General features: G+C 38.1%; 1 protein-coding gene across 1 annotated transcript; it reads right to left on the bottom strand.

Annotated features, from left to right (window-relative positions):
• Positions 1–11,501: 11,501 nt before the first annotated feature.
• On the bottom strand, positions 11,502–23,122 carry LOC150042143 (vomeronasal type-2 receptor 116-like). Its single transcript, XM_090325221.1, has 6 exons — positions 23,007–23,122; positions 18,018–18,306; positions 16,114–16,920; positions 15,165–15,383; positions 13,562–13,685; positions 11,502–12,424 (listed from the first exon to the last, which is right to left on the bottom strand). The coding sequence occupies exons 1-6, from the start codon at positions 23,120–23,122 to the stop codon at positions 11,502–11,504; spliced, it is 2,478 nt and encodes an 825-aa protein (XP_090181347.1).
• Positions 23,123–60,948: the final 37,826 nt, after the last annotated feature.

Here is a 60,948-nt window from a genome sequence, read left to right as displayed (position 1 = left end):
TTTTCCAGTCAGGGAAGCCCTGGCAGTTTCTTCCTAGATGAGCAAAATCTGTCTTGGCTGTTTCTTTGATTATATGCTGACTTTATACATTCTCTTCTACCTAAATGAATCAACATCTGGTACTTGAAATATCTGAGGAAGAAAGCTGTCGATCACAGAATTTAGGTCAGGGATAATGGAAATGTGTTACATTTAAAGTGGAGTGTTGAGAATTATTTGGTTAGAAGACAATTGTCTTTCAGAAATATTCCAGATTTATATAGTAAATGCAACATAATATAAATGACATAGGTGCATTATGTGTGAATAAAAATTTCCAATGGGTTGCCAGTGGCTAATGGTCAAAATCCTTCTCAAGGGGCTAAGATTCAAGGATCATGATTGGAAGCCAGCATAGGCATGAAAGTACATGATACTCATATGTGCAAAGATCTACCAAAAATCCAGAATGGCTCAAATGTTAGAGTTCTAGCCTTGGGCAAAAAGAAGTATAAGGACAGTGCCCATGCTTGAGTTCAAGCAAAGACTGGCACAATAAATAAAAATAAAATAAAAATAAAGTTTCCAGCCCAAGTGAATTTTGTGAAGGGGCTGTAACAGCTTCCATAGGTGCATTGAGATAATAAGTTTCATTTATTAAAATGACAAACCCTTCAGACATCTATGAGTGGTTCAAATAAAATGCTTCCTTTTTTCCAGCAAGACATGTTTACTTTCTTGGATTTGTTTTCTTACCTTCTCATTCTAATCAGAGATTTATAAACTGATCTGTTTTGCACTTATAGAGGAGTCACATTCTCCTCAGGGGGTTAGAATCTAAAGTCAGCCATGAAATTATGAAGGATCTATAATCAAAGTTTCTCTGAAGAAGCTTCCTGACCGGAACAATCTACAAACTACAATATAAATAGTTTCATAACTATAATTTTCAATGGTATTTTTAAAATAGTTTTTGTGTCCTGTCATTACTGAGGACTGGGAAGTGTCCCTTAGCTATTTTGCTCAAGGATTGTACTCTACCACTTCAGTCATACCTTCACTCCCCGATTTTGGCTAGTTAATTGAAGGTAAGTCTTTTTTTCTAATTGTATTTTATTGTAGGGGTAATATATAGAGGGGTAACAGTTACATTTGTCATGTAGTAAAGTTAAGTATTAAGACTTTCCTGCCCTCGCTGGCTTTGAATAGAGATCCTCAGATCCTAGACACCTGAGTAGTTGAGTAGCAGTAATTTCTTAAGAATAGCAAGTTATGAGAATAAACTTAAAAAGAAACAAGTTAGACTCATTTAAAGAATGTTACTTTAATGAAAAGCATGAAATGACATTGATAATTGACAAAAATTCTCTTAAAATAAAATTACTCTATAAAATGTTGTCTCTGTGTTTAATATTCCTTTGAGGGAATATGGGGAAATTTATGTGAAATTAACTAGTACAGAGCTTTTTTTCATCCATATATATTTTATTGTAATTAATAGAGTGTTACATTGCTTCACAAACATTGATACCCTTTCTCATGTCTTGGTCCCCATTTCCCTCCCCCCATCCCTAGTACAGAGCTTTATATAAAGTGCTATATTAGCTTCACACTGCTACAATAAAATACCTGAAACTAACAATGTATGAAGTCATCCAAGGTTTATTTGAATCACAGTTCCAAGATTTGGGTCTATCATGAAGGTGTCATATAAGGATGGGAATATGTATTTGAGTATTTACATTTTGAGCCAGGAAGGAGAGAGGGAGGGAAGGATGGAAGGAGAGAGGAGAGAGGAGAGAGGAGAGAGGGAGAGGGAGAGGGAGAGGGAGAGAGAGAGAGAGAGAGAGAGAGAGAGAGAGAGAGAGAGAGAGAGAGAGAGAGAGAGAGAGAGAGAGAGAGGGGGAGGGAGGGAGAGAGAGGGAGAGAGAGAGAGGAAGAGGGAGAGAGAGAGAGAAATTTTATAATCGATCTTGAGGATATAATTTCAGTAACTTTCAAGTAACTTTCAACTAAGCAATACTCTAAGTTAAAATAGCATTTATCAATCTTAGGGCAAAAACCTTTAGAATAGAGCTTTGGGAAACACAATCGTATTTAGGTGGAAACCAGTTGGTCACACCTGCAATCTTAGCTACTCAGGAGGCTGAGATCTGAGGATTGGAAGAAAGCCTGTGAAAATCTTATCTCCAATGAACCATGAAAAATGTTAAAAATGGAGTGGTTGGCTTACATGATAAAGCACTAGCCTTGAGCACAAAAGCTCAAAGTGCATTTAGTTCAACCCCCAGAACCAACAGGTGCACTCGCACGCGCACACACACACACACACACACACACACACACACACACAGTTAAATCATAGAAAACACTGAATAAATATTTGCTGAATTTGTATCAAGTACAACTTGATCCTGTCCATGAGTTTGCTATGTTTGGATATAGCATACACAAAAGTTACACAAAAGTTATTTTGTTTGTTGATTCACTTCTGTCTTAGCTGTCCCATTGAACACATTATTCTCACACAATCTTCGTTTTCTTAGAGTTTATCATATGTTAATGGAGTCTATGACTATCAGAAAAAAAGTCTTAGTTTTTGTTTTCAATAACTCCTCTCTCTATTCTTGCAATATGAAACCTTGTTGCCAAGGAAACCGTTTCCTTTCTAGGGTCAAAGACCCTCAGGTTGTCTTTATGAATTCTTTTGAACTTGAAAGCTGCCTCTGATGTTGGCTACCTTGTCTGGAGAAAGCCAGCAGAGGGACATCTTTGCCCATTACTTATGTTTGGTTGACCTAGTTGTTCTGTGCTCTTGGGTATCACACGACACATAAAAGGCAATGGCTGTGGTTAGAATGAGCCTAATTCTCATCTCTCCCAGAATCCTCCTTCCTTGTTCATTTACATGATTGAGATCTCTGGGGCTATATGATATCCATAATATGAAATGCACAATTTATTTTTGAGGGTCATGCGACTTGAAACCCGGATCTGGGGCTGTATCTGAGCACTTCGGTTCAAGGCTACCACTCTAACCTTGATCCAAGCCCTACTTCCCTTTTTCTAGTGATTAATTAGGGGTAAAATCTCACGGTCTTTAGTGCCTAGGCTGGTTTTGAACATCGATCCTCAGATCTCAAACTCCTAAGCAGCTGGAATTGCAGGCGTTAGCCACCATGCCTGGTAAAAATGCACACTTTCTAAGCTGTTTTGTCCAAGATTCGTAGTGTATTTTCCAAACACCTCTATTTCTTCCCCAGTAAGAATAAATAGAACAAGTTGTTCTACTTAAAATGGGGAAGTCTGAGATCTGCTGGAACAAAATCAGAATGCTGGATGTTAAAATAGAATGTTGATGCTTTCCCTGGACATAAAAAGGCAGAAGTTACATTTGGTTGGTCCATTTCTCAGCTCCGCAACTTTGCGCACAGAGCTTCTCCATATTCCTAACTGGGTGCCAGTGGCTCATGATTGTAACCCTACCTACTCAGGAGACTGAGATCTGAGAATCAAGGTCAAAACCAGCCAAGCAGAAAAGACTGTCAGACTCTTTTTCTCCAATTAACCCACAAAAATTTGGAAGTGGACCTATGGCTCAAGTGTTAGAGCACTAGCCTTGAGCAAAAAGTTACAGGAACAGTTCCCAGGCCTTGAGTTCAAGCCTCAACACTGATACACATACTGACACATGTAACATACACACACACACACACACACACACACACACACACACACACACACACACACACACTTCTCCAAGCCTCACATTATTTTGCTGAACAAATGATGAGGATAACTCCATTTTCTACTACTATCTGCCATCAGGTCCTTAACTACTCCTAAATATAGATATACAGATATTTGCACATTTATGAATCCAGAGATTTGTAAAAAAGCACTACTGATAGATCTATTTATCTTTGAGAGGGGTGGCTTTTGGTAGGCCTTGGAATTATACTCTTCAAATGGGTACATCTGCACGCATGTCAATGACCTGGCCACATGGCTGAGAATTATATTTAGATTCTTCCAATGAAGAAAAAAAATTCTCATAAACCATATCTATACCTCAGGCCCCAGAGCTATGAAGATAAGGACAATGAGTTATTCTACATTTCTATAAATTAAGTCAAAATGATATCATTTGACTCAAATGTACATTTGAATGTAACTCTTTCTGATTTGAAGTGAACGCTGTCCTTTTCTTACTCTCTACTGACTTAAAGAAGAGAAGAGGAAACTGAATTATTGCAGTCTTTAATTTTAGGAGGGAGTTTATATTTTCATACAGTAATTACTTTGGGTTAGAAAATACATTATAGCCAAACACTTGTGGTTCATACTTATAATCCTAACTACTCAGGGGGCTAAGATCCAAGGATCAGAGTACAAACCTGCCTGGGTAGGAAAGGCCATGAGACTCTAATCTCCAATTACCTACGAAACACACACACACACACACACACACACACACACATCAAAATGAAACCAAATCAAACCCAACATCTCAGAAGTGGAGCTGTGGCTCAATTGGTTGAGAAATACCTTTGAGCAATAAAGCTCAGGCTTAGCACCCAGGCACTGAGTTCAAGGCCTGGGACCAGCACAAACAAGTATATATCTACACTTACATACATACATACATAAATTATATAAAATTCACAATATAGTATAGTGTATATGGTATGGTAATATTACAATACATATAATTAATATACTAATATTTTAATATATTATATAACACAATATGTAATAATATATAAATATGCATAATAGTTTTATATGTAAAATTATATGATACACATACATCATATAATATTCATATTCTGTTATGTAATTGTATATACTATACTATACACATTCTATAGTGTATATACAATTATATAGTATATATGACATACCATATAGTAATACGTATTATTCATTATGTAATAGACATTATATACTATATAATTGTATAGTGTCTACAAAGTATATTATATATATATACTACACAGTATGTATTTCAATATAAATCTGGCATAATTATTAATCCACACAATTAATAAAATGTTAATACAATATAATGTAATAATATAACTAAGATAATTAAGTTAATATAATTAACAGTAAAATTTATAATAAATGTAAACAAATTACACATTGTTTTATATTATTCTGGTTTTGTATGATATGATACTGATACAACCCATTAGTTCCAGGAATGTTTGCCCATGTTACTATATAGACATTAATCTATCTATACAAAGATGCTTTTCTTCTTAAAATATGTTACCATATACTTGGACACTTTTGTATGGTGTTCTAGGTTGATCATATGTCCTCAGGCATACTGGGTACTAAGTGAGTTCACTGCTAGTAACCTACATTCATGTCTCTGTATCCTGGGAAACCTTTAAGTTTCCTGAAGGCTTCCCTTTGTGTGTGCAGTTTAAAATTTGTGATTACTTTTTGCTTCTCCAGAGGATTTAAACCTGCTGCTTTCTAGTTTTATTTCAGTATAGCTTTATAGATACAGAGCATATAATACAATGTTTATGAAAGTTAAAATCTATAATGTATTTTTTAGAATACGGCATCATCTGGGTGGTGAATGCACTATGTTATTTGATAGATTGTGTACATTGCAGTTGTTGTCATGAAATGTTCTGTCATGTTAAATGAGTCCAATAGATGGAATATGCTATGAACTGCAGCAATGTCGTTTCTGACATTCTAGACTTTCTAATCTATTACTCATCTAGATGCCTCAAAATCAACACATAGAGTCATGGATCTTGATTTGGGTTTTCCCTTTCTCTTGTGATTTGATGCTCTCTTTAGCATACCTTTTAGCACAAAACCTATTAAAGATCAGTATACCTTTAGGAAAAAAACTATAATCTGAATTAGTCCCTTTATTCCTTTAGTCATACTTTTTCTGAGATATGATTTGAACAGTTTCACATAAATATATTTGTTATGCCTTTACGCTAATGTATCTTCATGTTTATTTTTAAGATACCCATATCTATTTACAAGTTAAAATGTAATATATTGGTCATGTCTACATTATAGAAGTATCCAGTTGAGGAAAATGATATAAATATTGATATAAATATGAGCTCCTACTTATCATTTTGTTGTGGTGAAGTTACTTAAAACTGAATTCCTTGGAGATTTTCCAGATATTCTTACATGTGATCATCATTTTTTACTATAGATCTGTCAGATTACTTTTTTTCTGTATAGCTGAAATTTTTATTCCACGAAAGTGTACTTCCAGCACCACTCCATAACATGTATCTTTATATTTAAAGATGTTTTGTCTTGTGTAGCAACAGGAATTAGTCCTTTTCTTCTAGTTTACTGTCTTTATATTGTGATTATTATATGTAGACAATTCAAATATAAAGTGATCATTGATCTACAGAGATAACTATTCATGTTTGTAAGTTTTCTATTTGTTCATTCCTTACAGATTATGTATAAACTTCTCATAATTTCTGCACACTCATCACAATTCAGCTGATATTTTGCTGCACATTCATGTAATTATATTTTATACTGAAATTCTTTTTGCTAGACCTGGGCTTGATCTCAGGGCCTGAGCACTATCCTTTCCCATGGTTAGGCTACATCTCTACCACTTAAGCCTCAGCACTACATCCAGCTTTTTTCTATGTATTTGGTACAGAGAAATCACACACATCATGCATACTAGGCAAGTACTCTACCACTAGGCCAAACTCCCGGCCCTGCATTTTTTTTGTACGCAGAGTTAACATACATTTTCCTTCTCTAGAAAATTCCTTTAAACAGTTCCTACAGTGCAGAAGCTGGTGATATAATCTCTTCATTTTACTTATTTTTTATCCTCTTGTCCTAGTGCCCCACTGAGCAAATGTAGTAATGGCTTCCTTAAAGTGACTTTATACATGCATAATTTCTTTGTAGTCTTTCTGACGATATCTAATTATTCCTTGATATTTCTTATACAAGCATAATTTTCCTTTGTTTCTGAGGCTTTTTTTCATTGTGGTGCCTGTGAACACTTTCATTACACTTCCCAATTTCTAGTGTGTTATCTTATAAGTTTTGTGTCTGAGATTTGTTGGAAATTGTTTTATTTCCATTGAGAAATTATTTCCTTGTTTCATTGTTCATGTTTATATTATTTACATTGATATTTTATTTTTCATTGTCATTGAAGAATGGATATGTGAAGAGTAGAATGGTATAAGTTCAGACATCAGATTTACTTTTTTTTCAGTGTAGGAATCTTTGGTTTTGTACAGTTCTGAAGTGGTCAGGAATTTGGGAAATATGTTTTATGGCAGAACATTGGCAAAGCCCAAATTTTTCAAGTCAGTACTGTGGCCTAGTGGTTGAGTGCTTGCTCTCTACCACTGGTTCAATTCTTGGTACCATATACATAGAAAACAAAAGCAGGAAGTGGTTCTGTGACTCCAGTAGTAGAGCACTAGCTTTAAGAAAACCCAAGGACAGTGCCCAGGCCCTGCGTTCATGCCCCAGGAATGGCAAAAACAAAACATACCAAAACAAAACAAAACAAAAACACTATTTCAATCTGGATTCTTTACCCTTTTCTCCCAATGTCAGAAGAAGTCAGAGTATTTCTTCTGTTTGTCATTGTGACGTGGAACAGGATTTTTGTTCATTGAACATGAACAGTATAACTCATTTTTCAAACCAGGTGCTAGTGGCTCATGTAATCCTAGCTACTCAGGAGGCTGAGATCTGAGGATTGTGGTTTAAAGCCAGCCCAGGTACAAAAGTCCATGAGACTCCTATCTCCAATTAGCTACCAGAAAACCAGAAGTGGTGCTGTGGCTCAGAGTGATAGAGCAATAGCCTTGGGCTGAAGACCAGGCCCAGAGTTCAAGCCCAACGACTAAAAGACAAAACAAAAACCCAAACAAAAGAAGGCTATTTTTCCTTTAACCAAAGGTCTGTTAAGGTATATATGTAGCAATCTTTAAGAAAACATAAGATTTTAAGTCCCTTTGTTTGAAATTCAATGTAAATTAAGTAATCATAGTCCATAAACACAGTATTTTTTTCTACTTGAAATGTGAAAATCTTTTTCATTCCAAGGAATCAGGAGCCTTGAATAAAATGTTCTTAGTAAAGTCATCAATGCAATTTTACCATAACTACAATGTGTGAGACTAGTGCAATATATTTGCATTACCCTGCTTACTACTGCATTATGACACATTTCCTACCAAAGTTGCTTGTATTTTAAAGAGCCTTCTCATGTCTCTCTTCTAGGAAATTAGTGTTTCAGCTCTGCCATCACATTGGAGTAAGAAGAGTAAATACAGGCCACATGTTCATTTCAAACTAAAGAAAGAAGAATTGAGACTAGATTTTGCAGCTCATGAAAGACCAAGAGTATGTGTTGTACGATTCAGATAAAAGTATGTTAGAATGTAGTATTTATTTCCAGATTATCAATGTGATTGCTAATTTCCTTTTACTTGGCTACTTAAATTTCCTATTTCAAAGAATTTTGTTTGATCGTTATCTGAAAAACATCCTTGCTTGTCATTTTTTTCTTTTAATCAAGAGAAGAACAGAGAATACCTTGCAATCATAGGTCTAGGAATGTGAAGGCCAATAGGATCCAAGGATTGTCACATGAACTCAAATGTGGAAGACTAAATGAAAGATTTTCCCCACCCCAGATGATGCCTGAAAGTCGGCTTTGCGTGTTTCTATCCGTGTGTGAGTGCGTGCGTGCGTGTGTGTGTGTGTGTATGTGTATGTGTGTGTATGTGTGTGTAGATGTGTGTAGAGGTCATGGGGCCTGGGTGCTGTCTCTGAGCATTTGTACTCAGAGGTTAGCATTCTGCCACTTGTGCCACAGCTCCACTTCCAGTTTGGGGAGTAGTGATGGTGAATTGTACATGAGGGTCTCATGCACTTTCCTGCCTAAACTGGCTCTATAATCTGCAGATCTCAGCCTCCTCAGTAGCTAGGATAATAGACGAGTCTTGTTTTATCACCAGTATATTTGCTATGAATTGCATTTGATCTAGGTTTTCTGCATCTAAAATAGTTGTTCCTTTTTTTCTTTACTTTTTCTTGTGTGCTTAAGAAGATATTTTTTATATCCTTTCAGCAGGAATTATAATATTAAAGTATGTGACATCATTCAACCATGATGGTAATGGAGTTTCACTCTGATTTTGTGAAAATAAGGTGATCAGAAGCCTGGGGACATCATCCTAATGAAAGGGGACTCAATCCAGTCATACATCTGCCCTTTTCAGCGAATATATAAATACATAAAATAATATGTGTATTTAAGATGTATTTCCCTGAAATACTTGCTACCATTTTGAGTGGTCTTCTTATCTCATGAACTATCATTCCAGGGAGTAGAAAGCCTTTACATATCCTCTTGATTTTTTTTGCCAGTCTTGAGGCCTGAACTCAGGTCCTGAGCACTGTCCTTGGGCTTTCTCAAGGCTACCACTCGACCACTTGTGCCACAGTATCATTTCTGGCATATTTTGTGTATGTGGTACTGAGGAATCACACCCAGGTCTTCGTGTATGCTAGGCAAGCATTTTAACACTAGGCCAAACTTCCGGCTTGTCTGCTTGATGTTAATGCTTATTAGCACTACTGTGAACACCAGAGCTTCCATCTATACTGAATATAACTTTTGCACAATAAGGATGGGATGTCTTAAGGACCATAACTTGTCTCTTTTTCCTTACTCAGACTTGATAACCTGCTCTCCTTCCTGATGGTCAACATACACTCTGACTTCTGCACAGTTGATACAGGGAAGTTTGTATATTGTGATAATTGTTAATTGGATTGCTACTGAATGTGTAAGCAGTGTTTAACTCAATAAAAACAAACCCACCCTATTGATAAAATTTAAGAAGAAATAAAAAATATGAGCTTCATTACAAACAGTTTCACCATCTCTTATAAAATATTAACAATTTAGAAATATTTGCTCATTACCATCCCTTTTAAAAGGAACATAAGCACAGTACTATTTTTAGCCAATACATGGTTATAGTTCCAATTTAAAACTAAAGTAATAGAAGTCCACTGTCAGTAAGTGATTGTCAGTATATAATCACTTCCTTATTAGAAACATAAATTTCAAAAGGTAAAATAAAGAAATGAACAGGAAGGATGGCCATTATGTGACACTATGTCTTATATAGTTGTGTTTCTTTAAACATGTATAGAGCCCAATAATTCAGTCTATTTAAAATAATGAATAATGCATTTCATAAAAAGAAGGTACTAGAAATGTAACATTTTTGTAATCATCAGATAACCGAGTACATATCTAATATATGTATGTTCAGCATTTTAAAAATAATTAAACAAGGATATATTGAAAAATATATCCAGTGATGTATAAGCAAACTTAGGAATCTACATTTTTCTTCAGCTATTGCTTCATAAATCTAATACATCATGATATACATTAGAAGTATATTTTTGTAGGATATATAAGCAATGCTGAAATTCTAAAACCATATAGAAAAAGCAAAGAAGTAGGAGGAGGAAAAAGAGGGAAAAAGAAAAGAGAGATGGAAGGAAACTAGAGAGGATGGGGCAAGGTAGATTGATTCAAACAAACAGATTTATAAATACTGCAAAAAGCAGATGTGGGAATAGAAACTATTAAATAAAATGCACTAATGAGTATATGAAATCATGGAACATGTTAATAGCAAAACATTAATGAAATGTATTTGAGGACTAAGCAGCATAGTGACGTGAATTCAGGAAGTTAATGTACTTTAAAATTTAATTCCTAGGTACACAAAGAGCTGGGATCTGATTAACACAGTTGGAAACCAACCTGGACAAGAAAGCTCATGAGAATGCTATCTTCAGTTAACCACCAAAGATCCAACAGTGAGGCTGTGTGGCTTAAGTGGTAAAGCACTTAGCCTTGAACAAAAATACTCAGGGACAGTACCCAAACTTTAAGTTGAAGCCCCAGAACTGACACAAAATAAGAAATTTTAGACAAGTTATTAATAAATCAATATAAGAAAACAAGTCAGAAGTGAAAATATAATAGTGAAGCTGGTTGTGGTGGCTCATGCCTATAATCCTAGCAACTCAGGAGGCTGAGATCTGAGGATCAAGCTTCAAAGCAGCCCGGGCACTAAAGGACCTGAGATTCTTATCTCCAATTAACCTCTAGAAAATGGGAAGTGGGACTTGACTCAAGGGTAAGGTAGTATCCTACAGTTGAAGAGCTCAAGGACAGTGGCCAGGCGCGTGCACACACACACACACACACACACACACACACACACACACACACACACAAAATATAATAGTGAAGATGAAAGTTTAAATAAAGAGCAAATAGAAAGAACCAAAAAATATAGAATAAAATTCAAATTTACCTGGCTCTGGCTACAACTTGTGACTGTACCATTAACTAGAGAGATGTCACTCATATGTTGAAGTGATTCCAAGAACACAAACGAGTATATTTGGTCAAATATTTAAATTTCAGCTTAAGAGGGCCTATTTGTTTGAAGATGTCTTCTGTCCCGGAAGCCATGCAGAGAATTTCTATCTGGCCTTAACAAAATGATGTAGCACTTGGGGGCAAAGATACAGCCCAGAAGCCCAGCACTGGAGGCCAAGATAGAGAAGACCTCTACAGCCACCATGACTTTCCCTTTGGCACTGTGGTATACGGGCAGGAAAGTGAGCCAGACACTGCAGAACACCAGCATGCTGAAGGTCAGGAACTTGGCTTCATTGAAGGTGTCAGGCAGGTTCCTGGCAAAGAAAGCCACAGTGAAGCTGGCCAAGGCCAGGGAGCCCAGGTATCCCAAGACACAGTAGAAAGCAGTGAGGGAGCCCTTGCTACATAAGATGATGAGGTGACCATGTTCAGAGTATGCATCTGTGTCAATGAAGGGAGGAGAGGTTCCCAGCCAAATTCCATAGAGAGTCACCTGGATCAGGGTGCAGATGGGAATGATGAAGTTAGGAGCCCCTGATACCAGTAGCCACCTCATCCTTCTTGCTGGAAGAGTGACTTTGAAAGCCAGAACTACAGTTACAGTTTTGGCCAAGACAGCAGAAACAGCTACAGTGAACACAATTCCAAATGTGGTTTGCTGTAGAATGCAGGTGACTGTGTTGGGCCGTCCAATAAAGAGCAAGGAACAGAGAAAGCAGAAGATGAGGGAGATGAGCAGGATGTAGCTGAGAGCTTGGTTATTAGCCTTGACAATGGCAGTGTTTTTATATTTCACAAACACCCCAAGAACAACTGCTGTGAGTGTAGATAAAGAAAGAGCCATGCAGGCCAAGGCCACCCCCAAGGGTTCTCCATAAGCCAGGAAACTTGCAGCTCTTAGGAAGCACTGGTTCCTGTCTGTGTTGGCATACTGATGATCTGGGCACTTCACACACTGCTCCAAATCTCATAAGAAAATCAAATTCTCATTAGTGCCTTTTCAGTACTTAAAAAGGAAATAAGGAAATCCCTAGATAGCGATCATTCAGCCATGTGAATACTTAGTAGCATAAAGTAAATATTACCAGATATGTTCAGTATTACTTTTATGCATTCTTCATGTTCTTACAGTAATTCTTACATTGTCATAATTTTATATAGTGTGGCCAGGAGTGTTGCCTAGTGGTAGAGAGCCTGCGAAATATGCATATTTCCTTAGTTCCACTTACATAGAAAGAGATGGAAGTGGTGCTATGAAAAAAGTGGTAAAGAGCTAGCCTTGAGAAACTCAAGGACAGTGCCAGGTCTGTGAGTTCAAGGGCCAGCACTGGCAAAAAAAAAATGTGGACGTAAACCTTGCATGTTCCTGTATGTTCCTGTATGTTTCAGTTGTTATGTTTGTCTCTTCTATTCATCTGTACAGGAACAGATAATCAAATCACTCTTTGAAGGTATAAAGCCATGCTATGCACAATACTTGTGCCTGATTCTGATTCTTTTTTATTTTTTCAGTCCGGGGGACTGAACTCAGGGCCTGAGCACTGTCCTTGGGCTTTCCTCAAGGCTGGAGCTCTACCACTTGAGCCACAGCACCAGTTCCGGCCTTTCTATGTATGTGGTACCAAGGAATTGAACCTGGGTCTTTGTGCATGCTAGGCAAGCACACTACCCCTAGGCCAAACTCCAGGCCCTGTGCCTGATTCTTAAATCAACCCAACCCAGAGCACTTGCTCTGCTGCCACAAGAGTTCTAAGTAATAGGAAGTAAAGATGTGCAAAATCTGTGTTTTCTTTGTAGTTCAAGTGTAATATTGAAGATAGAGATCTTGTTCTTAAAAATTCTTTGCATGTAATGGGATAGAAGTTAAAGTTACATTACTGAGTAGTTGAGTAAACATACGTACAACAGACCAGAAAAAAATCCTACATGTAAATCAGAGCCCATGTCTTTTTTTCCCTCCTAAGAGAAGAAGCAACCACTGTCACAATTAAACTATTAAGTGAAGGAGTAAGAATTTGAATCTGCAATTCTGCATTTGTATTGACTTGCATGGATGAGGATACTAGGAGACAGTATGCATTTCCCCCTAAGACATGAGCTTACCTGTTCCATTAGCAATCTCATTGTCTGGGCAAGGTGTGCAATCAAAGCAACAGGCAGCCTTTCCTTCCTGAGGAGATTTTCTGAATCCAGGACCACAACTCTCACTGCAGACAGATTGAGTAGGCTGAAGAAAATCAGATGTGTCAGTAACTGCTCAGATTTTTACATAATACTCCAAAAATCCATCGTTTTGAAATAATGTATCGTTAAGCATATTATTCCTTCTTTATTGCTAGTCATGGGGCTTGAATTCAGGGTCTGGGCACTATCCTTGAACTTTCTCTGTGCTAGTGTTCTAGCATGTGAGCTACAACACCACTTCTGGCTTTTTCTGTGTATGTCATAACTAAGGAATCAAACCCAGGGCTTCATGCATGCTAGGCAAGCACTGTACCACTAGGCCACGCTCCTGGCCCTAAGCATATTAATTTCTATACACATAAATCCTGTCTGTTCATTGAATGCTATTATAGATTGCCAGTCACATGATCACACATGCCTCATATGCTATAGCCTTGATCTCTAGCATATTGAACTATTACAATTAATGGTGAGAAAGTAAGTTCTGATAGCCAGTCCTGTGGAATATCCTTGAGTTTGTATCATTACTTGTTCTCTCTACTCATGTATACAATTGTGAAGAGAAAGGAGGAAGAACTGTATTTGAAGCTTAAAAGCAGGCTGCGACGTATTGCATAGACCTCCCTTTTGTACAATTATGTGAAACCCATACCTATCATATCGTCTTATTTTCTAGTGGCCATGAAGTGAGAATCTTCTCGCACAGGCTCATTCAAGGATTCCTTGAAGATGCTTAAAGTAGTAGAAAAACTAACCACTGAATGATGCCTCCACAGAAGGTAACATAGTAAATATTTCAACCACATAATGCGATTCCTGTGGTACTTTTAAAAAGTGTTTAAAACTTGCTAAGAAATATGGGACTTGCATTTTATGATGCTATTCTAAATCATTGCTATTCTAAATAATCAGTGTTAATTTCTACTTTTTGATACTGGTCCTGGGGTATGATCTTAGGATCTGTGCATTGTCCTTGGGCTTTTTTTTTCCAGTCCTGAGACATGAACTAAGGCCCTGGGCACTTTCCTTGGGCCAAAGCACCATTTCCAGCTTTTTCTGTGTATGTGGTACCGAGGAATTGAACCCAGGGGGTTCATGCATGCTAGGCAAGCAAATCTACCTCTAGGCCAAATTCCTGGTTCCGTGCTTTTTTTTCATCAAGGTTAGCACTCTACCACTTGACCCACAGTTCTACCTGAAGATTTTGGTGGCCAATTGAGAAAAGAATCTCAGAGACTTTTCTGACAGATTAAACTTCAAACAGAACCATAATCTTAGATGTGAGGATGTCTGCTTCCTCAGTAGATAGGCATGAGTCACTAGCCCCAGCCCTTCTTTGTTGGTTGTTAAATGGAGTTAAAAGGTCCTAGTTGGACTGCCTTCAAATTATATTTGTAGCTCACCTACCTAAGTGGAAGGTATTACAGGAGTACATTGCTTGTATCCAACCAGGTATAAATTTTAAGGGTGAATTTTGCTTACTTATATGTCCTTAAAATTATTACAATTAAGTCCAACAAACCTCTGTATTTCCTATGGCCCAGTGAACCATATCTTTAGATAAAGATAGTTGATGAGCATATGGAGAAAACTTTCCGACTTTCACCTCAAGTTCAAGACCTTCTGGGAAATTCCAGATGTTTACAATGTCATAATCTGCCTCCACTTTCCTTTTCTCATTCAAAATCACTTGATCTCCAGCGGGATTTTGAAATTGGATGTTCTTCAGAAAAGGGTGCAGCTAAAGGAGATACATAATCTTATGGTGAATTATATCCCAGGGTTGAGACAGAAAACCTGAAGAAAAGAAGTTCCTGATTGCTTGTAATTTCTGATTCAGAATGCAATAATAGCCAAGCCACCTAATGAAGTATCCAAGAAGAAAAATACATGGAGCAATAAAATTAATCTTGCTGAATCATGGTTACTCAGTAAAGGAGAAGATGGATCCTTTTCAAGAGAACCTGATTCCGTGTAGATAGTCATGAATGAGGTTATTCTCTGTTGCCTACCTACAGTTTGCCATGACCACTAAGTTTATGAATGTCAGTTTGAGCTTGATAAAACTTTAATACCTAAGTAGAATGAAACTAGGCCCCTTATGAAAAGTATGAATAATTCTGTTTATCAGGACATCTTTTGCAAATACATAAGAAACTCATAGGGAAAAGGTAAATTTACAGTTTTCAAAAGATCTGCTATGAATATTTGAGGCTATCTGTAACTAAAAGAATTCATAATATATCCATCAAAAAACAAGAATTCATAAAGTGGAACTGACTTGACCCATGTTATGGCCTACTTTTTCTTAAGAGTACAAAAATACGCATCACAAGTACCTCATAGATATTTAAACAGATATTATATCATGGGTTTTGGAAAAATACTTAAATAGTTAAATTTTATTCAATAAGAAAACTAGGAAGTAAAATTTCCTCATTGTGTGTACCTTCTAAAACAAAAAGTCTTACCTGTGCAGAGGAACGCAAAATCCCTTTCCAGTTTTCCATTGTTTGTATTTCCGTTTGTTGAAGAAGCATCTCATGCAGAGCCTGGGCTACAGCATACACAGCATTGTATATACTGTAAGTGTCTGCAGACATACTCATGTCATAATTGTGCCTCGGCAACCAATCCAAGGAGGCCTCATGAGGACAATTCTCCCATGTTACACAGTCAGACTCAGAATCTGAGCAATTAAAGGAGAGAAACCACAGCCTAGCAAGGAAAAAGTCTTCTGGGTATTTGGAAGGATTAACGGCCTTGACAAAATCTGTGAATCCAGACACATCTGGGTGATGGTGTGAAAAAATGAAAGGTACATGGATTGAACCTAGTATGAAATATTTCTTCCTCATGGTGAACTCCAATTGTGAGTTCATGATACAAACTTTGCTTTTTATTAAAAATTGTTCAATACACCTCATCATATCTAGTAAGGCTTCATTTTCACCATGTATGATGAGAACATTTGCTGATGATTTATTAATCTGTTTGTAAAATGCCATGAGCTGCAAAATATATGCCAGGCTTGAGGTAGGGAATGCTAACTCAAATTCCACACAAATTCTATTCTTGTCCATCTGTTCTTTCAATTCGGGAAGAATCCACAAAGTATTTTCATCTTGAAAGGTCAACAGTCCCACCCAGTTCCAGCTGAAATGAAGGAGTAAGGAGATCATAGCAGTGGCTATTGAAGTGTCTTTTGAGGCCATTTGATAGAGAGCGGGTAAGTGGTAATTGTCACTCAGCGTATGATCAAAGGGCCCAAAAGTAAACTGAAGGGAATGAAAATTAGAAGTTTCATGACTAAAATTTCTGTCCATCATAATCTTAGTCATAATGTATATTAAATAAACATTGAAGTAGGTGGAAGATACTTTTTTAGTTTAGAAAAATTTTCATTGTTTTTAATATTAGTACAACATTTCAATTTGTTCATATGATTCTCCTTGATCTCATCAGTATTTCTATCAATATTTTCCATCTATATCAACCCCACCTATTCCTCAAATTTCCTAGGTCCATTTTCATACACAGAAACACACAAACATATACACATATATTGATACATATATATCTACACATATATGTTGTATTTTCCCACCCATCTACTCCCCTTTTTTACCCCTTTCTATATCTCCTTAACATCTCCCTCTTCAGAAAAGTGATATTTCAATTTTCTGGTGCCCATTTTTTACACTGTTTGTTGATCAGAGAATCTGTACTATGGAATTCCATCTCTATATGCACCATACTTTACAGATTAATCAAGTATATATGTAAATGCTTATGTGATTTCTATGTTTATTTCATATTGCATGTTTATATTTTAGATGTAAATTCACATATGAGAGAATATATGCCCAGTTTCTCCTGGTGAGCCAGACTTATTTCACCCAACATAATATCTTGTGTGTGTGTGTGTGTGTGTGTGTGTGTGTGTGTGCGTGCGTGCTAGTGCAGCGTAATGAACTCAGGACTATACACACTTTCTCAACTTTCTTCTTCAAGACTAGTTCTCTACCACTTGAACCACACAGCATTTTCTGCTTTACTGGTTAGAGATAAGTCCATCAGCAACTAGCTCAACATACCTTTATGCTTTAAAGTCATTTTTTCCATTTCCTGATTTTAAAGAAATTTATTGATAAGGTTTAAAAATACAAATAATCCCTTTGTCTGCTCTAACTTTTCCTTCCACTTCCCAAACAATGGCAATGTAGATCCTCCATTACCTTGAAGTCTTACTCCTTGCTGTGGCAAAACTTGATTGGTTCCTATATTCATTCTCTTCATATCATTCCCTTCTAACACCTAAAATGGCACCAGGTTAGGCACTTTTTAAATATCCCTACACCCCTTCCACTCTCACCTGTGGAAACCTGTACAGGTCCAGCAATATACCAATCTGGGCCGATAATAATCCTGATGGTCCTGTAATTACTGCTATAGACTTGCTGTCTCTCATACAAGAGTAGTTTGGAATGTTGTACTTCCCAAAGAGGCTCGTGAAGGGATTTTTAAACACTTTCCAAATTTCCCTCTGAGCATTATAGATATTAAATCCCAGGGTCAAGTTATGTAAAAGACCAGGGTTTTCATTGATCTCTTCAATTGCAAAAGTCAAGGCCAATACATACTTGTAGTTGTTGAAGATATACCTGCATGATGAGCACAGGAAATTAAAACTTATGAATTTAATGGGATAAATGCTTGCTTCTGTGTCAATGAATATGTTAAAGGATTATTCCAAATTAGAATGTAGTGTCATATGCTTGTATACAGGGTTAGGTATGGACATAAAGGTAATTTGTCACCCACAGGTAGCATTATACTTAATGGTCAAAAACTAAAGCCATTTCTTCTTAAATCAGGAAGGAGACCAGCATGACCACACTTCCCACTCCTCTTAAACATAGTATTAGAATTCCTAGCCAGATTAATAAGGCAAGAAGCAAGCATAAAGGGGATCCAAACAGGAAAGAGGAAGTGAAACTTTCCCTCTTTGCAGAACCCTACAGACTCCACTCCAAAGTTGCTTGAGCTGATTCAAAACGTTGGCAAGGTAGCAGGGTATACAATTAACCTTTAAAAATCAATCGCCTGGGTATATTCCAAAAATGAAAAGCGCAAGTTGGCAATCAGGAAAGCAACACTTTTTTTCAATAGCCTCAAAGAAAATAAAGTACCTAGGAATTAACTAAGAATGTAAAGGACATTTACGACAAAAAATTTTAAATCTTGGAAAAGGAAAATAAGAATTGAGGAAATGGAAAAAAAATCTCCCATGCTCCTGGATTGGAAGAATTAACATCGTGAAAATGGCAATCTTGCCAAAGGCTATCTACAAATTTAACACAATACCCATCAATATCCCAATGTCATTCTTTAAGGAAATAGAAGAAGCAATCCCAAATTTCATATGGAATATGAAAAGACCTCGCATAACAAAAAGTTATTAGCAAAAAGAACAGCGCAGGAGGAATTTCCATACAAAACTTTAGACTCTATTACAGAACTATAGTAAACAAAACAGCTTGGTATTGGCACAAGAACAGGCCTGAGGACCAATGGAATAGAGCTGAAGACCCAGAAATCAACTCACAGACCTATGGCCACCTAATCTTTCATAAGGGAGCCAAAAATAGAATGGAAGAAAGACAGCTCTTAAACAAGTGGTGCTGGCAGAATTGGTTAAGCACCTGCAGAAATCTAAAGTTGGATCCTTCTGTATCACCCTGCACCAGGATTAACTCAAAAGGGATCAAAGACCGTGAGGTAAAAGCAGATACACTGAAAACTTTACAAGGAAGACTAGGAGATACACTAGGTCTCCTAGGAACAGGCTGGAAATTTCTTAATAAAGATCCAGAATCACAACAAATAAAAGAAATTTTGGACAAATGGGACTGCATTAAACTTCAGAACTTCTGGATGGCAAAGGATATAGCTAGCAAACTAACTAGGTAGCCTACAGAGTGGGAGAAGTTCTAAACTAACCATACAACAGACAAAGGTCTCATATCTAAAATATATCAACAGCTCAACAAATTGAATCACTCCAAAACTAATCTCCAAACAACCATCCTATTAAAAGATTGGCCAAAGCCTTAAAGAGAGTCTTCCCTGAATAAAAAATAAGAATGACCTAGAAACATATGAAGAAATGCTCAACATCTCTGGCCATGAAGAAATGAAAATCAAAACAACTCTAATATTCCACCTCACTCAAGTTAGAATGGCCAGGATCAAGAAATCTAATAACAGATGCTGGTGTGGCCAGGAGGGATCACTACTACACTGTTGTTGGGAGTGCAAATTCATTCAACCACTATGAAAGCAGTATTGTGGTTTCTAAAAAGGCTACACATATAGCTACCCTATGACCCAGCAATTCCACTACTTGGCATAAATTAACAAATGTCCAGAAACAAGGACATACTAAATGCACAATGATGGTCTTTGCAGCACTATTTACCACAGCAAAGATATGGAATCAACCTAAATGCCCCTCAGTAGATGAGTGAATCAACAAGATGTGGTATTTATTCACAAGGGAATTCTATGCTGCTATCAGAAAGAAGGACATTGCTCCATTTGTAAGGAAATGGAAAGACTTAAGAAAAGTCATATTAAGTGAAGTAATTCAGACTGAGAAGAACATAGGATCAACGGTTTCCCTCATTTTTTATAATTAGTATAAACCTTGAACTCTCCTAGCAGAGGTTTATAATATGGCAAAACCTAGATACTTAAGGCCACATAGGATGAGGCTAAATGAAAGAACATTCAGGATATAGAAACAAGAGCCATCTGAGGTGTGACTGTTGTTCTTAATGTACTATATTATTTTTCATCTCTTTTGTTGTCCTGTGGTTATCTCATATTGTTACAGTATCTTACTTGTTATCTGGTATATTATATGTATGTTTATTTGTTTATTTGAAATAGGATAGGGAAGGGAGGAAAAAGTTGAGGGGAGAGTGAGGCGGGAGGGAAAGGGGGACAAAAACATGAGAAGGGATATCAATGTTTGTGAAGTAATGCACCTTCTATCTGGCAAATGTAATGTAACCCTTCTATTAATTACAATTTTTAAAATAATGTGGAAGAAGATTCAGTTAACCCAAAGAACAAGTTAGAATTAGTTACATATTGGCTATATTGAGATGTGATCTGTCAACCATGACTGTGTATGGAAATGCCAGAAATTCTACCAATAAAAATTGGAATGGCCAGATGCAGTGGCTCACACCTGTCATCCTAATTACTCAGGAGGCTGAGATCTAAGGATCAAAGTTCAAAGCCAGCCAGCCCAGAAACTAAAGTCTGTGAGACTCTCATCTCTAGTTAACTACTAGAAAACTGGAAGTGGCGCTGTGGCTCAAGGGGTAGGGTGGTATCCTTGAGCTGAAAAACTCAGCGTCAATGCCCAGACCCAGAATTCAAGCCTCATGATGGCCAAAAAAGAGTTAGAATGGCCAAATGCATCAAACTCAAGGTCAAAGGATACCTTGATGTCAAGAAACACACTTCACCATCAATGCCCCTTAGTGAGTATAAGAAAGGGTAGTCCATGCAAATGAAATCTAAAAGAAAGCTGTCATATCTTAACATATCACATCCAATAGACTTTAATCAAAGTGACAAAAAGAGACACAATTGTAATGTAATAAAAGGATGAAATTTACAAGATGAAATTGCACTTTGAAATGTGTATTTACTTACACACTGTCCAACCACTGAACTATGTTAAGCAGACTTTGAAACAGTCCTCAATACAATACTAACCGAAAATTTTATGGAGGGATCATCCAGACAAAATTAACAGGGAAGAATCAGAGTTCAATTTCACACTTGATCAGAATAGCTTCATAATTACTCACAGAATATTTTGTTCAACATCTGAATAAAACTTTGCTCATCAATATACTGAACATTCTCCAGGAGAAATTATGGTGTAAGATACAAAGCCAGCTAGATTTAAAAAACATTGAAAGTGGATTGAGCACACGCAGAAGGCCAGAAGGCATTAAGAAGGCCAGAAATTAATAAGGAAAATAATTGCATAGCATGAAAGTTAAATGAATCATTTGCCAACCATAATCACATAGTAAAATAATAATGAAAAGTATTCAACTTAATTAAATAATTTATGTAGTGGATTGTTTTTCAAAGAAATTTCAACAAATAGACTGATCCTTGGAACAAATGAAAATGAAAACCATATGTCTAAAAAGGGGGTTGGCAGGAATAACAGGAAACTGTAACCTTTCATTAAATCAAGCAGACAGATACTGAGCTAAAGAATCTTCACTGCATCTCAAGGAACTAGGAACACGAGATTTTTTTATAGTACTATTTGCTGTTCTTTTTTCCTTTTTCTGTTTTTTCCTATCTTTTTTCCTTTGGTTTATTCCCTTTCATCATTGTTTATTTCTCTACTTTATCTTGCATATAAGATAGTCTGATTTGGGGAAGAGAATGTGAAACACAGAAAGGGCAGGACAAAGGCTGAACCAATTCAGCAGACATTAGATGGTATAGTGGAAACATACTGTACATAGTGGAGACAAGTCTGAATGGTAAAAACAGAGAATAAAGGAGGGATTTACACTGCTCAACAAGAAATAAATTCATTAGCGGAATTATGTAACTACTCTGTTCATCATGTACAATAAAAATTTAAGAGCAAAATAAAATAAAAGTAAAGGAAAATAAGAGAACAGACACTGAACTGAAGAATCTTAAAGAACTAGAAATAACAATCCTTGAGTTAGTAAAAGGAATGAAATAATCAAGTAGAAACAGTAGGTCAAAGGGTGAGTCAACTCAAGGGTATGAGACACTGTATTTGAAATGAACTTTACAGTTTGAGGTGGGAGTGGAGTGGAATTTGAGGGCCAAAGAGTGGGAGGGAAGAGTGACACTGTTCAAAGAAAAGGCACTCATTACCTGACTTACATAAATTTAACCTCTCTATATCTCACCTTTATAATAAAATCTAAATTAAAACAGTAAAGGAAATGGTTTGAAAACACAGTATCAATAAAAAAGAAAGCAAAGAGGAGTTTCTACAAAAACAAAAAGGAGATAAAACAAGTAAAAATCATGAAGAGCTTACTGTCCTGGAAAGATGATACACAAAAGAAAACTGAGAGTCCTCTTCTACAAACAGGCAGAAAATCACTTAAAGGTAGATTCAGGACAAAATAAAGAAACTAAGGTGTTTCTCTTGCATAGGGATAGAAGGGGATGGTAGAGGATACAGAGAGCATTCATGTGTGAACGTGGAATTCCATCAGCCATGCCCATCCCCAAAACAAATCTGTAAATGGAAATGAAATGTTGAGTTACTTACGGATTGTACTGTTCATCTCCAGAATCATCACTGTTTCTGCGATCTGTTCCCAAAGTGTAGAGAGGAAAAAAACCATCAATCATCACATCTCCCTCCATGTGAGCTTGCTGCTTCATTGTAGAAAAGCAGCTAGTGCCAGCCAAGGACCTGACAGAGAGAGGAAGCTGGAGAAGAATGAGTATGGAAATCAAATGGTACATCTCTGAAGCATCTGCCCTCCTGAAATTCTGGCTGGAAGTGGGGTCCACTGGGTCAGGTATGTGTATTCATAAATCTCTGTATATGTACATATGTGTCTTTTTATTGACAGAGATGTAAGCTGTAGATGTAGATGTGTAAGCCTATGGTGAATTCCCAGGAAGAATGAGTAATAAACTTCCCTAAGGCTTTGCATCTGTGGCCTTGCATGCAGGAGAAAAACACGAGTTAGAAAACATGTTTGCATTCTCCTTCACTATTCCCGGTGCTATGATTTCCTCCAAGAGACCAGAGTGTGACTCCCCTTGGATTAGGTTATCTTTGATGTATTTGGTTAATGTCTGTGTCAAGAAACTATTTGCATGAAAGCCATTTTGGATGATTCAGCTGGATTGCATCAGAGTATGCCATTTCAGGTGTATAGTGAAATGGGTAGAAAAAATTGTATGCTAGTGAGATGTCAACCAAAGATATTACTGCATCAGACTCAGATGGTAAATTAACACACCTATTGCCCAAAACAGCTACAGAACATTGGTAGTTGATTCAAGCAGGTTTCAATAAGAATTCAATATACAGAGGCCTCCACAAATGCAACCATTTACTATTTATTGCCTAAGGAAACAATGATGTTCCTGAAACCACATATTCAATCCACTAATTGTTTACTTGTTGTGCTAGAGTTGTTAGTCTGGTGTAATCCCATTTTTTAATTCTTGCTTTTATTTAGTGAGCTATTTGAATTTTTAATCAGGAAGTTACTGCCTAAACAAAATGTTTCCTTGTTTTTGTTATCCATATTGTAATGCTTTAAGTTTTAGCTCTTTAATATCTGGGTACTGGAAAAAAAAGGATCATTCACAACTTAGGGCATACTGGGATGCCTAGTTAGAGTGTCCAAGGTGTGAAAGTGTGTTCATAGAGAAAAAAGATCTGTGAGGAAAAAATCAGCACATTTGTTGGCTTTGGTGTGCACATGTGGGGGGCTTATAGAGCTGAAGGCAACATGGTGGCTAAGAGTTTCTCTACAGCCAGCATTGCTTCCAGAACTCAGAATAAAGTCCCACAAAGGACAAATGGATCAAGAAAGGACATACTGAAATTCTCTACTTCCATAAGATACTGTACCATTCAGAAGGAAATGGAAAGATGTGGAAAAATATGAAGTATGCCAGACCCACAGACATATTGGTTTCATTGTTTCCTTCATTTTTTCTATCTAACATATGTATATAAATCTATAAGTAAACACAGTAGATGATAAAAGACCAAAATACACACTTGTACATAATAAATTATACTGGACTCCAGATAGTCACACTATAAGACCTAAGGAGGGAAGTCTGTTTTTCCATAACTAGAAGTGTTTTTTTAAACTGGAATGTATACATATAATCTTTACATAATATTACATATCCATATCTATTTAGCATTGATCCATCTATCTAATGGTATTTATTAAATAACTAGGGAAGGGATCATATCAACCCAAACAAAATAGTTAGCTGTGTTCATTGGCTGTGATTGGACACAGAAAAATGTGTGATATAGGACACTAAAGTTGAATATTTACATCGCTTTGGTCAACATAATTCAACTCCTTTTCAGAATATAGATACACATTAATTACATTTTTAAAAGGAAACGAAATGAAATTAATAGTGTTTCCATGAAGACTCTGGAGGATAAACATTTCATGATGCAGATCTCCAAATGTAAAGTATTCCATATATGTTTGAATGTCTGCTAACAAACAATTAAAACCTATTAAATTATAAAGAGAACTAGCTCATAGCAAAGTGGCCTGTTGCTAGGATTCTAGATTGTTTTACTTCTGGGTCATTATTAAGAAAGTTTTGACCTTTGTCAAGGCGACCTAGTGTCTCTCCTATTCCTTCTTGTAAAGTTTTCAGAGTATCTGCTTTTACCTCAAGGACTTTTATCCATCTGAGATTAATCCAGGTTCAGGGTGACATAGAAGGATCCAACATTACTTTTCTGCAGATGCTTAACCAATTCTGCCAGCACCCCTTGTTGAAGAAGCTGTCGTTTTTGTCTTTTTTGGCTCCTTTATCAAAGATTAGGTGGGGCTAACTGGTTGCCTTCTGAGTCTTCAGTTCTATTAAATAGGTCTTCAGGTCTATTCATATGCCAATACCAAGCTGTTTTGCTTACTTTAGCTCTGCAATAGAGTCTAAATTTTGGTATTGATATTCCTCCACCTCTGTTCTTTCTGCTAAGGATTGTTTTTGCTATACAGGGTCTTTTTTTCCACCTATTTTTTATTGTAATCAATAGAAAGTTAACATGATATTCACCAGATAGAAGGTGCATTTCTTCACAAATGTTGATACCTTTCTCATGTCATGGTCCCCATTTCTATCCCTCCCCCGCTCATTTTAATTTCCCCCCTTCCCTAACCAATTTCAAATAACCAATTAAGCATATATAAAATATATCAGATAACAAGGTGACATATTGTAACAATATATTCAGGGTCATTTAATATTCCATATGAAATTTTGAATTGCCTCTTCTATTTCTTTAAAGAATGACATTGAGATATTGATTGGTATTGCATTGTATTTGTAGATAGTTCTTGGCAGGATTGCCATTTTCATAATGTTAATTCTTCCAATCCATGAGCATTGGAGGTTTTCCCACTTCTTCAGTTCTGCTTTAATTTCCTTTTTCAGGCCTGAGCTCTGTCCTTGAACTTTCTCAAGGCTAGAACTCTACCTCTTGCGCCTCAGCACTATTTCCAGCTTTTCTCTATGCATGTGGTACTGAGGAATCGAACCCAAGGCTTTGTGCATGCTAGTAAGCACTCTACCATGTTCATCATAAAGTCCTGTAAATTCTTAGTTACATTAATTTCTGAGTGCTTTATTTTCTTTGAGGTTATTGCAAAAGGAGTTGCTTTTCTGATTTTCTGCCGTGATTCTCTTATTGTTGGCAAATAAGAAAGCAGTTGATTTTTGAGGGTTAATTTTATATACTGCTACCTGCTCAAGTTTCAAATCAGCTCAAGCAACTTGCATGTGAAATCTATAGGATAGTTTATATATAGAATCATGTCATCTGCAAAGAAGAAAATTTCACTTCCTCTTTCACTATTTGGAACCCCTTTATATTTGCGTCTTGCCCTATTGCTCTAGCTAGAAATTCTAATAGTACATTAAAGATGCTGTCCTTAATGTGCTATGTTATCTCATCTCTTTTGCTGTTCCTTTGTTATCTCATATTGACACAATATCTCACTTTGTTATCTGATATATTGGATACATTTGTATTTGGTTACTTGAAATTGGACAGGGAAGGGGGGAAAACCAAGAGGGAGTGGGGGGGAGGGTCATGGAACCAAGACATGTGGAAGGGTATCAATGTATGTGAATTAATGCACCTTCTATCTGGCAAATATCATGTTACCCTTTTATTAAATACAATAAAAAATAAATAAGAAAAAAAGATGAGTGGAGAGAGTGGGCTTTAGTTTTTTGCATTAAGTATAATACTAGTTGTGTGTATGTCATACACAGCCATTATTATACTGAAGAATGCTCCATGGATTTCCAGTTTCTCCAGAGCTTTTACCATGAAGGCATGTTGTATCTTGTTAAATACCTTTTCTGCATCTATTTAGATAATCATGGGATTCTTGTCCTTGCTCCTGTTGATGTGAATTATATTTACTGACTCTCTTGTATGGAACAAGTTTTGCATCATTGTGATGAATCCTGTTTGATCATAGTGCATAATTTTTGATGAGTTGTTGAAGACGGTTGGCCAGTATTTTTTTGAGAAGTTCTGCATTAACATTCACCAAAGAAATAGGTCTATAGATGTCTTTCTTTGATGAGTCCCTGTCTGGTTTTGGGACGAGGGTTATGATGGCTTCATAAAATGAGTTTGGTAAAAAGCCTTCTCTTTCAATTTCATTGAAGAGCTTGAGGAGTATTGGTGTGAGCTCTGCTTTAAAGGCCTTATAGAATTCAGCTGTAAATTCATCAGGCCCTGGGATTTTTTTATATAGGATGTCTCCTATTGACATTTCTATTTCAATATTCAAAGTAGGTCTGTGAAATTGGTTTAGGACTTCTTGGTTGAGTTGGGGTATGTCAATATTGCATAAAAATTCATCCATTTCTTGGGCTGGGAGTTTGGCCTAATGGTAGAATTCATCCATTTCTTCTAGATGCTTAAATTTGTCGGCATAAAGATGTGAAATATTCCCATATGAGGCTCTGTATCTTAGTTATTTCTTCTTGGTATTTCCATTCTTTTCCATGATTCTGTTTATTTTGGTATGCTGCCAATTTTGGGGGGGTGAACTTTTGCTTACGGTCTGTCAATTTTATTAACTTTTCAAAGAAACAACTCCTTGTTTTGGTGATTCTTTCTATGTGTTTTATCTCTAATTCATTTAATTCTGCATTGATTTTTAATAATTTGGTTTCTTCTACTGGTATTGGGATCGGTTTGTTGTTCTTTATCCAAGATGTTAAAGTATACCATAAAATTGTTGGTTTGAGACAAGATCCAACACCTCTTTATACTAAAAGTTCTGGAGAAACTAGGAATCCATTGCTCAGTATAATAAAGGCTGTGTATGAGAAACCCACAGCTAACATAGTACTTAACGGGACAAAGCTAAAGCCATTCCTTCTAAAATCAGGAAAATGACAAGGATTCCCACTCTCTCAACTCCTCTTCAACATAGTACTAGAATTCCTAGCCAGAGTAATAAGACAAGAAGCAAGCATAAAAGGGATCCAAATAGGAAAGAGGAAGTGAAACTTTCCCTCTTTGCAGATGACATGATTCTGTATTTAAAGAACCCTATAGACTCCAGACCCAAGCTCCTTGAGCTGATTGAAAACTTTGGCAAGGTACCAGGGTATAAAATTAACCCTCAAAAATCAACTGCTGGAAGGGAGGAAGATGGCACTGAGACAATAGGGATGCTGCCTAGCTCTCTCACACAAAAAGACAGAACCAGGGAGTCCCATGAATCAATTACCTCAAGAAATCCACAACAACAAACTCAAGAAGCAACGGAGAAGGACCCAAACCAGAAAAGAAATCCAGATAAAGCTCACATCCAACTTTCTCAAAGAATTTGGAACACGAGGACCCGTCCCCCACCACACCGGCTCTGAGCCAAGAAAAGCGGTGGAGGGAGCCGGGCTGGGCAGGGTCGGGCTGGGCAGCCCCGACCCACAGAAACCAGCATAGAACTGGGTCAGCGAGCCGCAGAAGCACTGGAACCCAGACACGGAACCAGAACAGCAAGCAGCGGAACCCAGACATGGACCACAAGCAGCAGCGGAGATCTGAGGGGAGTGAAGGATTCTCCAACACCGTGCAGCACCCACAGACGAATGCAGAGGCGTGAGTACCACAGTGGGTCCCCAAACACAGAGCAGGTGCCAAGCCATAGAACTTAACTCAGACCCCTCCACCCCACCTGAGAGGAGCAGGAGCAGGGGGAAAGGAATTTAGAATCCTGTCCCTTCCCTCAATAGCCTCCTCCCCCAGGCCAATGACTGGAGATTGACAGGCAGGAGGCGCTAAGACCCAGCACCCCACCAGGGAAGGCGGAGGTGTCCCAGCTCCCACCTACCCACCTGGTTCCACTCCCAGGCCACTGGGTCTGGAGAGTGGGGAGTTCTTCGTCCCTACCTTACAACAGCGGGTGGGATGTACAGGACAATAGGAGCCAGCATCTGCCCCCTCAAATCTTGAGCCGGGCATTCTCCAGCTGGGAATCCTGAGCAAGACAGCACCGAGGTGCCCCCCACAGTCACAGACCCTCTGACAAAGCAGCAGGGAACTGAAGGGCCAACCAGCAGCCAAGCTTGCCTTCAGAGAATCAGAAAGGCGCGGCTCCACCCTTGGAGCACACGTCCTCAGCTGGGTCCCGCCCCTGGGAACATAGCAGACAGCTGCAGGTCCTGCTGAGAGTCCCTGGAAACTCCCAAACCCCAGACCCTTGGCCAGGGGCCCGCCCCTAGAAGCAGCACAGGAAAACCAACCATCCGCCCAGCACGCTGAGACTGAAGCTCGCAGATCCATCCCACAGCCCACTGTGAGGCCACTGGCTGGGCTGAGAGCTAGTCGTACAGCAGCACACAGCCTCTGGGAATCGACCAAACACCTGCAAATCTGCAAATTCTGACATAGTTAGCAGAGGAATCAATTTGGCTGAGAACCACAGGTATTCACATATTCCCAGAACCATGGTCCCAATCCAAGCAAAGATTGCTACCTACTAACCACAGAGCGAACTACAACAACAGTTCTCAATGCCTAGGAGAGCTCAAAGAAGAATCACGACATACATAAATAATCAAAGTCCCACGCAAAGCCCAAAAGCCAACAAGAGCAAAGGGACGAGAGAGATGTCACCATCCCAAGAAATGACACCTGAAGAGACACGAAACATGACCCTATTCAAGGAGATGATTGTGAACATGACTAAAGAGATTAAAACAGAATTCCAAAAACAATTCCAGGAACATAAGCAGTAAATCTCCAAAGAGCTCCTTGAATTCAAAAGAGAAATGGAAGAAAAGATTAATACCCTCAGAGCAGACATGATCAGCTCAGTGTCCACACTTCAACCACAAATGGAGGCATTAAGCAGCAGATTGATGGAAATGGAGAATAGAACATCAGAAACGGAAGACAAAACACAAGAGCTAGAACAGAGAATCGCCACCTTGGAAAAATCAGTCAGAATCTACCAGAGAGAGCTCCAGGAACTGGCAGATGCAGCAAAGAAGTCTAATCTTCGTATAATAGGGATTGAGGAGGGGGCCGAACTCCAGGACAAATGTATGCAACCTTTATTCACCAAAATCATAGCAGAGAACTTCCCCAACTTCAAAAGGTTTCAGGACCCCAAGCAGGCAAGATCCTAGAAGGAACTCACCTAGACATATCATAGTAAAGACATTAGACCCAAATACCAAGGAATTGATCTTAAATGCTGCAAAAACAAAGAAGGAGCTATACTATAAAGGGAAGAACATTCGAATTACAGCAGATCTCTCCACAAAAACCCTAAATGCAAGAAAAGCTTGGAAAAACATAATTGATGTCCTGAAGACCAACAACTGCCAACCCAGACTGATATATCCAGCAAAACTAGCATTTACATTTCAGGGAGAAACAAGAATGTTTCACTCCAAAGAGAAGCTTTATGAATAGGTGCACACTAAGCCAGCATTACAAAGAATACTAATTAATCGAGAACAAATTGTAGAACAACAAGAACTCCCATCAAGAAGCAAACATCTATAATTCACTAAACACAAAAGGGGAAAAAAGAGAAAGAAACTTAGAAGTAAAAATAAATAACAACAATGGACACTGACAACTTCTCCATAATCTCCCTAAATGTGAACGGGCTGAACAATCCAATCAAAAAACACAGAGCAGCAGACTGGATTAAGAAACACCACCCATCCATATGTTGCCTCCAAGAGACACACCTCATTGCCAAAGACAGGAACAAATTCCAAGTGAAAGGATGGAAACGAATTTTCCATCATGCACCATGCAAAAAAGCAGGAGTAGCAAACTTAATCTCCAATAAAATTAACTTCTCAGTAAAATCAGTACATAAAGATAGAAACGGCCATTATATATTAGTAAAGGGTACAATCCATGCCCATAATATTACAGTTATAAACATCTACTCCCCCAATACGGGAGCACCCAAATTTGTCAAACTAATTCTTTTAGAATTACAGAACAAGATAGACTCAAACTTCTAGAATTAATAAACCACTTTAGCAAAGTGGCAGCATACAAAATCAACTTTCAGAAGTCAGTAGCCTTCTTGTACACCAACAATACACAAACAGAAGGCCAAATCAAGAAAATGAGCCATTCGCAATAGCCCCCAAAAGAATAAAATACTTAGGAATATACTTAACCAAAGAAGTAAAGGAATTATTCAATGAAAACTATAAAAGCCTAATGAAAGAAATTAAAGAGGACACTAGGAAATGTAAAGACATCCCATGCTCATGGCTAGGGAGAACCAACATAGTGAAAATGGCTATACTGCCAAAACCGATAAACAAATTCAATGCAATCCCCATCAAAATCCCAAAGACATTCTTTATGGAAATTGAAGATATAATCCAAAGATTCATATGGAACAAGAAAAGACCTAGAATATCCAAAACAATTCTAGGCAAAAAGAGCAATGCTGGTGGTATTACAATACCAGACTTCAAACTCTACTATAGAGCCATAGTAACAAAAACTGCTTGGTACTGGCACAAAAACAGACCAGAAGAACAGTGGAACAGAATAGAAGACCCAGAAATAGAACCACATACCTATAGGCAACTTGTATTTGACAAAGGAGCCAAAAATATACAATGGAACAAACACAGTCTATTCAATTATTGGTGCTGGAAAAACTGGGCAGCCACATGCAGAAAACTAAAAATTGACCCTAGCCTTTCGATGCACAAGCATTAACTCAAACTGGATCAAAGACCTCAATGTCAGACCAGAAACCGTGAAATTGCTACATGATAAAGTAGGAGAGACACTGGAACTCATAGGCACAGGCAACAGATTCCTGAACAGAATCCCAGGGTCACAACAGATTGAAGAGAGACTCGATAAATGGGACTACCTAAAAATAAAAAGTTTCTGTACAGATAAAACATAGTTGCAAAAGTAGAGAGACAGCCAACCAACTGGGAAAAGATATTCACCAACAATATATCTGACAAATGCTTGATATCCAGTATTTACAGGGAACACAAGAAACTAATCCCCCCCAAACCCAATAAACCATTCACTAAATGGGCAAGGGAACTAAAGAGACACTTATCAGAAGAAGAGATTAAAATGGCAGAAAAACATATGAGAAAATGTTCATCATCTATGGTCATAAAGGAAATGCAAATAAAAACAACCCAAAGATACCACCTTACCCCAACAAGAATGGCCAAGATTTTGAACTCAGGCAATGGCAGTTGATGGTGGGGTTGTGGAGAAAAAGGAACGCTACTGCACTGCTGGTGGGATTGTAAACTAGTTCAGCCACTCTGGAAAGCAGTGTGGATGTTCCTTAAAGAACTGAAAATAGACCTTCCCTATGATCCCGCCATACCACTTCTGGGCAACTATCCTGAACAGCATGATCCAGGATATTATAAAGACACCTGCTCAGCTATGTTCATCTCTGCACTATTCACAATAGCCAGGCGATGGAAACAATCCAGATGCCCTACTGCAGATGAATGGATACAGAAAATGTGGTATATATACACAATGGAATTCTACATAGCCAACAGACAAGATAAAATAATGGCATTCACAGGCAAGTGGATGAAATCTAGAGCAAATCATGCTGAGTGAGACAAGTCAAGACCTAAGGAACAAAAGGCGCATGGTATCCTTAATATGCAGTTATTAAATCCGAAGTGTACAAGAGCGAGGAATCAATAACTGCATACCCAAAGCTATGGACATGGTAATGGAAATACAAACATAACTATATAGTCAAAAAACCTATGACTCTAAAATCATAATGTTTATTTCATAAATTGATATGTTTCTATGACATACAAACTGTTAGCCTAATTTTGATTAAGTTCTAAATACTAAGTCCCAGAGAATGTAATTAGAGATTCTCTCCTTCAACAATTGTTTGTTAAACTTGTCATTTAAAATATGATGTAATCTTAAGCCATATAATTAATGATTGTTGTTCTATGTTATCTCTCATCACTTCTACTGTCCCTTGGTTATCTCATATTGTTACAGTATCTCACTTTGTTACCTGATATATCGGATATATTTGTATTTGGTTATTTGAAATTGGATAGGGAACAGGGGAAAACAAAATGAGGGGTGGGGGGAAGGGAAATGGGGACCAAGACATGTGAAAAGGTATCAATGTATGGGAATTAATGAACCATTTATCTGGCAAATATCATGTAACCCTTCTATTAATTACAATAAAAATATATATTAAAAAATCAACTGCCTTCCTCTGTGCCAACAGTGAGAGGAATAAGGCAACAATCAGGAAAGCAACTCCTTTTGCAATAGCCTCAAAGAAAATAAAGTACCTAGGAATTAACTTAACTAAGAATGTAAAGGACATTTTCATGAAAATTTTAAAATCCTGAAAAGGGAAATTGAACCAGAACTGAGGAAATGGAAAAACCTCCCATGCTCCTGGACTGGAAGAAATAACATCGTGAAAATGGCAGTCTTACCAAGGGCTATCTACAAATTCAATGCAATATCCATCAATATCCCAATGTCATTCTTTAAAGAAATAGAAGTGGCAATTCAAAATTATATAGGGAATAATAAAAGATGCCATACAGCAAAAACAATTCTTAACAGAAAGAACAGCACTGGAGGTATATCAATACCAAACTTCAGACTCTATTACAGAGCTATAGTAACCCAAACAGCTTGATACTGGCACAAGAGCTGCACCAATGGAATAGAACTGAGGACCCAGATATTAACCCACAGGCTATGGCCACCTAATCTTTGACAAGGGAGCCAAAAAAATAGAATGGAAGAAAGACAGCCTCTTCAAGAAATGTTGCTAGCAGAAATGGTTTTAAAAAACCTGTAGAAAACTAAAGTTGGATCTTTCTTTGTCACCCTGTACCAGGATTAATTCAAAAGTGATCAAAGACCTTGAGGTAAAAGCAGATACACTAAAAACTTTACAAGAAGGAATAGCAGGTACAGTATGTCTCCTTAGCACAGGTCAAAACTTTCTGAATAAGGACCCAGAAACACAACAAATCAGAGAAAGTCTGGATAAGTGGGACTACATTAAAATGCAGAGCTTCTGTATGGCAAGGAACATAGTTAGCAGGTTATATAGAAAGCATACAGAGTGGGAGAAGATCTTCACTAACCATAAAACAGATGAAGTCCTCATATCTAAAATATATCAACAGCTCAAAAAATTGAATCATTCCAAAACTAATTGCCAAAGAAACAACCATCCCATTAAAAGATGGGCCGAAGACTTAAAGACAGTCTTCTCTGAAGAAGAAATAAGAATGGCCTATAGACACATGAAGAAATGCTCAACATCTCTGGCCATAAGAGAAATGCAAATCAAAACAACTCTAAGATTCCACCTCAGTCCAGTTAGAATGGCCAGGATCAAGAAAATTAATAACAACAGATACTGGTGGGGATATGGCCAGGAGGGATCACTACTACACTGTTGGTGGGAGTGCAAACTCATTCAACCACTATGGAAACAGTACGGCAGCTCCTCAAAAAACTAAACATCGAGCTCCCCTATATCCCAGCAATTCCACTAGTAGGAATTGTCCAGAATTGTCCAGAAACAAGGATATACTAAATTCACTAGCACAACGATGTTCATTGCAGCACTATTTACCATAGCAAAGATATGGAACCAACCCACATGTTCCTCAGTTGATGAGTGGATCAACAAGATGTGGTATTTGTGCACAGTAGAATTCTATGCTGCTGTCAGAAAGAATGACATCGACCCATTTGTAAGGAAATGGAAAGGCTTAGAAAAAATCGAATTAAGTGCAGTAAGCCAGACTCAAAGGAACATAGGCTCAAAGGTTTCCCTTTTTGTCATAATCAGTAGAAACCTTGGGCTCTCCTATCAGAGATACACAATAGAGCAAAACCTAGATTCATAAGGCCATACATATGAGCTTAATGAAAGATCTCAAGGATGTACTATTAAAAGCCATATAATGAGTGAGTGTTGTCCTTAATGTACTATGTTATCTCTCATCTTTTTTGCTCTCCCTTGGTTATCTCATATTGGTACAGTATTTTACTTTGTTATCTGATATACTGTATATATGCTTATTTGTTTATTTGAAATAGGATAGGGAAGGGGTGAAAAAAAGATGAGGGGTGGGGCTGGGGGAAAGGAAATGGGGAATATGACATGAGAAAGGGTATCAATGTTTATGAAGTAATGCACCATCTATCTGGTGAATATAATATAACCCTTCTATTAATTACAATAGAAACTATGTTAAAAAATTAGTAAAAGAAAGTGAGTTCCAGGATTTTACCTCATTTTTGGAAAGCTGGAGTGGAGGACCAGGAGGGAGCACAGGTAATTTTTCCATAGTATGATGATAGAGAATAATCTGTTTATAGGGAGACAAAGATCACACACACACACACACACACACACACACACACACACACACACACACATGCACATGGCTAATATGAAGCAGAAAGAATTCCAATATCAGCTACTCCTGGGTCATTTGAAAAGGTCAAACTCTGTGTCTGCCCTGTGTCAGGACAAAATTATCATATAAAAGGGAAGGTAGGGGCTGGAAGTTTGGCCTAGTGATAGAGTCTTGATTAGCGTGCACAAATACCTGGGTTCAATCCTTGGTGGCACAAACAAAGAAAAAGCCAGAGGTGGTGCTGTGGCTCAAGTTGTAATGCTCTAGACTTTAGAAAACCCAAGAACTGTGTTTAGGCCCTGAGTTCCAACCCCAGGACCGGAAAAAATCATAAAATAAATTTAAAAAAGGAAAGAGATTTCTAAACCACTATCCTTAGGTCATTATAAATCAAGTAGCATTGAACCTTGAAATTATTTAATCTCTGAATTATCTGAGAACAGCAATAATTCAGGTATGTTCTTCAAATAAATCATGTGGAAGACATGTACCACATCACTTTTTAAACTTCAGAAAGAAATATAGCCATTGGCTAATCAGTAAAAATTATCTAACCTACCAACACAAGAATTTCAACTGAATAGCAAAAACAGACAATAGAAAATAGAGACACACAGATAGACAGACAGACCAATAAATAGATAGGTAGATAGATAGATAGATAGATAGATAGATAGATAGATAGATAGATAGATAGATATGTACGTACGTACGTACATTCATACGTGTGTATGTATGTACATACATAGACAGGTACATAGATGGACGATAGGTAGATTGATCAAAGATAGATACCAAAAAGACTAATGGTAAATTGTTGGGTGTATGATAGATAGATAGATAGATAGATAGATAGATAGATAGATAGATAGATAGATAGCAAAATGATTGATGATAGATGATAGATAAGTAGAAGACAGTCAGAGTGACTGGGAGCATAGCCTAGTGTTATAGTACTAGCCTAGCATGCACAAACACCTGGGGTCACTTCCTGGGTACCACATACACAGAAAAAGCTGAAAGTGGTGGTATAGTTCATGTGGCAGAGTGCTAGTCTTGAGCAAAATGTATCCAAGAAGAGTGCTCAGGCCCTGAGTTCAAGGCCCAGGACTGGCAAAGGAAAATAAATATAAATTAAAAATGAAGATAGAGACATACATACATACATAGCATACATACATACATATATCATATTTAGTTACTTTTAGATCCATAACAATTTCTCATTTATTCTCTTTGTAGAATTATGTGAGGTACTGACTATAAATGGGAAAACCAGATCTTACACAAGCTTCCATGAAGCAAGCTTAGGATAGACTGCTCAACACATCTATGTGTACAAGTGTGTGTGTGTGTGTGTGTGTGTGTGTGTGTGTGCGCGCGCGCGAGCGCCAGTATTGGGGCTTGAACTCAGAGTTAAAGTTCTGTGTCTTAGCTTTTTCACTCAAGGCCGGTGCTTCATTCTTGAGCCATAGTTTCATTTCAGGCTTTTTGATGGTTACTTGTAAATAAGAGCCTCATGATCTTTTCTACCTGGGCTGGCTTTGTACTCAGATCCCAGTTTCCTGAGCAACTACAACTACAAATGCAAGCCTCCAATACCTACCTTTCAATGCACTTTCAAGTAGGTGAATTCATTAGTGTAAGTCTTTAATAAATGTATAGTATGAGGATGTCTTTTTACAAGAAACCAGACTGCGCTCTGTCAGCAGGCTAAGGTTTAATTCTTAGCTCTGCCATTTAGAGGATGAATGACTATATAAACTACTCTGGGCTCTGCTTTAACTATAAATTAAATTCATTGTATTACACTCATATGGTGACTGAGCTAATGGTGCCTGAGCAGAGCCCAAGACAGACACATTCAATAAATGTTAGTTTCTGCTCTTCATTTGACAATTTACATGTCATCATGTTCTCATTATAGTTAATTTTTATTTCCATGATAGATAAAAATAGAGTAAAATAAAATGGACTTATGGCAAGACACCAGTGGCTCATGTCTGTAATCCTAGCTACTTAGGAGGCTGAGATCTGGGGATTAGAGTTTAAAGCGAGCCAGGGCAATAAAGTCCAGGAGACACTTATCTCCAATTAATCACAGAAAAGTTGGAAGTGTTTGTATAGCTCAAGTGGTAGAGCACTAACTCAAGGACACTGCCCAAGCCCTGAGTTCAAGCCCCAGACTATCACAAAGGAAAAATAAAACAACAACCAAAGGAAAAACCCAGAAAAATATACTTATCTTACCTCCTAATCAATAAATCTGAAAATAAACAAAATAGATATGAAACAACTTCAGGAAGTGAAGGATTTTCTCTCTGTCTGTCTGTCTATCTCTGTCTGTCTCTGTTTCTCTGTCTCTCTCTCTGTCTCTCTCTCTCTTTCTCAGTTTCTCTCTCTCTGTCTCTCTGTCTCTGTCTCTGTCTCTCTCTGTCTCTCTCTCTGTCTCTCTCTGTCTCTCTCTCTCTCTCTCTCTCTCTCTCTCTCTCTCTCTCTCTCTCTCTCTCTCTCACACACACACACACACACACACACACACACACAGTGGAAGAGAAAAATATAAAGTCTTCAAACCCCTATAGACTCCTGCTTACTTGAAGAATATTTGTTTGACTTCATTGGAAGTCTTGACACACCTTGGCCTTGGGGTCTGGCAATCACTCAGAGGAAAGACGAGCTGAGAATCTGGGAAATATTTCCATGGTTGTAAGAGCACAGGAGAGGAGAGAGCTGCACAAACACACAACTGTGTGAAACTCCAGAGGGATGCCTTCAACTTTTCATTTGATTATTAATTAACCAAGTAGATAAGGAAATTACCCAAGGCTTTGGAAAAATCCAACAGAAATTATTAGGAGAGCAATGTCTATAGCTCAAAAAATGCCAAGATGTATGCTTAACCAAGTCCACAAAATGGAAAACTTTATAGTTTATGGAATAATAACAAGGGTTTGGCATCAGTCATATGTAAATAATTAACTCTAGATTAAACATTGCTTTGGTCCTTGTTTATAAAATTTAAAAGCATAACCCAAAAGAATCAACTTCCCAAATATCTTCAACATATCCCAGAACAAATATCAAATATAAACACGGATAATTTTTTCTCAAACTATCCAGCAGCCCCTTCAAAATGAAAAACATCTAGGATCTGACTTAAAATAACAACAATTAAAAACAAAAAAAGCTGAAATTTCAAAGCCAGATGAAGGATGCTCACACTTGTAATCAAGCTACTCAAGAGACTGAGATATGATGAAAGTTTGAAGCCAGCCTGAGCCGTAAAAAGCTGGAAGTGGAGGTATGGTTGAAGTAGTAGAGCCCTGAGCAAACAGCCAAGTAAGAGTGTGATGCCCTAAGTTTAAGCCCTGGTATCAGCACAAAAAAGAAAGGAAAGGCAAAAAAGGAAAGGCAAAGCCAGGCTTGAGCATATTAACTAAAAAACTAGAAGATACTTAAAAAGAATGGGGCTGGGAGCATGGCCTAGTGGTAGAGTGCTTGCCTAACCTAGTATGCAAGAACTCTGGGGTTGATTCCTCAGTAACACATACACAGAAATAACCAGAAGTGTGCTGTGACACTCAAGTGGTAGAGCACTAGTCTTGAGAAATTCCAAGGACAGTGCCCAAGCTCTGAATTCAAGTCCCAGATCAGACCAAAAGAAAAAGAAAAAGAAATGAATTCAACTAACAAATATGAAACCTAGGCCAGGAGTTTGGCCTAGTGGTAGAGCGTTTGCCTAGCATGCACGAAGACCTGGGTTCGATTCCTCCGTACCACATACGTAGCAAAATCCAGAAGTGGTACTGTGGCTCCAGTGGTAGAGCCCTAGCCTTGAGAAAATCCAGGGACAGTGCTCAGGCTCTGAGCCCAAGCCCATGACTGGCAAAAGAAAAAAAAAGATAAAACCTATATTCAGATCAAAATATACTGGATTAAATTGAGAAAGGATGAAATATGTCAAAAGAAATATTGACTATCTTAAAGACATAGATATTGAAATTATCTAAAATAAAACCCAAATATGAACAGAACATTACCTGGCTGGCACTGGTGGCTCACATCTGTAACCCTAGCTACTCAGGAGGCTAAGATCTGCGAATCACAGTTCAAATCCAGCCCAAACAGGAAAAGTCCATGAGACTTTTAAGCATTTAAATATTAATTAAGCACCAAAAAACCAGAAGTGGATCTCTGGCTCAAGAAGTAGAGTGATAGCCTTGAGCAAAATATTCTCACAGTGCTCAGGCCCTGAGTTCAAGCCCCATGACCACAAAAGAAAAACATCATCATAGAATCATATGAAAGAACTGGTTAAGTAATTAACTGCGTCTCAGACAGAGCACAGAAGAAATGATGGAAACGTTCTGAAGAAATTATGGCCAAAGTTTTCCCAAATTTGATTCATTTTTGACTTATAAATGCTGAGATTTAAACAGAATATTCTCCTACCATAATTAATGAAAAGATGTCTAAGGCCAAATTTACCATAATACCATCCTTGAAATTAAACATAAAATGTCTTTGGTATTCTTGTTGTTGTTGAATTCGGGGATAGTGGGTACATTACTTCTTGAACATTGTTACCCCTTCCCATGTTTGTTTCCCATTTTCCCTTCCCCCACCCTCTCCCAATCGTCTTGTTTTTCCCCTTTCCCTTTATTCTTTAAAAGAAATGCATTTACAAAATGCTAGGTAACAAAGTCAATACAGTAACAACATGATGTAAACCATAAGGGAAAAAAGAGAACAGAAATAATTTCACATTGCATATTAAGAACAACAATTCCGAAGATAAACCTCTTGTTTCCGTATCCTGGAGTTCATTTCGCTTGCCCTCATCCTATATGACCATATCTACATAGCTTTTGCGATTCTCTGCTAGGAGAGTCCTAGATGTGTACTAAGAATTACTAATGATGGAAATCATGGAGCCTATGTTTCTTTGGGTCTGGCTTATTTCACTTAAAAAGTCTTTGGGGATTAGAAACATTACATATAAAAGGGATGCAAACAGCCACATATTTTCTAGCGAAATGGTGAAGTCTAGAATAAAAACAAACCAGAATTTTAAAACAAAATTATCTGGGCCTAGAAGCTGTTACCTGGTAGAAAATACCTTTCAGAATTAAAAGATGAAAAACACGTTTTCCCAGGCACATAGAAAGAGTAAGAACTGGCATCCATCTGTAATCCTTTGTACTCAGGAAGATGATATCCGAGGATCATGATTCAAAGCCAGCCCAAACAGAAAAGTCTGTGTGAGTTTTACCTTCAGTTAACCACAATGAAAGCTAGAAATGACAATGTAGGCCAAGGGTAGAGCTCTAGCCTTGAGCAAAAGAAGATCAAGGATAATGCCCAGACCCTGAGTTCAAGCACCTGGGCTGACACAAAACAGGGGTGGGGACAGTAGTAATTAAAAACCAGACTTCATACTTCAAAATATATGAACAGAAATCCCTCAAGCAGAATAAAATAACTGAAACCAAAAATGCTAATCACTTTGATAGATAATAAAGAATGTTCTTTATTATTTAAATGTCTTGGAATGTTAGCAGATTGAACTATAAGATTAAGAAGCATTATAATGTTTATAACCTATGCAGAAAGGGAAAAAAAGTGCAAAAATCCAGGAGATCATAGATTCTGTTTTTCTACTGGGGATGAAAACAAAGTCATTCCAGTGCATGCTATGTAAAAGCTCAGGCCCTACTACAATCACTTTATGGTGATGGCTGTTTTGAAGATGCTGTAGTTGAAGAGCTTTATTCAGGCTAGACAAGTCCTCTATCACAGGAGCCATGTCCCTAACCTTATGGGTTCTGTGGTTGTTGTTTTGACAATGATGATGATGGTGATGTGTTTTGACCCCACAAAATTTAGAGAACAGGGCTGTGTTGTATCACATGAGGTAGGCCAGCTCTTGTGGATTCGATAACAGAATATAACATGTATAATTGTAATAAAATTCGATTCAGTGCTAGACTGTAATAAGTTAAAGATGCACAATGAAATGCCCAAGAAAGTAAACACACACACACACACACACACACACACACAAAGAGTACAAAAACTAGGTATAATTAATAGGTAAAACTACTCAATAAAAAATATTAATTAGGAAAAACATGGAGAAAAGAACATAATATAAATAGAAAACAAGTGCCAAAAAGTAGATTAAGCCAAGGACCAGTGACTTAAGCTGTAATCCTAGCTGCTTAGGAAGATGAATTCTGAGTTTTCACAGTTAATTGCCAACACAATTAGGAAAGTCCACGAGACTCTGATCTCCAATTAACAAGGAAAGAATCAGAAGTGGATCAGTGGCTCAAGTAGTAGAGTACCAGACTTGAGAGAAAAAGCTAATGCACAAATGAGAGAGACTATTGGGCCTATGTTCCTTTGAGTCTGGCTTACTTCACTTAATATGATTTTTTCTAAGTCTTTCCATTTCCTTAAAAATGGGATGATGTCATTCTTTCTGACAGCAGCATAGAATTCCATTGTGTATAAATACCATATCTTGTTGATCCACTCATCAACTGAGGGACATCTGGGTTGCTTCCATATCTTTGCTATGGTAAATAATGCTGCAATCAACATCATTGTGCTAAGTGGATTTAATATGTCCTTCTTTCTGGACAATTGGGTAAATGCCAAGTAGTGGAATTGCTGGGTCATAGGGGAGCTCTATGTTTAGTCTTTTGAGGAACTACCATAATGCTTTCCATAGTGGTTGAACGAGTTTGCACTCCCACCAACAGTGTAGTAGTGATCCCTCCTGACCATATCCCTTCCAGCATCAGTTATTAGTTTTCTTGATCCTGGCCATTCTAACTGGAGTGAGGTGGAATCTTAGACTTCTTTTGATTTGCATTTCTTTCATGACCAGAGATGTTGAGCATTTCTTCATGTGTCTATAGGCCATTCTTATTTCTTCTTCAGAGAAGACTGTCTTTAAGTCTTCGGCCCATCTTTTAATGGGATGGTTGTTACTTTGGAGATTAGTTTTGGAGTGATTCAATATTTTTAGCTGTTGATGTATTTTAGATATGAGGCTTTTGTCCGTTGTATGGCTAGTGAAGATCTTCTCCCATTCTGTAGGCTTCCTAATTAATTTACTAGCTATGTTCTTAGACATACAGAAGCTCTGCAGTTTAATGCAGCCCCACTTATAGAGACTTTCTATGATTTGTTGTATTTCTTATTCCTTGTTGAGAAAGTTTCAACCTGTGTCAAGGAGGCCTAGCGTAAAATTTTCAGTGTGTCAGCTTTTACCTCAAGGTCTTTGTTCCATTTGGAGTTAATTCTAGTGCAGGGTAACAAAGAAGGATCTAACTTTAGTATTCTGCAGGTGCTTAACCAGTTCTGACAGCAACACTTGTTGAGGAGGCTGTCTTTCTTCCATTCTATTTTTTTGGGCTCCCTTGTCAAAGACTAGGTGGCCATAGGTCTGTGGTTTAATATCTGGGTCCTCAGTTCTATTCCGTTGGTCTTCAGGCCTGCTCTTGTGCCAGAACCAAGCTGTTTTGATTATTATACTCTGTAACAAAGTCTGAAGTTTAGTATTGAAATTTCTCCAGCGCTGTTCTTTCTGCTAAGAAGTGTTTTTGCCGTACGAGGTCTTTTATTATTCCATATGAAATTTTGGATTGCCTCTTTTATTTCTTTAAAGAATGACATTGAGATATTGATGGGTATTGTGTTGAATTTGTAGATAGCCCTTGGTAAGAATGCCATTTTCACGATGTTGATTCTTCCAGTCCAAGAATATGGGAGGATTTTCCATTTCCTCAGTTCTGCTTCAATTTCCTTTTTCAGGGTTTTAAAGTTTTCATTAAAAAGGTCCTTTACATTCTTAGTTAAGGTAATTCCTAGGTACTTTGTTTTCTTTGAGGCTATTGCAAAAGGAGTTGCTTTCCTGATTGTTGTCTTATTCCTCTCACTATTGGCATAGAGGAAGGCAGTTGATTTTTGAGGGTTAATTTTATACCCTGCTACCTTCCTTCTTCAGAATCATGTCATCTGAAAAGAGGGAAAGTTTCACTTCCTCATTCCCTATTTGGATCCCCTTTATGCTTGTTTCTTGCCTTATTGCTTTGGCTAGGAATTCTAATACTATGTGAAAGAGAAGTGGAGAGAGTGGGCATCCTTGTCTCGTTCCTGATTTTATAGGGAATGGCTTTAGATTTTCACCATTAAGTATAATGCTAGCTGTGGGTTTGTCATACACAGCCTTTATTATATTGAGGAATGTTCCATGGATTCCTAATTTCTCCAGAGCTTTTAGCATAAAGGGGTGTTGGATCTTGTCAAATGCCTTTTCTGCAAGTATTGAGACAGTCATATGATTTTTGTCCTTACTCCTAATGATGGGTTGAATTATATTAATTCATTTGCATATGTTGAACTAGTTTTGCCTCCCTGTTATGAGTCCTGTTTAATCATAGTGTATAATTTTTTGATGAGTTGTTGTATATGGTTGGCTAGTATTTTGTTGAGAAGTTTTGCATCAATATTCATCAAAGAAATGGGTCTATAGTTCTCTTTCTTTGATGAATCTCTGTCTGGTTTGGGGATGAGGGTTATACTGGCTTCATAGAATGAGTTTGGCAAAGAGCCTTCGTTTTCAATTTCATTGAAAAGCTTGAGGAGTATTGGTGTGAGCTCTGCTTTGAAGACCTTATAGAATTCATTTGTGAATCCATCTGGCCCTGGGCTTTTCTTAGGTGGAAGTTCTCTTATTGCCATTTCTATTTCAGTGCTTGAGATAGACCTGTTGAGTTGGGTTAGTTCTTCTTGGTTCAGTGTGGGTATGTTAATATTGGCTAGGAATTCATCCATTTCTTCTAGATTCTCAAATTTGTTGGCGTAAAGGTTTCAGAAGTATTCCCTCATGATATTCTGGATCTTGGTAATTTCTGTTGAGATATTACCATTCTCATCTGTGATTTTGTTTATTTCAGTATGCTCCCTTCTTTTTTTTGGTAAGATTTGCTAAGGATCTGTCAATTTTGTTAATTTTTTCAAACAGCAACTCCTTGTTTTGTTGATTCTTTCTATAGTTTTTTTGGACTCCAATTCATTTAATTCTGCTTTGATTTTAATAATTTGCTTCCTTCTACTGGGATTAGGGTTGGTTTGTTGCTCGTCCTCCAGGCGCTTAAGGTAACACATTAAATTTGCTATTGTAGTCACTCACAGCTATAAATTTTTCTCTGTGCTGTGTCCCAATGGAGCAGGTATTTTGTGTGCTCCTTTTTTGTTAAATATCATAAACTGTTGGATTTCTGTTCTGATCTCCTCAATGATCCGTTGGTGATTCAACAATGTGTTGTTCAATCTCCATGAGTTACAGAGTTTCATTAGTGGAGATTGGTGTTCAGTTCCAATTTGATGCCATTGTGGTCTGAGAGAGTGCAGGGAATGATTTCAGTGTTTCTAAATCTTCCCAGGTTTTTTTTTTTGCCCTAAAATGTGGTCTATTTTCGAAAACGTTCCATGTGCTACTAAAAAAAAAACGGGTATTGTGTTGTTGCTGGGTGAAATAATCTGCAGATATCTGTTAGATCTAGTTGATGTATACAGTTGTTCAAATCTAAGGTTTCTCAGTTGAGTTTTTGCCTCATTGATCTGTGTTTGGATCTATGTATGGTTTCAGCCAATGTAAAGTTTGCTTGATGAAGTTTGGTGCTCAAGGTTTAGGTGTGTAAATATTTAGGATGGTTATGTCCTCCTGGAGGAGAGATCCCTTTATTAGTATGTAATAACCTTCTTTGTTTTATCTAACTAATTTTAGTTTGAAGTCTATTTTATCTGATATGAGGATGCCAACTCCAATCTGTTTATGGGGGCCGTTAGCTTGATAAACTTTGTTCCAACCTCACTTTCAAAATACATTTGTGTTTTTGGGCAAAATGTGTCTATGGAAGACAGCAGAACGATGGATCTTGCTTTTTGATCCAACTAAACAGTCTATGCCATTTAATTGGAGAGTTAAATCCATTGATATTGAAAGTCAGGATTGAGAAATATTTATTAGTTCCTGCCATTTTTAAAAGCTTTCATTAGGGCCTGTGTCTTGACAGTTCTTGTGGTACTTGGATGGTATGATGTTTAGGTGCCATTTCTAACATTTGTGTTGGTTTTCTATGTGTTTCTACATATCTTTGAGAATTTTCTGTAATGTTGGTTTGGTTGCTACATAATGTTGCAGCTTTTCCCTGGAATGGAATGTTTTTATTGTTCCCTCAGTTATGAATGAGAGCTTAGCTGGGTACAGTATTCTTGGTTGGTAGTTATTTGACTTCAGGTCATGACATATATACTTTCAATCTCTTCTTGCTTGCATGGTCTCTGCTGCGAATTTGGGTTGTTCTGATTGGTTTGCCTTTATAGGTGATTGTTCTCTTCTCCCTGGCTACCTTTAGGATGCTTTCTTTGGTCTCTATTGATCCTGTTCAGATTATAATGTGGCAGTGGGATATCCTTTTCTGGTCAGGTCTGTTTGGGGTTCTAAAAGCTTCTTGTATATGGATAGGCCTGCCGTTCTGGATATTTGGGAAGTTCTCTGAGATGATTCCCTGAAGTATATTTCCAATACCATTGACTTCTTTCTCCAGGCCCTCCTCAATACCAATTAGCCTTAAATTAGGCTTCCTAATTGTACCTTGGACCTCCTGTAAGGTTTTCTCATATTTCCTAGATTTGAATTGACTCATTTTCTGTTCTTTATAACAACTAAATAATCTTCAGCCCCGGAAATTCTCTCTTCTACATTGTCTAACCTGCTATCAAAGCTATCTACTTTATTCTTCATCTGCCTTGCTTCTAAATTGCTCATTTTTGATGCCTTGCATCTCTTGTTTTAGATCATGTATGGATTTCTTTAACTTCTTGATTTCCATTTGAGTGGTTAGCTCACTATCTTTAGTCTCTTTGGACTTTCGCTGGAGTTCGGTCACATTTTGTTTGTGGATTCTATGAATTAATCCATTTTTCTTTGAAAACCCTTTATTATGTCCTCCTTTATGGCTTCTCCTTTTTCACATATCACGTTGTTTATGGTTTCCTGTCGTTTAGCTATGGCTTCCTCCCTTATCTCTTTCTTTATGTTTTCACACTTTTCATTAATGAATTTGCATTTGTGTAGCACTTGGAAGACTCCCTAAATTTGCCACTGACTGCTCCATTGATTGTATATATTGGTTAGGAGATGTTATTCCTTGATTTGACATTTTTCTTGAGTTTCTTGTTCTGCCCATTTGAATATGGGAGCAAGATTAATACTAAACAAGACTATAATTTTTCAGATATAACCAACCTAGACCTTTTTAGTTAGCTGACAATAGATGTTCACAATTTTTTATTGGTATTATTACTCTCTCTTTCTTTTTGTGCACTTACAGACAAAATTAATATAACCACAGGTTACCAATTTATGACAAAAACAATAAGCCTCTTAATCCAATTTCTGTTGTATTTACGTCCCTCTGGACCTAGAGTATATTTGAACACCTAGATATACAATATTGCTCAACAACCATCAAATGTAGATCCAGACATTATAAGAGTTGAAGGATGAACAGAGGACCTGAGATAGGGGAGGTAGGAAAAAAATAAGGTAGGAGTGTAAGATTATTATAGTAATGAAGAAGAGGTATAGTGTAAGGATAACTGACCTAAGGTGATAGGCAGATAGAATATTTGAGTACAAAGTTTAGAAAAGATTAGATAAAACTTATGAAAATAAAGAGGAAGGAAGATGGCGCCGAGACAATAGGGACGCTGCTTAGCTTTCTCTGACAAAAAGAGAGAACCAGGGAGTCCCATGAGCCAACTTTCTAAAGAAATCCACGACAACAAACTCAAAAAGCAACGGAGAAGGACTCAAACCGGAAAAGAAATCCAGATAAAGCTCACATCCAACTTTCTCAAAGAATTCGGAATGCAAGGACCCCTCCCCCACCTCTCGCCCAAAGCCGCAGAAAGCCCCGCCAGACCAAGCTGCGAAAAGCGGCTTGAGCTGGCACCGGCTCCACGCGGGGAAAGCGGGGGCGGGCACGGGCTCTAATCCACGAAAAGCGGCGACAGTTGAGGGCACCAGGCTGGGAACCCAACGGCTGCAGAAACCAGCACAGAACCGGGCCAGTGAACGGCAGAAGCAGCAGAACCCAGACACGGAACCAGAACAGCAAGCAGCGGAACCCAGACGCAGAACACAGGTGGCGGCTGAGACCCGAGGGGAGTGAAAGACTCCCCACCACCGTGGAGCTCCCGCAGACGGACGCAGAGGCGTGAGTAATACAGCGCGTCCCCAAACACATCGGGAAAGTGGAGCGGGTGCCAAGCAATAGAACTTAATTCAGACCCCAACACCCCGCCCCGAGAAAGACTGGCGGGAGCAGGGGGGCAAGGAATTTAGAATCCTGTCCCTCCCCTCAACAGCCCCCTCCCTCAGGCCATTGACTGGAGATTGACAGGCGGGCTACCCATAAGACCCAGCACCCCACCAAGGGAGGCGGGGCTGTCCCAACTCCCACCCGCCCAACGGGCTCAACCCCCAGCCCTCTGACTGGAGACTGACAAGCGGGCAGACCCTAAGACTCAGCACCCCACCAGGGGAGGCAGAGCTGTCCCAGCTCCCACCCGCCCACCAGGCTCCTCACCCAGGCCACTGGATCTGGAGAGTGGAGGGCTTTGAGACCCTGCCTTACAAAAGTGGGTAGGGGGTGAGGGTAAATAGGAGCCAGCATCTACCCCCCCTCAATTCTCCAGCGGGGCATCCTCCAGCTGGAAACCCTGAGCAAGACACCACGGAGGGCCGCCCCCACAGTCACAGACTCTGACAAAGCCGGGGAAACACAGCAGGGATCTGAAGGGCCAACCAGCAGCCAAGCTCCCCTTCTGAGAACCAAAAAGGCACGGCTCCGCCCTTGGAGCCCACGCCCCCAGCTGGGCCCCGCCCCTGGGAACAGAGGGGTCTCCTGCTGGTCCTGCTGAGAGATCCTGAAACTCTCAATCCCCAGACCCTTGGCTTGGGGCCGCCCCTGGAAGCAGCACAGGAAAACTTCCGACAACCACGCTCAGACAGAAGCTCGCAGATCCATCCCATGGTCCACTGTGAGGCCACTGGTTGGGCTAAGAGCTAGTCGTGCAGCAACACATAAGTTTTATTCTAATACTTTCCAAATACTCTACCTACTTACCCCCTGACCTCTCTCATTCTATTTTTCTATCTCTGGACCTCTGCTCCTCTTTCAACCCTTATACTGCATGGATCTACACTTGATGGCTGTTGAGCAACATTGTATATCTAGGTGTTTAATTATCCTCTAGGCTCAGAGGATCTTAAAGACAATAGAGATTGGATTGAGAGGCTTATTGTTTTGCATATAAATTGTTTATCAGTGAAAAATTAGACTAGTCGGTAACTGCACGAAAAGAAAGAGTGATAACACCAATCAAAACTCGTGAACATCTAGAGTCTGCCAGCTACAGAGGTCTAGGTTGGTTATATCTGAAAAACTATAATCGTGTTTAGTATTAATCTTGCTCCCATTTTCAAATGGGCAGAACAAGAAACTCAAGAAAAATGTCAAATCAAGAAACAACACCTCCCACCTCCCCCACCCAATGTAAACAGCCAATGGAACAGTCACTGGCAAGCCTAGAGGAGAGTCTTCCAAGTGCTGTACAAATGCAATTGATAAACATCATTAATGAAAAATGTGAAAATATAAAGAAAGAGATAAGGGAGGAAGCCATAGCTGAATAAGAGGAAACCATAAACAAGGTGATAAGTGAAAAAGAAGCCATAAAGGAAGCCATAATAAAGGCAGTCCAAAGAAAGATGGATGAATTCATAGAGTCCACAAATAAAAAGGTGACCGAACTCCAGCAAATGTTCAAAGAAAATAAAGCTACTGAGCTAACCACTCAAATGGAAATCAAGGAGCTCAAGAAATCCATACATGATCTAAAAGAAGAGATGCAAGGCATCAAAAATGAGCAATTAGTAGCAAGGGAGATGAAAAATAAAGTAGATAGCTTTGATAGCAGGTTAGACAATGCAGAGGAGAGAATTTCCGGGGCTGAAGATAATTTAGTTATTATAGAGAAAGAACAGAAAATGAGTCAATTCAAATCTAGGAAAAATGAGAGAGCGCTTCAGGAGGTCCAAGATACAATTAGGAAGCCTAATTTAAGGCTAATTGGTATTGAGGAGGGTCTGGAGAAAGAGGTCAATGGTATTGGAAATATACTTCAGGGAATCATCTCAGAGAATTTCCCAAATATCCAGAAGGGCAGACCCATCCAGATACAAGACGCTTTTAGAACCGCAAACAGACCTGACCAGAAAAGAACATCTCACCGCCACATCGTAATCCGAACTGGATCAGTAGAAACCAAAAAAAGGATCCTAAAGGCAGCCAGGGAAAAGGGTTCAGTAACCTATAAAGGAAAACCAATCAGAATAACCCCAGATTACTCAGCAGAGACCATGCAAGCAAGAAGTGACTGGAAGCATATATGTCATGCCCTTAAGTCAAACAACTACCAACCAAGAATACTGTACCCAGCTAAGCTCTCATTCATAACTGAGGGAACAATAAAAACATTCCATTCCAGGGAAAAGCTGCAACAATATGTCACAACAAAACCAACACTACAGAGAATTCTGCAAGATGTTCTATACATAGAAAACCAAAATAAAGGCAATATAGGGAAAGAAATGGCACCTAAACAGCATACCACCTAAGGACCACAAGAACTGTCAAGACACAGGCCCAAATAAAAGCTTTTAAAAATGGTAGGACTTAGTAAATATCTCTCAATCCTAACTCTCAATATCAATGGACTCAACTCTCCAATTAAACGGCATAGGCTGTCTAGTTGGATCAAAAAGCAAGAGCCATCGTTCTGCTGTCTTCAAGAGACACATCTTACCCAAAAAAACAATCATCTTTTGAAAGTGAGAGGTTGGAATAAACTCTATCAAGCTAACGGCCCCCATAAACAGGCTGGAGTTGCCATCCTCATATCAGATAAAATAGACTTCAAACCAAAATTAGTAAGAAAAGACAAAGAAGGTTACTACATACTACTAAAGGGATCTTTCCTCCAGGAATACATAACGATCCTAAATATTTACACACCCAATCCCGGAGCTCCAAACTTCATCAAGCAAACTTTACTTACACTGAAACCATACATAGATCGAAATACAGTGATTGTCGGTGACTTTAACACACCACTCTCACCTATGGACAGATCAACAAGGCAAAAACTCAACAGAGAAACGTTAGAACTGAACAGCTATATACACCAACTAGATCTAACAGACATCTGCAGAATATTCCACCCAGCAACAACACAATATACGTTTTTCTCAGAAGCACATGGAACATTTTCCAAAATAGATCACATCTTAGGCCATAAAACAAACCTGGACAGATTCAGAAACACAGAAATTATTCCATGCACACTCTCAGACCACAAAGACATCAAACTTGAACTGAACACACACCTCCACCAACGAAAACCCTGTAACTCATGGAGACTGAACAACACATTGTTGAACCACCAATGGGTCATTGAAGAGATCAGAACAGAAATCCAACAGTTTATGAAATTTAACAGTAAGGAGCACACAAAATACCAACTCCTTTGGGACACAGCAAAGGCAGTACTCAGAGGAAAATTTATAGCGCTGAGTGCCTACAACAACAAGTTGGAAAAATTGCAAACCAACAAGTTAATGTCCCACCTTAAGCTCCTGGAAAAAGAGCAACAACCCAACCCTAATCCCAGTAGAAGAAAGCAAATAATTAAAATCAAAGCAGAATTAAATGATTTGGAATCCAAAAAAACTATAGAAAGAATCAACAAAAGAAGGAGTTGGTTCTTTGAAAGAATTAACAAAATTGACAAGCACTTAGCAAATCTTACCAAAAAAAGAAGAGAGCATATCGAAATAAACAAAATCGCAGATGAAAATGGTAATATCACGACAGAAATTACCAAGATCCAGAATATCATGAGGGAATACTTCTCAAACCTTTATGCCAACAAATTTGAGAACCTAGATGAAATGCATGAATTCCTAGCCAATATTAACATACCCACACTGAACCAAGAAGAACTAAGCCAACTCAACAGGCCTATTTCAAGCTCTGAAATAGAAATGGCAATTAGAGAACTTCCACCTAAGACAAGCCCAGGGCCAGATGGATTCACAGCTGAATTCTATAAGGTCTTCAAAGCAGAGCTCACACCAATACTCCTCAAGCTCTTCAACGAAATTGAAAATGAAGGTTCCTTACCAAACTCATTCTATGAAGCCAGTATAACCCTCATCCCCAAACCAGACAGAGATTCATCAAAGAAAGAGAACTATAGACCTATATCTTTGATGAACATCGATGCAAAACTTCTCAACAAAATACTGGCCAACCGTCTACAACAACTCATCAAAAAAATTATATACTATGATCAAACTGGATTCATCACAGGGAGGCAAAGCTGGTTCAACATACGCAAATCAATTAATATAATTCAACACATCAACAGGAGCAAAGACAAAAATCACATGATTGTCTCAATAGACGCGGAAAAGGCATTTGACAAGATCCAACACCCCTTCATGTTAAAAGCTCTGGAGAAACTAGGAATCCATGGAACATTCCTCAATGTAATAAAGGCTGTGTATGAGAAACCTACTGCTAGTATTACACTTAATGGTGAAAATCTAAAGCCATTCCCTCTAAAATCAGGAACGAGACAAGGATGCCCACTCTCTCCACTCCTCTTTAACATAGTACTAGAATTCCTAGCCAGTGCAATAAGGCAAGAAGCAAGCATAAAGGGGATCCAAGTAGGGAAAGAGGAAATAAAACTATCCCTCTTTGCAGATGACATGATTCTGTATTTAAAGAATCCTATAGACTCTACTCCCAAGCTCCTTGAGCTGATCCAAAGCTTTGGAAGAGTAGCAGGCTATAAAATCAACCCTCAAAAATTAACTGACTTCCTTTATGCCAACAGTGAGAGGAACGAGGCAATAATCAGGAAAGAAACTCCTTTCACAATAGCCTCAAAGAAAATAAAGTACCTAGGAATTAGCTTAACTAAGAATGTAAAGGACCTTTTTGATGAAAACTTCAAAACCCTAAAAAAGGAAATTAAAGCAGAACTAAGGAAATGGAAAAACCTTCCATGCTCCTGGATTGGAAGAATCAACATTGTGAAAATGACAATCTTGCCAAGAGCTATCTACAAATTCAATGCAATACCCATCAACATACCAATGTCATTCTTTAAAGAACTAGAAGAGGCAATCCAAAATTTCATATGGAATAATAAAAGACCCCGTATAGCAAAAACACTTCTTAGCAGAAAGAACAGCGCTGGAGGAATTTCAATTCCAAACTTTAGACTCTATTACAGAGCTATAATCCTCAAAACAGCTTGGTACTGGCACAGGAACAGGCCTGAAGGCCAATGGAATAGAACTGAGGACCCAGATATTAAACCACAGACCTATGGCCACCTAGTCTTTGACAAGGGAGCCCAAAAAATAGAATGGAAGAAAGACAGCCTCTCCAACAAGTTGTGCTGGCACTACTGGTTAAGCACCTGCAGAAAACTAAAGCTGGATCCTTCTTTGTCACCTTGCACTAGAATTAACTCCAAATGGATCAAAGACCTGGAGGTAAAAGCTGACACACTGAAAACTCTACAGGAAGGAATAGGAGATACACTAGGCCTCCTTGGCACAGGTCGAAACTTTCTTAATAAGGACCAAGAATCACAACAAATCAGAGAAAGGCTGGATAAGTAGGACTGCATTAAACTGCAGAGCTTTTGTATGGCAAAGGACATAGCTAGTAAACTAATCAGGAAGCCTACAGAGTGGGAGAAGATCTTCACCAACCAAACAACGGACAAAGGCCTCATATCTAAAATATATCAACAACTCAAAAAATTGAATCACTCCAAAACTAACCTCCAAAGTAACAACCATCCCATTAAAAAATGGGCCAAAGACTTAAAGAGAGTCTTCTCTGAAGAAGAAACAAAAATGGCCTATAGACACATGAAGAAATGCTCAACATCTCTGGTCATAAAAGAAATGCAAATCAAAACAACTCTAAGATTCCACCTCACTCCAGCTAGAATGGCCAAGATCAGGAAAACGAATGACAACAGATGCTGGAGGGGATGTGGCCAGGAGGGATCACTACTACACTGTTGGTGGGAGTGCAAACTCGTCCAACCACTATGGAAAGCAGTGTGGCAGTGCCTCAAAAGGCTAAACATAGAACTCCCCTATGACCCAGCAATTCCACTACTTGGCATTTACCCAACCATCCAGAAACAAGGACATACTAAACCCACTAGCACAACAATGTTCATTGCAGCACTATTCACCATAGCAAAGATATGGAACCAACCTAGATGTCCCTCAGTTGATGAGTGGATCAACAAGTTGTGGTATTTGTACACAATGGAATTCTATGCTGCTGTCAGAAAATATGACATCGCCCCATTTGTTAGGAAATGGAAAGACTTAGAAAAAATCATATTAAGTGAAGTAAGCCAGACTCAAAGGAACTTAGGCTCAATGGTTTCCCTCATTCGTCATAATCAGTAGAAACCTTGGGCTCTACTAGCAGAGATTTGCAATAGAGTAAAATCTTGATACATAAGGACATATAATGTGAAGCTAATTAAAAGGACCTCCAGGATAGTGAAACAAAAGCCATATAATGAATGATTGTTGTCCTTAATGTACTATGTTGTCTCTCATCTCCTTTGCTGTCCCTTGTTATCTCATATTGGTATAGTATCTCACTTTGTTATCTAATATATTGAATTTATTTGTATTTGGATATTTGAAATTTGATAGGGAAGGGGGGAAAACCAAGACGGGTGGGGGGTGTGGGGGGAGGGAAACGGGTACCAAGACATGTGAAAGGGTATCAATGTATGTGAATTAATGCACCTTCTATCTGGCAAATACCATGTAACCCTGTTACTAATTACAATAAAAAAAATTAAATTAAATTAAAAAAAAGAAATACTAGGGTTCAGAACCAGGAGATTAAAAAGGAGGTGACTGTATCAATATAGATATCGTTTGTATTCAGACTCTACCCAGAGATGTCACTATGTTTCCAGGAACAACCACAGTGACAGAGGAATGCAGGAAAGGAAAGAGAAAAAAAAAAGAATCATAACATAAAAAAAGCGTAGATAAAATGGTAAAGAGAAAATAATAACACCTAAAAATGCAAATGAAAAAGGGTAGAAGAAAAAAAATACAAAGAAGAAGAAAAACATCAACAACAAAAAAGGGGTATTCTTCAGGGGTTTTTTTGGGGGTGAGGTAGGATCGGAAACTTGTGTGTCCACTAAATTCGTGATCCAAACACTTCAGAAAGTCTTTTGCTCTTGTGATTTGGCTTTGCGGTTTTTCGGATCAGATTGCTTGATTGTTAAAACAAAGCTGAAAGATCCGCGGGCGGCTTTGTTTACCAGGTCTGCGGTCAGCGGGGATGGAATTCAGCAGCGCTGGGGCCAGATTTCCGGCTAAGGGATCTCTAGGAAATCCTTTGCCAGTTAGAAAGATGGTGTTTCCAGCATCACCTCTCAGGCTTCAATTTCTGTGGCCTGGTCTTTGCCAGCAGTCAAGATGGCGCTGCTCTCGGCTGGAGGGGGAGGGGCTCCCTCCCAATGCCATTCCGCGAGCAGAAGTGGAAACTTCTCCTCGGAGCTACTCACAAGTTGTTGGGTTCTCTGGTTCCGTGAAGCTGGCAGGTCCGTGCACGGCTGGGTGTCGGCTCTGGGCTCGCGCAGGCTCCGTGTGGCTGTGTGCCACCGGCGGGTCTGCGCCACTGAGAAGCACTGTCTGTTCAGATTCAGAAGAGCTGCTTTGTCTCCTTGGCTGCTCCGAGCAGCTGGCACCCCTCCACGCTGTCTTCTTGTGCCGGTTTCTGCCTTTTTCCCCTGTGACTGAGATCTCTGTGTCGCTAAAACTTACTTACGATCAATTTTTTTTTTTTTTGCAAACTTTCCCCTATACTGCCAGAACTGGTATCTTGGTGGGAGCTCAGAAAGACTCACACTGAACCGCCGCCATCTTCCGCCAATCCTTCAGGCCTGTTCTTAGGCCAGAACCAAGCTGTTTGGGTTACTATAGCTCTATAATAGAATCTCAAGGTTGGTATTGATATTCCTCCAGCTAAGATTTTCTTTCAGCTAAGATTTTTTTTTTTGCTATATGGGGTCTTTTATTATTCCATGGGAAATTTTGGATTGCTCCTTAAAGAATGACATTGGGATATTGATGGGTATTGCATTGAATTTGTAGATAGCCCTGCGCAAGATTGCAATTTTCACGATATTAATTCTTCTAATCCAGGAGCATGGGAGGTTTTTCCACTTCCTCAGTTCTGCTTTAATTTCTTTTTTCAGGTTTTTAAAGTTTTCATCATAAAGGTCCTTTACATTCTTAGTTAAGTTAATTCCTAAGTATTTTATTTTCTTTGAGGCTATTGCAAAAGGAGTTGCTTTCCTGATTTCTGCCTTGCTCCTCTCATTGTTGGTATATAAGAAAGCAGTTCATTTTTGAGGATTAACGTTTTTCATATACTTTATTATAATTAATAGAAGGGTTACATTATATTCACCAGATAGAAGGTGCATTACTTCACAAACATTGATACCCCTTCTCATGTCTTCCTCCCCATTTCCCTCCCCCACCTCCACTACTGATCCTGTTTTCCCCCCTTCCCTATAAGATTTCAAATAACCGAATAAGCATATATACAATATATCAGATAACAATGTAAAATGCTGTAACAAGCCTGCAACTTTGCCAAAGTTTCAAATCAATTCAAACAACTTGGGAGTGGAGACTAGAAGGTTCTTTCAATAAAAGAGAAGCATTTCACAATCATAAGGAGGTCAACAGATCAGATATCACAATCCAAAATTCTAAGACACTAAATAATACACTTTGCAATATGTGAAACCACAGCAAATTTGTAAAAAATGTAAGATAAAAGCATAATTAGAGGTAGACATTAACTCCAATACTGGTTTTCTGTGTTATTAGATGATTGATGGTTGTTAAGCCTGCAATGTCATTGTTTGGGGTTTGAAGTTTTTGCTTGTATATGTCTACCTGTCTTAGGGTTTGAAAGTAGATCCTAGGCACTGTCCTTGAGAACTTTTGCTCAAGGCTAGTCTCTACCAATTGAGCCCCACTTCTGGATTTTTGGTGCCTAATTGGGGGTAAAGATTGTAATAGACATTCCTGCCTGACTTGGCTTTGAATTTTTATCCTCAGATCTCATTCTCTTGAGATGAATTTCAGCTCAAAGCCAGCCCAGGCAGTAAAGTCTATAAAACTCTTATCTCCAATTAATTAGAAAGAAAAAAGAGCCTCTTGAGTAGCCAGGATTTACAGGTATAAGCCACCAGTGCCCAGCTATAGTTGACTCTCATAAGAAAATTCTACTTCTTATTGTTTATTCATTTATCAGTACGTTATATGTGCTACAGAGAAACATTTTCAAACAGTGAATTACCTCACATCAACCACCTGTATTACACTAAATGCTAAGTCTGATGTAATTTTTCTGGCCACAATCCTATTTAATCTACTTACAGAAAATCTCAGTCAAGATGCACACACTAAGTCATTATGACAGTTTTTCTGTCTTTGCTAACTCTGAGAAAATAAAATTCATGACCTTTCAGCTTAGTTGGCAAACCAGAGTTGTAGACAATATTTCTTGACATTTGAGAGCTAGTTCTCTAATAAATACAGAGAAAAGAACCACTGATGGTATATGAAGGGAATAGGCCCCAGACATTCTGGATTTCAGACCAAACAAAAGGCTTATGAGACTTGCATAACAAATGTGCTGAATCAGGTGAGATTTTTCTGGATGAAAGGAATATTGTGATCATTCCCATACCAATGTAGGAGCAAAATTTCATGGACTCTTCCTAGGCTGGCTTCAAACCACAATCCTCAGACCTCAGCCTCCTGAGTAGCTAGGATCATAGACAGAAGCTACTTGGTCAGTTTTTTAGTCCTATATAAACAGAACTATATCATAAGCCCTCATTTTGCTTAGTTGTATCACCTATACTGTTGTGTGTTTGGTCATTTATGTAGTCTCATCACTGTGTACTCCTCAATTAAATAATTGTTCTAAGATTCTACTCATCCATTGTAATGACATTGATATTTTGGTAGTTTCGAATTCCTACCTATTCTGGATACTGCTCTATGCAGATGCTTTTAGTGAATAACTTACATGCATTTGCCCTTGTTATGTCAGGGTAGACATACATTCAGCTTTTGTCAACAGTGAGAACCATGATCCTAGAACACAATGATGCTTCAACTTCCATTCCCAAATGCATTCCACTGGCTCTACATTCTCACCTCACCTAGTTTTTATTACAAAATTATATTGTGTTATTATTATACACCTATAATTTAAGAAGCACATGATTTTTTGGAAACACTGTAATTTAAAATAACAAAAATATATACTCTTTATAGAAAAGCTCTCCATAAAAATATTTTATATATATAATCATACCTAGTCCATGATATATAAAATATGATATATATTATAAAATATTTTAAACATGTATTATACATTATATATATACATATACAATCGGTTCTAACGAAATAACACTTTTGTTCCAATATTGCAGTTTGAACTCAGGGCTTCATGTTTTTAGATTTGTACTCAAGGCTGGCACCCTATCATTTGAGCTACACTTCTACTTTCACCATTTTGGTGGTTCATTGGAGATAGAATCTCCTGGACTTTCTCACTAGGACTGGCTTTGAAATATATTCCCCAGATCACAGCTTGTTGAGTAGCTAAGATTGCAGGCTTAAGACATTGGTGCTAGGCTAAAAGAAATCTTTTAAAAAGATGAAGTTTGTTGATTCACTTAAATATGTTGTTTAGGGGCCAGGAGTTGGGCCTAGTGGTAGATTGCTTGCCTGGCATGCAGGAAGATCCAGGTTTGGTTCCTCAGTACCACATGCATAGAAAAAGCCAGAAGTGGTGATGTTGCTCAAGTGGCAGGGCACTAACCTTGAGAAAGCCCAAGGACAGTGCTCACATCCTGAGTTCAAGCCCAAGACTGGCAAAAAAAAAGGGAAAAAATGTATTTTTTGTTATGTTTATATGAATAGACACTGGGTGGCGGTGTTGTTTCACTGTTGTTTTACTGTGATGATCAGCTGAGAAAGGAGGGAGGGAAGAAAGGAGCATGAGGGGGAGAAGAAGGACAGGAAAAGGAAGAGAATGTGAAGAAGGAGAGGGAGAAAAAGGAAGGGAAGGAGAAGAGAAGAGAGGGGAAAGGGAAGGGAACCATCACAGCCACACTAGAGATAATCTTACGATTTGTTCTTTATAATTAATTAGTGGTTTAAAGACTATATTTGTTGGGCACTGCTGGCTCTTGCTTGTAATCCTAGCTACTCTGAAGGCTGAGATGTGGGGCTCACAGGTTTAACCTAGACAGACAAATCAGAGAATCCCTATGTCTAGTTAACAGTAAAAATCTAGAAGTGGAACTGTGGCTTAAGTGATAGATAGAGTGCCAGCCTTGAGGGGGAAAAAAGCTCAGGAACAATGCCCAAGTCCTGAGTTCAAGTCCCAGGACTAACAGATGAGGTGAGGTGGGGGGACTTAGAAAAGACATGCATTCTTTTGTCTTGTCTTTAGAGAAAATAATTCCTATCTATATGACACTTAGATCAGATCATGAAATCCTAATAAAAATGAAGTCTTCTTTGTATTGTTTCAAACTATCCAGTGAAATGACACATAGAAAATTGGGCAACAATTCATTGTATGTGAAGGAAAATATTTTAAAATATGACATTAGCTAAATTTTTGTTAGCCCTTTTATTATGCCAAGCATTGACACTAACATTTTCTTTGCCCAGTTACTTTTATTGAAACTCCTAAAATCCTTAATCCCTAATGCAACTTGCCCCAGGCAGCTTGACCTCAGGTTTGTCTAGAACAGTCATCACCAAAATTTCCCAATAGAAAGTGGACCAGGGGGAAGAAAAGGAAGAGTGAAATCCATCAAAGTCATTCACAAAATATGGTCTTCCATTTGTATCTCAGCCACATGAAGTCCCTCAGTGAATTGCATATCTGCTTCCAATCCTCTTTCCTTTACAAAGTCATATTCTACAAAGAAAATAATTTATGGCAAAAGAATACAGTACCAGTTGAAAGTGGTGCTATGGATCAAGTGGTAGAGCTCTAGCCTTGAAAAAGCTCAAGGACAGTGCTCAGGCTCTGAGTTCAAGCCCTAGGACTGGTAAAAAACAACCAAACGAACAATACAGTGCTAGATGACACTGATCTAGAGGCATTGTACTTATGAACAGACACATGGAACTGAAATCTCTTTGTGCACTTAAAGTTGATATTTTTAAGTCCTCTCTTAATAAAAAGAAATAATAAGGCCAGGCCTGGGCACCTTGTACCTGTAATCCTAGCTACTCAAGAGACTGAAATCTGAGGATCACACTTCAAAGCTAGTCCTGATGAGAAATTCAATGAGATTCTTTAATTCCATACAGAAAAAGCTGGAAATAGAGGGTTGGCATGGAGTGATAAAGCTAAGGGAAAGCACCAGACCCTAGGTTCAAGTCCCAGTACTAGCATAAAAAATAAAATAAAATAATAAATGGAAAAAAGATATAGTACTAAATATTCTCAATTAGAATTTTATATGAATAAAATAGAGATAGTAGCCTGGATTCTGAGACAAAGACTGAAGACCAAGATCTTAGACCTATAGGAATGACCATCTTAGCAAACAAGACAGATAATATTTAAAACGCAAATTACAGACAAATTCTATGCATATAAGAGAAGGTACTACTTCAGATCCAGTTAACCACAATCCTAGTATTTGAGTTGTATAACTAAGGTTTCAGATAAAATTTTATGGAAGCCTCATAAATCAATCAGTCACTCAATCAATCAGTCAATCTAGCTGGGTACTGGTGCCTCAAGCCAATCATCCTAGCTATTCAGGAGGCTAAAATCATGAAAATCAAAGTTCAAAGCATGCCCAGGCATGAAAGTCTGTGAGATCTTTATCACTAATTAACTACTGAAGATCCAGAAATAGAGCAGGGACTGAAGTGGTAGAGTGCCAGTTTTTAAAGCAAAAGCTAAGAGTCTGTACCCAAGCCCTAAGTTTTAAACCAAGAACCAGGAAGGGAGAAGGAAGAAGAAAGCAGGGAGGGGCATCTGGGCCTTAGAAAATCTGTGATTTAAAGGAATGTCTCTGTTACTGCGTACTTCTCCAGTTAAATAATAATAATTATAAAGACAAATATGAAAACATATCAACTTACTTCATTTCCAAGCTAACTTCCCTGAGTTTTCTTTTCTTATTGTTTGATTCACATTAAAAGGAGTTTAATATAAACAATATTTCCAGCTAGC

The sequence above is a fragment of the Megascapheus bottae genome, chromosome 37 (genome assembly GCF_031878675.1).
Source record: "Megascapheus bottae isolate mThoBot1 chromosome 37, mThoBot2.hap1, whole genome shotgun sequence".
Lineage (NCBI taxonomy): Eukaryota > Metazoa > Chordata > Mammalia > Rodentia > Geomyidae > Megascapheus > Megascapheus bottae.
Note: the sequence above shows the minus strand (reverse complement) of the source record. Positions and strands in the feature narration are given on the sequence as shown.

Bases quoted from the DNA above. Each gene is read 5' to 3' on its own strand.
- LOC150042143 (XM_090325221.1), bottom strand. From the start codon at position 23,122: ATGAAGCAGCAAGCTCACATGGAGGGAGATGTGATGATTGATGGTTTT. The intron at 16,921-18,017 runs GTGAGAGTGGAA...CATTCCCTTCAG, and splicing joins ACCTGTACAGGTTTCCACAG to TTTACTTTTGGGCCCTTTGA. The intron at 15,384-16,113 runs GTAAGACTTTTT...TATCTCCTTTAG, and splicing joins TTTTGCGTTCCTCTGCACAG to CTGCACCCTTTTCTGAAGAA.